A 70508-nucleotide genomic window follows, 5' to 3' on the forward strand; every position below is an offset into this window, starting at 1 on the left:
GAACTCTCCTCTTGATAGCTGTTAAAAACTGCATGGATCTGACAGGGATTGTTTTGTTGAATAATAAATAAATAAATAAATAAATAAATACATTATGCTGCTACCTTCTGCTTTTCCCAAATACAATGTAGCCTACAGGTGTACCTTTCATCAGTCCAGTTGCAATGGATGGACTGTGATGAACTGCCCTACTTTATGACAATGCTACAAATTTTTTGGCAAGTGCTACAAATCTATTCACCTTTGCAGCGCCAGTAGGCTACTTTCTGTGCGGCCCGCAAACACACATGCCAAACAAGCATACACAAAAGTTTCAAGAGTGGGGGATGGAGTAGAAGATGGAGATAAATTGATTAAGTTAATGTGATTTATTTTCGCGGAATGGATGTACAGGACTGAGCGGCGGTCATATGTTGTACCGCTATGCGGTACATCTAGTTTGTAATGTAATATCTACAAAAGTGTAGAGGTTTTATTTTTTTTATCAGCAACCATACATTCTAATGGTACATTATGTCTGCTAATCCATGTGCGTCATTTTAGAAAGCTAATTGATCATTTTGCAATCATGGTAGCTCAGCTGAAAACTGCTGCCCTGATTAAAGCAATACACACACACTTCTTTAGATAAGTTGAGTAGCATCCTCTATTGTGGGTTTGATTTAAGGCACAAAAGCGCCAGACTAAAGAAGAACTTTCTTCTGAAACATGTCAGTCTATTCTTGTTCTGAGATATGAAGGTTCCATGTCAGAAATAGCCAAGAAAGTGAAGATCTTGTACATCAATGTGTGCTAGTCCCTTCACAGAAGATCGTAGATTGGCTTTAAGCAGCATAAAAGGGGCTGGGAGGCCTTAGTGCACAATTGAGCAAGAGGAGAAAGATTGTCGAGTTTGAGAAACAGATGCCTCACAGGTCCTATATTGGAAAGTCTTCTTTGTTAAATAGCATCTGCAAAACAGCAGTGTCAACATCAGTAGAAGAGGTGACTTCAGAATGCTGGCCTTCTAGACTTGTAAATGAAAAAAAAAACTGGCCAATCAGATTGCTCAATAAAAGAAAGGATTGAGATGGGCAAAAGAACACAGAAAGTTGATTGGGGGGAGGGGGGGGGTTATAGAATGACTTCTCTGTTTTCTGTTTTTTTACAGGATAAAAGAAATCTTGAAGAAGCAAGGCTATCACTCTTGTTTGCAACACCTTGCCACGCCACACCCCAAGGACAGTGTTTGATTGGAGCTCCAAAAAGAGGCTAGTGACCCAAAGCGCAGCTCCAAACTATGCAAGAAACAGGAAGAAGCAGTCAGCTAGTATTTGGTCTATAATGGCGTAGAATGGACATTTCTGATTCACCCCACACTTTTGAACAGCAATGTACATGAGGAGAGACAGAAAAGCTGGATTGATGGAGAGAGTGATAAAGAGGAAGAGGAGAGATAGAAAAACAGAAGGATTGATTGAGAGAGTGACAGAGGGAAAGGAAAGAATAATAATACAACAAAAAAAAAAATTATTAGAGCAAGTTGCCAGGAGACTGGCTGCTGGATAACATTACTGCACTGGCTGATTAAGAATGTTGTGCCTTCTCTGCACTGACACGCCACAGTGGTCTTCATCAGTGCTTTGATTTTCCATGGATGGAAGATGAAAGATCAACACGCGACACATCTACAGTATAGGTGTGCTTGCTTGTGCATGCATGTCATCAGTTTGACAAAGGGGGGAGCCAAAAGTATTGACACAGTGATGCTGGTGTGGACACAGAGGATTAGACACATGCCTCAGCGTGTCACAGCATGTGTTACTGATTATAGCGAGGCATACACATAACATAAAGTGTTATTTAAAGGCACCCTTAACAGTTTTTTGACCATATCATAACGTTTTCAAAATCATTTTGATGGCAAATAACCTCATAACATGACAAACGGCACTTCTGCCATTGTCTGAGCAGCCCTCTGCAGGCGATTACCTACAACTAGCAGCTTTCTAGTTTCGGGAAGGAAACTGCCCCCTGAAATTGAAATGCAAAAGGGCTGCTATGCTACAGGAATTCTGAGATATTTTTCTACAGACTGCTGTCGGTGCATTCCCTCTATATTACATCGGAGTTATGTTCATCTCATGAAGGGTGCCTTTAATAGGAATCATATTTACATTAACAGATATTCAACCGTTTTCTCTCTCTCTTCCTCTCTTTTCCGTTCTCCTGTTTGTCTTTCTTCATCATTTCCTCTCAATTGTTTCATTTCTCTATCTCTACTTCTTTGTTTCATTCCAGTCATGATGTGTGTAACTTACCTTTGAAGTGATATATATTCAAAAATGTGATCATGCTAATGCTCCACACACACCATAGTCAGGAGTCAGGAGTGGGTGGGGTGTGGCGTCAGTTTAGTCTGCAAATGAGTCCCTTCACTGCAGTACATCAACATGTCTCTAAGTATGTAGTCTTTATATATAATTCAAATGATCTGATTGTAGTTCCCCTTTTTTGTTAAGCACTACCGGTATGTTATTTTAACATCTCTTTCTCTCTCTCTCTCTCTCTCTCCAATTCCCTCTCTTTCTCTCAATTTCACCTTTCACTCTTCCTTTCTCTCTCAACTCTCTTGCACTTTTCACGTTCTCTCTCATGTCTTTCTCTCTCTCGTGTCTTCCTCTCTCTCTCATGTCTTTCTCTCTCTCGTGTCTTTCTTCTCTCTCTCATGTCTTTCTCTCTCTCTCCCTCTCTCTCTCTCTCTTCATCACGGTCGTTGGTTTCAGAAGGAAATGTGCACACAGCGCTCTTGGTGCAGGTGCAGAATGGGAGGTGTTGACCAAGGTGCAGTCGTGTGGTGAGTGTATGAGTGCACTCTCTCAAACACCAAACCTATCCCCTCTCCACACACCACTCTCAGAGCGGCATTTCAGTCTCTGTTTTCACTTAGCTTCATTCAGCCACCTCTACCATGATGACAGGTGGTCTATACTTTTTCTTTTTTTTTTAAACACGTTGGTGTGATTGGAGGTTGGGGGTTTCCTTTGGTGATGGATTAGATAAATTCATCCTTTAACTGAATATAAGAATACAAGCAGACTGTATAAACTAATCCAGCAAAGGTCATCTTGAACATCATCATAAGCGGTTGAGGTGAGGATGAGGTACAGTAGCTGACTAGCGGAAGGAGACTGCTGAGTGGTCACTTTTTTCTCTCTGCAGGTCCCAACCAGTTCACATGGTAGTGTGATCTGTAGAAACAGCAGACAAAATATGAAATAGGGTTTGCTATTTTCAGGGGTCCACTCATTTGTAATAACAATGCAATAACTGTGATATGCAATTCATAACAGCATTTTTCAAACAGGTTTATTTGCGTGTGCCATTTATAAAGTAAAGGGATATTTGTTCTGTGTCTATACTGCCCCATAATCCTGGAGTAGCCTTACCTTGGTTAGGTCTTAGTATTAGAATAACCAACACTAACATAGAAAAAAACATCAACATACACAATATTACACAATATAGTGATTTGTTCTTAACAGAGAGAGCTCTTAAGAGAGAAAAAATATCCTCTGGGTTACATAAACAAGTTGACATATCTTAAAAATGGTACTAAAGATAATATCTCAAATTTTGGTTTCTGGTAAGCACGGGGTCTCAGAGCTGATCATGTGGATGTGTTTTGTAACCCGTTTTTGTGATTCTTGTCAAGCATTTTCCATGGTGACAGGAAAGCAAATTGTTTTCACATGCTTTATGAATTAGCATAAGACTGCATATACTCTTCACAGAAACTATAGTTTTATGCTCTAGTTGTGAGACTCTCCACAAATGTTTCTAGACATGTTTTAACTGAACCAGGATGTTGATTCTCTATTTAAAATCACAGATAATGACACTTACTAGATTTTCCTCTGAGAGGTAACCATGGCTAAGACATGTCGACAAAGATATAACCTAAACATAGTTTCTATTGAAAGTCTGTTGATGATGGTTTCTAGTTAATGAGGTATATCAGTACCTCTGTCTATTTTTTTTCCCCCCTCTGTGGCAATATATTGACTTAGGTTTTGCCCAATTTTGCATACATTCCAAACCAGAAGACGACAATCTAGCAACAAGGACTGTGAGAAGACACAAATAGTTAAGATTTCCTAACGTTTCCTTGGGTTTAAGTGAAATCTGCAGGTGGACCAAGCATGGACTGACTGTCCACAGGGGAACACGTTACTGCTCATTAGACTGAGCAGTGAAACAGAATGCAGAACATATTTTCATTTTATAGTTGTGTTCAAATAACTTTAAAGGTTACCTTCTTAAAATGACCTTGCACACAATGCCTCATTTTTTTCAAAATAATGTAATAATTGCATAATATGATTTGGCCACCCTATTAACACAATTTAACCTATATCATAAGTTATTTTAGGTGCAACTTGCATCAGTGATATAAAGATACAAAACATTAATTACTCTACAGGAATTTCCTGTGTATTAGCGGCATTGTGTAAACCACAGGACAGTGTTTCCATACGACTTTCCATATTAACTGCCCCTGTTATTAACCTCATAGCTGTAGAAATTTTGCAAAATCAATGTATAAACCGTGGCTAAGAGTTGGGTTCATTGCGGTACATTTTTTAGTTGTCTCAGTTTCAAATAAGTGACAATTATGTTAGTCATATGTAAAGACAAAAATGTGGAACATAGACCCTTTCAAGAGAGTTCCATTATCAGCATCATAGTTGGCCCCACAAGACTTCCTTTTTAACATTCCATATGTTATCTTAATGTAGAGGAAGTAGATTGGGGCCCAAATAGAACGTTCAAGCATTGTTTTTGTTTTTATTGTTGAAAGGGTCTATAGCGACATACAGACATTTATGGTACAGTAAATAATTCACCTACAACTGACTCAGCCTTCTGTTAATATTTTAAAGTAGGGCCAACAGTGTGTACACAGTTTTACTATTTCCCTATCCATGTTCTCATATATAGGCCTAATTAAATTAAATTATTTATATTTATGTGGTTTATGGTAGTAATTCTTCCAGCATTATTTAGTTAAAACCAATTGACCATAAAGAGTCACATGACTGCAGCCAGTGTGGACAACCAGTGCAAAACCAGTGTGATCAGCGAGAGATAAAAATGAATGCATAGAAGAACAGGCCTTTCTCTCTCAGTTCCCTTATTCTGAGATGAAAAGTTCCTCTCTCTCGAGATTTGTGATAGTTTATTTTGGCGAAAGCTGTTGGCAGCTGGGGTATAGGGGAGGCATTTTGGAGACATGCAGTTGTCTCAACGTGCTCCTCTTCAACAAACCACAAAGCCTAAAACAAATAAACAAACCAACAAAATTACAAACAACAACACTAGCCCAGTTTGTCCTTGTGCAAACATTTTATGGTGGAAATTTTGGAAGCAAGACAAAAGCTGTCTGTATGTGACCTCTGCATGTGTCTGTGTGCAGCTGTCAATGGCTGAGGGTGGGGGACTGGGGAATTACAGTGGTGGTAACTTTAGAAGAAGGGAAGGGGACAGAGAGAGAGAGAGAGAGAGAAAGGGGGAGGAGCATGAAACTACACTTCTATCATGTCAAACCATGCTTCTTTCACATTTCCTGTCTTTTGCCTTAGCACTTAGGCTACAATCTGCTTGCACAAGCACATATTCACTATTACCTTAAAGTTGTCTCAATTCACCATAATTGTGTCATATCCGATGTCCGAAAAATCAACCAGTTATGGTGAAGACACGTGAGAATTGATGTGAATATATGAATAACAATGACCTGAACTAAACAAACTAGGCTACATAAGAAACCACAAAAGCGATTAGGACATATTTCTAGTGCAGTCTTAGTGTGGGATATTTAGTATATGTACACGTTTACCATGCGCAACATGAGTTCTAGTTTATCTGGGAGGAGTTTGCTGTTGCTGCAAGATAGTTGGATGCATCTCAGACGCCCGAACTTCAAAGCACGCTCTTTTTCTTGAATCGACCGTGGGTGGTACTACTGTCGATAAAGAGCATTTTAAGGGACTTTCTTGATTCTTAAAATCTGTTATATATTTTGTTTTATTTCCGTAAACAAGGGGCCGACGAAACTGTACAGTTGCCAGGAGACAGTTTTCGATTTAATCGAAACCAAAAAAGTTTGATGCTGGATGTCTTCTCAGTAATGCTTGGCTGAATCCAAGGACTTGTCTGACAGCTAACCTGTCATCGAATGTCAAACAGCAGCCCTTCCATGTGGTGATTCGCAAGACATATCGCATGATATTGAACGTGAGTAATTCATTTACAGCTACAATTGAGGGTTTTACAACAAATACTGTACTATAGTAGGACAGATTTCTACTTCTGCTATTTTTACTATCTCCTCTCCTGCTACCACTATCACCGCTCATTACTAGTCCTCGCGCTTTACGCACAAATAATGCAGCAATGTCAAATATAAGGTTTTAGTTTTTGAGTTTGGTTGAGGTTACAATACTGATTGGCCAGGCTTCAGTTGACATACTCCATACAATGTCTTCAAATATTCCAACCGTATTTAGACTAATTTTGCTTTTAAGTAGCCTATACTTTGGTGTATACCATTTTAGACAAATGTGTCTGCTGTTGATGTTGTTACCTGACTCATATTCTCTAATTGCAAATCCTGGTGTTACAGTCTTGGGGTCTGTGGCATTTACATGATGCAACAGCACTTTGTAGGTACTCGTACTTGTGTTGGTAATGCTCTTTTTGACAGAACTTAAAGTGCTCTTTGACAGAACCATGTAGGCTGAAGTTAATATTTGCATGCTCTTAATCAGGATGTACTGACAGATGAATGGGACAACAGTGATATGCAACACGTGGGAATGTACCTATTTGTTTAGTGAAGCAAACTTACTTCCCTAAAAGCACAGGGCCCAGGTGTGTGTGTGTGTGTGTGTGTGTGAGAGAGAGAGAGAGAGAGAGAGAGAGGCAGAGAGAGAGAGAGATTCAGGTTTATAGGGCATTTTGTTCAATCAAAGTTGGTTCCTTTTTGTCCTTATCTACTGTATACTATTTCAGAAGTGTGAAATATGGTTCCACTAAATGTGTCTAAATCAAAACAGCAGGATAATATGAAACTATTAATATCAATCAAATAGTTTTACAAACAGCTGGAAAAGGCTGTTTGATGTTTGTTACTCATACACCAACCCTGAGGGCCCAGTGGGAACATCCCGACTGTTTAATCTAAGCACTTAAAGAGCATATTGTGTGTGAGTTAATCATTTAACAGTTTTTATGGCTGTTTGCTCCAGAACAACACCAGAAGTCTGTATGGGACAGTTTGGCTAATATGTAGCCAGTCATTTAATTAAAGGACTTAATTGGGAGAGAAAATATGATGGGGGGTTAATCAAATCAATCTGGAGATTATTATCTGAAGATATCTTTCAGCTGTCAAATGTTTAATATTTTAAACCATCATTTATTATTGTCATTTGACATGTGTATTGGATTGTGTGCCATATTCTGCTACTGCTATTGATTTTACTGTATTTCCTTTTTTGAGAAAGGCAAATTAATTTCTGCACATTTTCCCTGGTAGTGTCTGTCTTTTTCACTTACAGTTTCTCCCAACCCTCAGTAGCATGTTCTGTTTTTTACCAAGGACCCATTTAACTTTGGATGACTTTTGCCTTCCAGGGAAAGCTACATTTGTATGTGTAACTGACAGCCCCCACATGTGTGACTGACATATTAACTCTCAGATCAGCTAGCAGCTAGATAAGATAGCACATCCTGGAGACGCTCTGTTATAACAGTTATTATAAATAACTATTGATTGCGGGTGAAGCAGAGATAGATGTTTTTTTTATTTGGACGGAGGAAAGCGAAATTGGTTATTATCAAACATTTGTTATTATACACTTTAACACTAGTTGCAATTAAGCCATTGAGGATTGAGTTCTTCCAAAATTATGCCATGCATGTAGATCTCGCATTTTTTAACCCTCTTGTTGTGTTCGCGGTCAAATGTTGAAATTAAGCCATTGAGGATTGAGTTCTTCCAATATGATGCCATGCATGTAGATCTTGCATTTTTTAACCCTCCTGTTGTGTTCGCGGTCAAATGTGACCGATTGACAATTCTTTTCTCTCAAAAATATTGTTAACTTATTCTGACTACCATGAGGATCCATAACTTTGTTAACACAGGGCATCTGAACACACTAAACAAATATATTTTTCATAACAATTTGAGTGTTTTATTTAACTTTAGAACACCCATGTGTAGAAAATGGTGAGAAAATGGTCAGTGTATAAAACTGAGTCCAGGCACATACTGTACTTATTGATCAGATGGACTGTATGTATGCTTCTGTACATTAAAACACACACAAATACACCCTCTTTGGTTCTATTCCAGCCCCCATTGGAACCTTTCTGACTTGCATGAGCTCAGGTCAATGAGGTCTGCAGGCCATAAATAGCCAATGGAAGTTCAAAACTAGTTATATCCAATAGAACACAAGTTGATACAAAGGTCTATCACAACATTAGATGATAATATATGTGTAACTATGGATTTATAAGTTATAATGCAGCGGTCATTTTTGACCAGGAACACAAAACTAGTAAACATAAACCAAACACAACAGGAGAGCTAAAAAGGTTTGTTATGACATCATCGCTTTTAACCTGGGTGTACAAAATATGTCACTGTTTGTAGGTTGTGTTTAAGCATGATATTTTTGTACTTTTTTTCCAGCTAACATGGAATCGGACTCTACACTAGTTGAAAGTGTTTAGCAGTTTGGTAGAACAGAGAGAGAGAGAGTAACATGCTCAATCTCACATCATCACTTGTCACGCAGAACACCAGTGCACACTAACTAGTGATCGATCAAAAAAGACACCCTTTGTCCCTTAAACCAGTGTCAGTTGTGATTGATTATAAAAAAATAAATATATTTGATGTGTAAATGTGAATGACTCTCAGCATTGAAGATCAGATAACTCTGTCTAGAGTCTTGCATAACTTAACATAACACGTATTTGTAGACAGCCTGAGAGCTCAAACACAATGTTTCATAGAAAGTCTACAGTACATGGCTTTGCAATCATTGAGGGCTGATTAGAACTTTTCCTCAACACATGCTTCTCTTTCATTCAGCTTGAAAGGCATTTATCCTCTTCAAACTCACATAAACACTATAGCATTACAAGGATAAAAGACGAAATAGCCAAACCACTTAATTTACCGTAGTTAGTAATCTGTCCCTAAATGATTTTATGTGACCCTGCCTTCCTATCCAAAAAGCTTCTTTTGTTGACTGTGTGTGGAGTCTGTCTGCCGCACTAAATCCGTAACCCATTGCTGGTGCCAGTGAAAAGGTAGTGACAGTAGCATTTGTGGTATGAGCAGCACGTTGAAAAAGATAGAGTTAAAATTTAACAGAGAGAGAAGGATGAGAGACAAACAGTTTGCCTAGCAAAATGCATGGCCTCTGAATCTTTGTGCTTGTTCAGTCTCTCTACATCTCACTCTATGTCCCTCTCTCTTTCTCTTTCGTCACAGAGTATGTCCCCTCTCCAGCACAGGGGACAAGTAGAAAGGCCACTTTGTACTTCCCCGCTAATTTAATTTAATTCCCAAGTCCACCCACAGGGATGTTTTGGAAGGGCCTTCCTCCTTTCTCCTCACCAGGAAGCAAGTGATAGTAATTAGCCTTCTGTTTTCCCTCATATCCGTTCCCAATTACGTCGGGGGCTAAGGAGAAAGTTTTGCGACGTCTTTACTGGCAGTTACTGTGCTGCCTACAGAGCTCCGCATTGTCCCAGAAATCAGAAATACAACGTTTGCAGTCAGTCAGTCAGAACTTGTGAGGTCAGGTCTTGTGGTTTTCTCTCCAATGGCACGTTTTCCAGAACTACTCCTCTCTCAGTTCTTGGCAGTCTGAAGACATGCTAGAGTGATAACCATGATTTGGTAATGGATTTACAGTAGGTGCTACAACAACAACAGCAACAAAAAAAAGCATCAAAGCTGACAGAGTATACAAATATGCTATGCCATATCAGAGGCTATGCGCTTGCCATGCTCATCTTCTTCTTCTCTCTGTTAAAAAATCATGTTAGAAGGGGGTTGATGTTGGCGCTCTGTTTTTAGAAAAAAGCAATAGTACATGAGGATCCAGATGTGACATATGCTTTGATTTGTTCTCGCAGGTGTGCAGGGGAGGTGAGGTACACTTTATCAGGCAACGGGGTAAGAAGGAGAACTATCATAAAATAATTCAGTCATTTGTTATTAATTATTATTACACGGCTCTTCAGAGTGCTGCAGAACGTTCCATTCACATGAATGGGCCTTCCCAACGTTCGGGCCTATGTTAAATCTACATACATCACCGGCAAAGCATTTAATCACCGCTGTCAATGGTAACGGGTTTTGTGCTTCTGATTAATGTCTTTCATATCACTACGCAAGGACTGGAACTTCATTCAAACGTGAAAGCAGACGGTTGATCAGCTGTGTTCTAAAGAATGTTTGATTCAAGTTCAGCAGGCGTGTGTTCGCGAACTATTTGTTTCTCAGCAAAATGCCACGATGAAGCGGTAACAAATAGGCTAGGTTATGTAGGCTAAAGTCATATCGTGGGGAGTTTATTATTTCGTTTTGGCAAGTAGCCGTATAATAAGCAGATAATGTATAGAACGCCGGTCATTACTGCGAAAATAAGTCCCTTCAGGGTGGAACAAGACCCCTCCGCTGCGCGTCGGGGTCCGGTTCACCCTGTCGGGACTTATTTTCCCAGTAATGACCGGCGTTCTATGGACCCTTTCAAGAGAGTTCCATTATCAGCATCATAGTTGGCCCCACAAGACTTCCTTTTTAACATTCCATATGTTATCTTAATGTAGAGGAAGTAGATTGGGGCCCAAATAGAACGTTCAAGCATTGTTTTTGTTTGTATTGATGAAAGGGTCTATACATTATCCCTTACTTAAAAGGTTACACAATCACAATAAATACACATTCATGATCCATCCACCGATATCTTAATCAGATGCCACAGTATTGAGGAAAAGATCTCTGAAAAAAAAGAACAGGAAAAGCTGGATTGCCAAATGTATTAGACCTCATTACATTTGAATTACACAAACCAGTCTGTTTTTATTGAATATCATTTTTGATTCTGACATAGTATTCAATGTATCCAATTGAATCATGGAGGATAAGTGGAAAGCAATAAAGCATGTCCACAGCTGGAGACACACAAACAGTCACATCGGGTGTTTTGATTAATGGATTCCTATCAGCCTTTGTGAGAAATGATCAGAAATAGTCAGAAACATCTCTTTATCTTGCCAACAGTTTTTTTTTACCTGTGTATGGAGATACCAATCAAACATGGGTTGCATAGTTGGAACTTTTATGTTGTGCTTTGGCACATTCCATGCCTTCTCCGCACCAGTGTGTCATGTAATGATCACGCTCAAAATCTCAACGGTATAATCATTTAGTGTTATCAGTCTTTAAACAACAAACAAACATGTCACTGTGTGTTGCCACAGTGTGTAATTTCTAGTAGCAGAGTTGTTGCAGTATGTTTAAATATGGCCCACATAAGATCACGCTCAGCGTGTGCTTGCTTATTAAGATGTATAACACTCTCATGTAATCTAATTTCATTGACATTATTAGGTAGTCAACGTGTCTGCTTCAAGATAAATGTTGCGTTGCGTTTTCATAACAGTAAGTAAATGGAATGCTGTACTTATGTCAGTGAAAAAGTGTGTGTCGTGGATTGAGCAGTAACTCGGGATTTACTGGTTCCGCTCCACCTCATTGCAGTAGTGTGTGCACATTTGCAGTGCATCAAGCCATACCAAGCGGCGATACCTGTTCCAAGCAACAGATCTTTTGCTCTTGTCTTTGCTCACGCTGCTGATACTCAGAAAGAAGGAAAGTGGGCCAAATGCCATCAAAATGTGGGTGACAGATAGTGCCAGATAAGTCTCCGCTTCAGCGTTCAGCTTTCATCTGATGTTCAGCTTTCACGCTTTCACTACCATATTCAGATCATTTAAAGGATAGGTTTAGTGGGGTGGGCTGTGGTCAAAGTCCATGCATGCCTAAAATATGTTTAACAGTAGTGTTTAAAAGTGTGGCTGGCTGACTGACTGTGTACAGAGAGTATAGAGGATACACCATAGACACTGATTTATTAGTGAGACTTATCACTTAGATTTTAGGCCTTGCCTGTTGTATGGCACTCACCCACAGCTATTGGTAGCAAAGAGAATTATTCTGTTCAATATGGCTCCCGGTGTGCTGTGCATGTGTATGTGTTAGGGGTGTAATAGTACGCAAAAATCACGGTTGGGTGTGTACCTCGGTTTTGAAGTCACGGTTTGGTTCATTTTCGGTACAGTAAGCCTGTAGGTACCGCTAACCTAACATTCACTGACAATATTGCTGGTGCGCAACAGGAACAGTATTTTGAAAAGATGTCAAATGTTTTTTGACGTTAGTTGACTAAACTGACATATTCTCCACCACTTAATATGTTTGTATGGGAACTCGAATTTGATATGACATGGTCCGCAAGCAAAAAAGCCTACTGTTGATTGCTGTTGAAGGTTGCATTTGGTACATTCAGTACGCATCTGTATTGAACTTGATGTCCTGTACCTAAATGGTTCGATACGAATACATGTACCTTTACAACCCTAGTATGTGTGTGTGTGTAGCAAGATGCTGCAGAGGACCTGTGATCATTTCACAGGTTCTCCTGCTTGTGCTTTAGTCACTCAGCTCTGTCTCGTCTTGTTTTGCAGATTTTGTGGTGGGTGCTGGAAAACCACTGAGTGAAATTCTCATACCTGCATCTGAAGGTAAAGAGAGGGGTCTTTGTGTGTGTGTGTGTGTGTGTGTACTCGTTCATTTGTGCGCTAGTGTGCGTGGGTATCTTATTACATCTTTCTTTCCTTCTCTCTCTCTCTCTCTCTCTCTCTCTCTCTCTCTCTCTCTCTCTCTCTCTCTCTCCCTCGCTCGCTCTCGCTATTAGAACACCACCCAATCCGTTGTTGTGGCCTGGTCCGCTGACTTTCCGTGCCCGCTGCCATGGAAGCCAGAGGAAAGTATGACTTCAATGCCACAATTGAGGACGAGCTCAGCTTCCGGAAAGGGGACATCCTAAAGGTGCGTCTTCAAGAGGTTACATACATTGTGACAAGTCAAAGTTGTCATGCTTTCTGGTAAGCAGTTGACCAGATAACATCAGAAAGCTATTGGTTTGAAGATGAATAGGTTAGATAGGGAGTGGGTTAGAATCAGACTGAGGTTAGGTTGACATAACGATGGTTTGTTAAATTGAAGACTAATTTATGATCTGTTAGAGAGCCACTACCAGTAGTTTGGTTGGGTCTAATGGACCGATGGTACAGCAAGACAGTAGTCAGGGTGTTCATAGAAATGTTAAGGTCAGGTCTCGAAGTCGACCTTGGGGCAGTAAGAATGAGAGCAAGCAGTGAATGAGAAAATCTTGCACACTGACTAGTGCGCTTCCTGTGGTTATAAGCAGCCTCTGAAGCACAGATGCAGCGCACCCAGATGGGCCTGCTGTCCTACTTACTGTAATCATGCTCTGTACTCAGATCCTGGGTGTCCAAGACGGCTGGTTTAAAGCAGAGCTTCACGGCCACGAAGGTTTTGTGCCCAAAAACTATGTTGACAGACAGACTCCCAGGTATGCTTACGATTACTTCATGTGTACATGTGAACCATGAATATATGTGTGAGTATGTGAACGTTTGTGTATGTGAACGTGTGTGTGTGTTTGTCTGTGTGTGTATGTGAACGTGTGTCTGTGTGTGTGTGTGTGTGTGTGTGTGTGTGTGTGTGTGTGTGTGTGTGTGTGTGTGTGTGCGCACGTTCTGTGCATATGTAACTATATGTCAGGCGCAGCTCATGTGATTATGCATGTATGGCCATATTTACATTCATCCCCACTGGCCCTTTCCAGCTGGTTCCAGGAGAACGCCAGTCGCAGTTCCGCTGAGGAGACTCTGATGGACCGAGACATGGGGGGGTTCCTGATCCGCGGCAGCCAGAGCACCCCTGGGGCCTTCTCCATCTCTGTCCGGTAGGAAGAAGAACTATGAATCCCTCAGAGTCCCTAAGATGTCCACTCATAGTCTGTGTCATATGGCAAGGCTAAGTGCAGTATGTGAAAGATCATATGGAAATGTAGAAAAGCCAAGTGGGTGTGAAATCTAGTCCTTCACATAAATACTCTGGATTGTTAATAATGTGCACAGTTATCTCGCATGAGTTTTTGTGCGTATAAAGTTAGTTACTGGGAGTCAACTGAGGACCATGTTTATACTCAGATATTTAACAGCTATATTAACTCACAAAACATGGCGTTCTTTTCCTCATTGTGATTGCCTCAGTTATGCAGCGGCCCTAATTGACCCTCTGGGTTGACTGACTAGCCTGGCTCCTTTTTAGCCATGTCATCAGTTTGATCAGTACAGTCCGTGCCACTGTTGCTCCGGAGTAGCACCCACTCAGGCCTCTCTCTTTCATCCGTCAGCCGCCTGGCAAGCATAACCATGTGGAAATGTCACATTAATATTGCAGCGCCTACAACTGCCTCGGCATCGCAGTCAGATTGGGTGATTTGTGTGAGTCCCCATCTCATAAATCATCCATGGGCCCCAACTGCCGTCCTCAGTGATGATGTAGGATTCAGGTGGTGCCACTGTGGACTCCTGACTCACAGGGGACCCCTAGTGGACACGAGTGATAGAAAGCCTGTTCTAAGACGATTGGCTCATATATAATAAAATGGTATTTATGTAATCTGGGTACCCAGGAAAACAGATACTTTCAGAGACGCCCACTGATCTCACTTCCGTTGTGTTCATAGGGAAAAGTTCTTACTGAAACCAGTGCGAAATGGCTGCTGATACAAACACAATTGAAGCATGTTTAGAGTCGATTTTTGAAGAAATTGAAGTTCATAACAACATTTGCTCTAAACCTCTGCAGAAGTTATGTCTCATTTGCCTATGCAAAGGCTAGCCAGAGATGGTTACAAAGGCAAACTAAACGCCATCGTTTTGGTTGTTAGTCCGCAGTCGGCGGTATTTTCATGAAACACCCAGTACATGTGCATACTCACAAGGTCTGCCACTTCTCTGCGATTGGCTATTGAAAAAAGCTTTGTTCGAAATCAGAGACATTCCCCCTGCCCTATTTTCCCCTGAATCTGAATCCAGGCGCATTCCTCTAGACTAGTATTTATGTACCAAAAGGAAAAGGTAGTTTTTTTTTTATTTATGCGATGGTCCTGTGGTGCGGCTGGCTACAGCCCCTGTACCATATCTGGGTCCAAGTGCCCACGGGGGCCCAAGTTCGAGTCCGACCCTGGTCATTTTCCGATCCCTCCCCATCTCTCTCCCACTCATCACTCTTCCTTTCATTCTCTTCCCTCTCCTTCACAATAAAGGCCAAAAACCTGATTCAGTAAGCATACCTCAGATCATGGTCATAGAAATCAGTGGTGTAGTCTGATACACAGGACTATACAGGACTACACAGTATACCCACTTAAAATGCATCACCATCTCAGTATACCCACTAAAAATAGGCAAGGATACATATTGACATTTGGGTTTGATCTATACCCACTACAGCTAACAAGACTACATCACAGTATACCCACTACGGCTAACTAGACTACACCACTGGTAGAAATGTTTCCTAAAAGTGAAATGGTGAAAAACAGCAAGAAAAAAGCAAGGTGTACGTGAGTCAAGTCAATGAGTAAATTAATCCTCTCTCTTCTGGTTAGGCACGAGAGTGATGTCCAGCATTTCAAAATCATGAGGGAGAACAAGGCCAAGTACCACATCTGGAATGTGAAGTTCAACTCCCTGAACGAGCTGGTGGAGTACTACAGGAGAAACAGCATCTCCAAAAACAGCGAGATTTACCTGAACGACAGCAGCAGGGACGACTCCAGGCCATCTGTTCCACAGCCGGTAAAAAAAACCCTCAGCTCTATGCTCTTTTCCCAAACAGCTCCCTATGCAGGGCGTTCAGTGTAAAGGATACTTGTATTAGAAAATGTTTTTGCTCACAAACTGACCTCAATGGATGCTGGTTAAATGTAATGGAATAGTAACACTAAGCGCTTGTTTACTGACAGGTACACATATGGCATTACTGAAATTGAAAACATACAGAACAATAAAGTGGTAAAAATGTCAAGAAAGCATACCTCATGCATTAAGCATAAACAGTGCCCCTTCCCTTAGAATTTAGTTCGGAGTTTGACCCAATATCACCCTTAGCAAAGAACACAGACACAGATGAACAGGCTGATTCCTGGCCTCTTGTCTTCCTGTTACCTCTCTATTTGTTTCTCATTGTCCTTATATACCCTTTATTTTTACCATCCATCCTTTTATCCTTCCTTCCATCTCTTCCTTCTCTCCTTCCTGTTGTTCCATCTGCTCCTCCTCTCTGTAGCCTCTGGCATTTCTCCCACGCTGTGTGTGAGAGCGCTCACAAGGGCTCTTTGGAGAGAGAAGAAACACAGATCAATAAGAGAGCTTCGAGTAGTGTGTACAGTGAAACAGAAGCCTAGAAGTGAGCGATACTGATTTCGCAATTCAGCATCAGATTCAATATCAAACAACAGGAACTGTAGAGGCTCTAAAAGGTCCACTGCACTCTTGACCGTCACTTTGGTGCGGTCCATTTGTGTGTGCTTTGTCTTCGCCTTTGTTTGCCAACGTGATTTGACCTATGATGCCTTTTATTGTGTCCGCAGGCAAAGAGAGGCTCGGCGGATGGCCACTACCCTGGAGGCTACGGAGGTTCACCACAGCCCGCCCAGCAGCGGAGGGCGTCTGATCAGTCACACAAGCAGCAGGTGCGGTGGCATAAGCAGTCACACACATACATTGTTGTTTTGTTGTTGTTTGTACACTCACACACTTACATACACACACACACACACACACACACACAAATGGACACACATGTAAATGCACACACATGTAAATGCACATTCACATACGGATATTCACTCAGGTTGTACACATTCATGTAACAAAACACACTCTCTCTCTCTCTCTCTCTCTCTCTCTCTCTCTCTCACACACACAGACACACACACAAAACTCGCGGGCACTTACATACACCTATACTGCACATACCTACATGATATGCACACACACACACACACAGAAGGAGCCCCAACACACAGACGTGCAGACAGTGCTCAGCCGAAGAGGATTGTTTTGGCCAGAGGCCATGTAACGTCTCTGTCTTCCCTGGCCTGACCTTATCTCTCCCTCCGGAGGACGCTGTGCTTTTCAGTTTCAGAGCTAGGCTGGGGGGGCTTAGAATTCAACCAGTCGGAGTAATGACCAGGTAACATGCCAGCCAGGTCAGCCTGAGTGGAACTTTGGATCTACAGTACCTCTGTTGTCCGTTGCTGTTGCCATTGTGCTCAGGGCGCATTTCAATCTGAATGGATTAAATTAGGTCAGGTCGGGGCATGTTTGACACCGGACGGTTCTTATAAGGCCCTCAGTGTCAACCTGAGCTCCACCTCCAGCACGGGCACAACACAGGTTGGATATTTGTTTAGCAGCTGCTTTTTATTCCTAAGCAACTTCTATTGCCAACATACATTTCCATTTCCATTATACATTTCCATCCAATGAGATCTTCTGATGGATGATGTTGATATCGTTACTAGGACCATAGATTTATCTATGGATAGGACCTTTATGGTTAGAACCTTGTCCTCTTCTCCTCTTCTTGTCTTCTTTTCCTCGATAAGCTTACGTAATCATGGGAACACAGTTGCCATTTTGTATTGCCATTAAACCCTTGTCATTCACTTTTCAACGTACTTCATACCCTTTTAGTGTAAAAGAGTCACAGCCCAGCCCAATCCGCCAAAATTACATTGTGCAAAAACAGACCTTCCAGGTGTGCAGTGACAATGACAGACACATCATTCTCCCTTGTATAAGTCAGTGTACCGTCAAAATGATTTTGAAGCTGTTACTTTAAGGTTAAAGGTTAACATTTAACATTCAAAACAAAAAGGAGTAGTGTCCTGTCACTCCGTAGAGGCCTGGCGTTCTAGCTTTGGTATCTTTTGAAGGTCACCCATGAGACTGCACGTCTGACTGGTGTGTGTGTGTGTGTGTTCACACAGAACAAGAGGCCCAGTGTGGAGGAGAGGGCTAGCACATTGGGCTCCGTGTCGAAGAGCATCACTCAAAACAGCAGCCAGCCAGGCAGACGAATATCAGATCCCGTCACCCAGGTAGGGTAGAGCATGGTAGTGTGTTATAATTCAATGGTCTCTGTGTGTGTGTGTGTGTGTGTGTACAAACACAAACAACAGGAACACTGTATGTGTGTGTGACTGCTTATGCCACTGCACCAGCTGTTGGTGGGTGGGCTGTGGTGAACCTCCGTAGCCTCCAGGGTAGTGGTCGTCCGCCGAGCCGAGCTCATGTGTGTACAACTAATTACCTCTCTGCCTTACCTGTGAAGCACTTTGGGTAAACTCCTGTTGTTTTTAAATGTGCTATACAATTAAACTGACTTGACTTGACTTGAGCCTCTCTTTTGGAGCCAATAAAAGGCATCAGAGGTCAAATCACGTTGGCAAACAAAGGCGAAGACAAAGCACACACAAATGGACCGCACCAAAGTGACAGTCAAAAGTGCAGTGGACCTTTAAGAGCCTCTACAGCTCCTGTTGTTTGATATTGAATCTGATGCTGAATTTCAAAATCGATATCGCTCACTTCTAGGCTTCTTTGCCACTTTCAATCACTTTGTCATTGTCCAGATGACATTCAGTTACATGTGTGTGTTTTGTCCATGTGCTTCCATTTTACAGTAATGACATCTTCATGCATGTGCCATTGTGTATGCACCCCTGCTCCATTTGTAATTGTATGTTCATCATAGATTAATGTGTGTGTTTGTGTGTGTGTGTGTGTGTGTGTGTGTGTGTGTGTGTGTGTGTGTGTGTGTGTGTGTGCGTGCATACGTGTGTTTATGTTTATCTGTGTGTGTGTGAGGTATGTTCATCATAGATTAATGTGTGTGTGTGTGTGTGTGTGCGCATACGTGTGTTTATGTTTATCTGTGTGTGTGTGAGGTATGTTCATCATAAATTAATGTGTGTTTGTGTGTGTGTGTATGTGTGTGTGTGTGTGTGTGTGTGTGTGCGTGCACATACGTGTGTTTATGTTTATCTGTGTGTGTGTGAGGTATGTTCATCATAGATTAATGTGTGTTTGTGTGTGTGTGTGTGTGTGTGTGTGTGTGTGTGTGTGTGTGTGTGTGTGTGCGCGTGCGCATACGTGTGTTTATGTTTATCTGTGTGTGTGTGAGGTATGTTCATCATAGATTAATGTGTGTTTGTGTGTGTGTGTGTGTGCACGCGGGGGTGTGTGTGTGTGTGTTTATGTTTGTCTGTGTGTGTGAGATAATGTTACTCATACTCCAGTCATGTTTTGTTTGCTATAGCGAGTGCCAACGCAGGTGAGAGCAATCTACGACTTCACTGCCGAGGAGGACGATGAGTTAGGCTTTAAGGTCGGAGAAATTATCGAGGTCCTGGACTGCAGTGACTCTTCCTGGTTCAGGGGACGTGTGCGCGGCAGAGTTGGCCTGTTTCCAGCCAATTACACATTCCCTCTTTGAGACAACTCGCTTGGAGAGAACGGACGAGAGCCTTATCAGATGAACACCATCCCAACCCATCCTCTGTCCCAGCCTGACTCAATGCCTTAGGACTAGAACTTTATGTCTTTTGTTGAAAGATTGTGTATATGCAAATTCAGGATTTCACTGATAATGAACCTGAGAGAAATTGTAGTAATTGTAATGGAAATCTCAAATGTTTCAGCACTGACTTTAACCAAGTAGCCTACTTATGAATTTGCCTTTGTTTTGTGCTATTTGATGGGACATCTTACTGTATGAATTTATTAAATTGAATGGAAAGAGATATATTTTGAAAGTGTTTGTGCCATTTCTAATATGTTATAACCTTGCTGTGTATTTACTTTACTTTGTTATGCCATTATAACTTTGATGTAGTCTAACGTTTTTTATTATTTCTTGCCTGTTTGAAATGCAACTGAATGGGAAGGCTATCATCTGACAACATGGATTTCTAACTGCTCATTTGAAAAATACTTCCATTGACTCCTCCCCTCGCATCGTATCTAAATACCCATGTCACTAGCACACCTGATTCAAACAGGTAAGGGGTAAGCGGTGAGCTTCCGGGTGCGGGAGAGAATCTGTTTTTATTATAGGCCTAGAGGACTGCTGCTATGGCCGAGTCCCAGCTTATGTGTTTGGATGATGACCATGTAAATGAAAAGATCCCGGAGTCCAAGCCGGAGTTTTACTACAGCGAAGAGCAGAGGGCCGCGCTAGAGCAGTTATTGAAAAATGGCGATGAGGCCTTTAAATTGCGGCTTAAGAAGGACAACATTAAAGACTTTTTGTCCGCTCGTGAAATTAGGTGCATTCGAAATACTTTTAGCGAATATGAAGTGGAGAGCGATTCAGAGATGTGTGACAGTAAGTCACCATCCAACTCTAACGCGGACTCCGGTGTCCATTCCACGTACTGGCCCCAGCTCTCTGATGCAGAAGTCCCCTCGTTGGATATCGGATGGCCGAACAGTGGATACTATAAAGGGGTGACACGGGCATCAGTGTACACTCACCCCCCTAAAGATAAAAGCCCCCATATCAAAGAAGTGGTTCGGAGACTTATTCAAGAGGCTAACAAGGTATTTGCAACATTATGTGTACAGCCTATTTGTACTTGCAGGATTCTTGGAACATTATTTTGCCTTTCGAAACATTTGTTATCTAGGATTCTTTGAGTTCATTATGTGAATGATATTTACCAACACCATCTTATGAAGTTAAATAGTCTCAGTTGGTAGTTTTGGCAGTTACGCTTTTTGTCATCATTCTTTCCCTTTTTGCGTGATTAGGCTTGTTTTAGCTGTAGGTCTGAACAAGACCTGAGTTGTTGGTCTGAATGCGTTAGAGAGCGCGTCATTCATGTTGACGTTGTTAACGAGTTGGAGCTCATCTGTAATAAAGATTGTGGATTTTGGTGACCTAGTTGGCCATCTCTGCTTACTGTTTGTCATGTGATGCTGTGAGATACAGAACTCCTTGTCTCTGCGTCGAACTGCCGCCGAATGCTCTGCCGCGTTCAGTTCTGCCATTCATAAAAGCCTTGATAGCCCTACCTAATTTCAATTCTAATTTTCTGAAAAGACTATCAGTCTATCAGTCCCCAACATCAGTAGAAGACCCACCATGATTTAGACTTTAGATTTTCAGACTGGCTAATATAGATATACCAAGGCCTCAATGTACATAGACTTAGATAACTTAATCTATTGATATCCATCATGAAAACGGACGCTTTGTAGTGTTTGATACAAGGATACAAGGAAACAAGGAAGTTTATTGTCACATGCATATAGTTACCGGAAGTAAGAAATGCAGTGAAATTATGTCTGGTGTCAGCCTATTTGTGCAAAGTGGGGGGGGTAAAAATTGCAGTAGAAGAGGGGTCCTGATGGAGCTCTAGAAGTTATTTATGACTTGATGGTTATCATATGACCAGTTTAAAACCACTTTACAACTTTGGTGACTTATCCTTTTTTGGAATACAATCTTTTGAGAGAATGTTGTTTCTCAATATCTAATCTCATGGTTGAAATTGGTAAGTCAGAAATGTACGCTTTCATAGAGAAGCCTAGACTTTCATGCATGAAGTGGGATCTTGAGTGGGACAAAAGTGAGCAGGGTGCAAACGTGCCTTTACAGGTCTGGGCATCACATTTCATGAGAATATTAACTTGTTGTGTCTTAAATGCCAAGTTGCATTAATCATCAGAACAGGTTCTCTCTCTCTCTCTCTCTGTCTCTCTCTCTCTCTCTCTTTCTCTCTCGATCTCTCTCTCTCTCACACACACACACACCATACTCACACATAGTTGCGTGCATCTGGCACGAAAACATGCTAGGCCTTTGTGGCTGTAAGGCATCTCCCCCACCTCCCCCACTCTTCCCCCACATGCACAAGGCTATCACTTTCACTGGGGCTTTCTCTCTCTATCAGACCCAACTAGCACTTTCAATAAGCTCCCTACAATAAAAGTATTGCTAACATTCTTTATTTATATAGCAACAGATATTTGAATATCTATACTCTATAGTCACCCTGTATTTGAACAGCGTAGTGGTAGTACCAAATGTTCAATCACCTGTTAACAGCCTAACGACATGGCCTGCGGTACCCTTATTATCTATGAACATTTTGGATCAAATGAGTGGGACAAAATGATCTCTACTTGTTTCATGTAAAGCTGGAACAGTGATCAGACCAGAGGGTTCAGACAGAGACCTCGTTGAACAGAGCCACTCATAAACATGGACAGAAGGGATTTAATTGCTGTGGCTCACTGCATCTGTCACCACCCTCTTGTCATTGTCCTATATTTTGATTATGCGAGGAATGAATGATTCCCATTTCCAATGGATACTCCTCCAGTTATTGAGAAATGGTAAATGGTTTCCCCATTTTTTTCCGGGAGTGCTTGCAACTGCTCGAGGGTGCACACACACACACACACTCCCCGCCCCCACACCAATAGCTTGCTGTTTTCTGTTTCACTATAAATAGTGATAGTTAATTGAAACTTTCAGAACCACTTACCCTTGTCGAGAACTTGTTTTTCCTCATTGGCTCACACCTTACACTGTGCTGTGACTTGAGGCTTTTTCTTTGCTTCTGTCTGCAACAGAGACTTGTGAGATACTTTGTGCACACACCTAGCAGTTGCAATAACTCAATGCTCAGGGCACATCTTTGTTAATGGAGCATATCTAACATATTTTGCTCCTTTCTCTGCTTTGTTGTGGCTCTGACATTTTTTTATTAAAACGCTGTGTCAGGTCAGTTGAACAACATTTTTGCCTTTAGCTTTGCTGTTGCTGAGTCAGCACAAGCATTTTTAGTCATACCAAAACCTGTATGTACTGTGATGAAAGACTCACCGTGGCTTTGTATAGCAGCAGGGTTATTCGTTATAACCATGGGGTCTGCCTGGCCATGAGATGTTACACACAAGTTGAGAGTATAAAGCACTTGGTCTCTGTGCATGAGTCAGGTTCACAGGTGGGCTTCACGCTGCCTGGTGGACAAGATGTTACACTGTGAAATGATCATTGTGGTTAACCTTATATTCAAGTGTAGGCTACACACATGCAGTATTGCACAAGCTCATGCTGCTGGTGAAAAATTATTCGACAGGAAAGTGAAGCTTGGATGTTAAGGCCGCCTGAGGCAGCCTCCTTTGAATGAAACAGGATGTGTGCTGATATGCAAACCAGCCAACTGTAGACTATTGGGAAATACTTTATTTGCAGGGGTGTGCATAAGACAGACATGACACTGTCATAACCATGACATGATACCTGTGAAGAACATTAAGAAGCCTTTGTGAATGTGAATTCAAGAACAACACATTGAATTTATATAGCTCTTTTCATTTTTGATGTCAAGTTATTGGGATGTCTTTATTATGACAATGATATAACGTGCCATAAACATACCATGGATTGCCTTACTATTAATCATATATTTAAACAAATGACACTTTGTTTAAAACAATTACAACAGTCATGATGCATGAACATTCATAAAACCTGTTCGTATGAATCATGTGATTTTTTGTTTACAAAGCAAATTTTGCTGCATATATGTGTTTGCAGAGCTATGTTCGATGTTAGATATGAAGACTGTGTGTAGACTACACTGTTATCTTTCCTCAAAGGTTCTTGACTTTTGATAGGGCTCTTCCGGAATATGACAGTTGTACTGATATGACTGTAGAGGGTGGATACTGATAGTAGTGAGGCTTTTCACAGTGTTGGAAATCACATGTAACAATTTTCCTTTTTTTGTGAATTATTGAAAAATAGAGGTCAGATATGATAATAAGTGCGGGTGTTAGTCTGTGTGTGTGTGATGATGTATGGTACAAGATTAGTATTTGGATCTTATTACAGATACAGATAACACGCTTACATTATTTACTCAACATCCAGATCTGTTTTGGTACAGAGAGTGTATCACACAAGTCAATCTGCTGACCTTGACATTCACTCAAAGTCCTTTTAGGCAAGTCCCTCCACTCGGCGGCCATTTGACAACGCTTTTTGGGCACTCGTCGGGCATCCATTTCGGCAGAAATGCGCGTGCGCAAGGCTTCACGACACCAATCTTGCTCCAGTGGCGAGATCACAACACATGATTTACACGATGTCTTCACAACACACCATATGATTGGCTCAATGTATTCACATTACACCACATGATTGGCTCAATGTATTCACATGTCGACGTTTTGCCGAGGAAGGGGTGGGATATGCGTAGACAATGGCCATATTAGCGTGACAAACTTGCCCCATGCATTTCTATGAAGTATTTTTTGAGTGCTGTGTCTCCACATTAGAAAGTCTCTGATTCATTGCTATCAGTTCAGCTACAGTTTGATGAGTTTGTGAGATTTCATACTTGAGTAGAGTGATGACCATTTAATGACACACTTTGACTATGCTATGTTACTGTGTTGAATTGGGAGTTTTAACATTAGTGCATCCCGGCCTACATTGTTACCCTAGTTATTTTAGCTCTAGCTCAGATGCACCTTTGCCATGTGCTGAATACTGTACCGTCTCAGCATCTGCTGAGAAATATAGACATAAACATACACTGTTTCCTCCGATTGTTCAGAAAACATCTTCAGAATAGTTTCAGAATACTCATATTTCCTCAGCAGTATTTCATTGCAAAGAAGGCTTGTTTAAGTTGCATCGTGTTAGCACTATAAAGTCCAATACTAAGTCTTGTGTTACTCATTTACATACAGCTTTGTCTGAAGTGAAGTAGTGCCAGTGGTACATGTGACACAGAAACATAGAACAATTGTCCTCAGTATCATACATGTTCCTTAGTTTCAGTAACCCCATAAAGGAAGAACAGGATGACTGGATAGATAACTAGAATACAAGTCGGTCAAGTGTGGACATGTACAACTCAACCTCAGCCTGAGGTCCTAAAAACATATGCTCTCTCTCTCTCCATCCCTCCCTCTCTCTCTCTCTCTCTTTCCACCTATCAGTTTATAAACATTCTAACATTCTGTTTTTATGCCTGGTGACTGCAGGGAACTACAGTTTAGGTATCATCAATGCATCATTATGGTCATGTTAAGAACAGTTTAACCCACCAGGTCATGCGCTGCATATGTAGTTTTGTGGTCCAGGACAGGAGACCCTGTGAAGATGTGAGAGAAGCTTCTCCAGAATGTAATCTCCTATTTTGCCAACACCAGTTAGCATGCTAGCAAGCCCATGACTATTGTGCTATTCTAGGAGTTTCACACTTTACTGCAAACCATGTAGGTAGTTAGCTTGCTAGTTGTTGAACAAAACTCCTCCTCTGTTACTTAAGTACTGTATGAAAGTACCATTAGTATTAGCAAAGTACTCTGTGCTTTGGAGGAAATCGATGAATAAACCTGCCCGAGTATACACATGGTGTCAGTATCAAAGAAGAACTCCCCTTAATTAGACGAAACCTTTAACAGGACGCAGATTAGTTGTGTAGTGAGGATTAGGGCAGGAGGTATCTTCCAGAGGCTGAGATCACTGATACCTCTGAAAAAGGCAAAATGATAAATTAACCATAGCTGTTCGGGTTTTCTGCAACAGAATGTAAGTCATTACATATGTTATATAAGTAACATTTGATGGTCTGATGAGTATCACCAAAACCAAGGATAAAAATGAGTGATATATGAAATGAGTATATTATGGGTGTAAATGGGTGATAGCGCACTGTAGTATCTCATACGTGATGTGACATATGAATGAAATCCACCTGTAGTCATTCCTCTGGCTTCCAGAACGTATGTAGTTTCAATGTTCAAACACTCTCACTTACATAATTATCAATAGATCAAAGCTCAGTCATGTCACAGTGTAGGTTTAAATACATATGCTCCATGGGTAGATAACATCTGTCTAGCTAGATGGAATAGTGCTTATTCTTTAGTGACTAATGACATTCTCTACCACACCAAGTTCCCTCCTCGCTCACTGCTCTCCACTGTTTGTTGAGTAGGTGGTGGCCGTTGTGATGGACCACCTGACAGACCTGCTGATCCTACAGGACCTGGTGGACGCGGGGTCACGACGCGGAGTTGCCGTCTACATCCTGCTGGAGGCCCAGGGGCTGCCCGACTTCCTGGACATGATGAGTCGTCTGTCACTCTCTGCCCTCGCCCTGCGGGTAGGTCACCCACACCTGATCCCCAATATGTGCTGCTTTTATACATCTTTGTGTCTGGGAGATGGCAAGTGGACAGTGAACCCATTTAGCTGGTTGGTTGTCCTCTCTGGTAGCCCTGAGGGGATTGGCTCGTCTAACTGGGTTGCTTACTGACATCCCTCTGTCATTAAAAAGAGAGATGCCATTGACATGAAGAAAGTCAGTCTCAGGCAGGCTTGACTTCATAAATCTTTCATAAATTGTTTCATAAATCTGCAAGATAGAGCATGTGAGTGTGATCACTTGTACAAGCTTGTAATAGGTAGCCAGTGATGTTGAAACACTGCACTTTTTAATGTTGATGATCTGTAGCCTAGTGATGAAACTTTGCTTCAGTAGACAGCATTCCACAATCCATGCATTAACAAACTAGTAAATGATAAATGCTTGTTAAATGCTAGTTTGATAAATGCTAGCAAACTAGTAAATGATAAATGCTTGTTAAATGCTAGTTTGATAAATGCTTGATAAATGCTAGTTTGTTTATTGGTTGTTTATGCAGTCCAATCAATTACATTTCTCATTTAGGTTATTTAACCAATGTTATGTCTTTAGTCAATTAAAACATGAATTACAACAAAGATGAATTATGTGTATATATGCTATATATGTTAATTGAGTTAATATAAATTAATATCCTTTCAACATGAACCACCATATTAATGTTAGTTGATGACACCTTGATTAAACCCTTTAAGCTCTTTATATTAAATATCTCCAATATCATGAAGCATTTAGAACATCCATAATCCTGTATATTCTCACGCTTTATTTCTTAACTTTTGCTTTAACCGTCTCCCGAAATGACTTTAGGACAACAATCCCACAAGTCTGGCCTACTTAGCTTTCTAACAACTAACAACATGGTGCCTGTGGAACTGAAAAAAAAATTGATGGCAACATTGGCTCTTTGTGGGTTACTGAAGGGAGGTATTTCAGCAAGTTTAAGAACAATGAAACAAGAGTAACCGGAGCTTTCTCCCTCTCAGGTGCGCGGAGGGGAAAGCTATGTGTGCCGCTCGCAAACCTCGTCCTCAAATGAGCTCTGCCTCACTACTGACTTTTTCTTCCATGCAGTGTCCCCGTCCCCTCTCCCATCTCAACTTGTCACATTTTTCTGAAGCTTACGACCTGCACGTCTTTCCGCTCTGACTTGTACTGGTGTGTTACCAGTGATGTTGCAAGGGTGTGCCGTGAATGTGTGGGTTTAGAAGAAAAGGTCAGAGAGATTAAACAGCCTTATGTTTGTTGCACAGCAATTCATAGCTTGGCCTTCCTCAACATGTTCCTGGTTAATGCCACTTCTTGCTTGCTCACTCACTCCTTTTGTGTGGCGACACACCTACATAAACAACGCCAGTGAATCAATAAAACAGCGCCATTTTAACCTTTTGTGTTTGCTTTAATACACAAAACTGGTGCCTGATGATGGTATGCCGCTGCACTGCCACTGTTTTCACACTGTTCTAAATGCCAGTTTTTGGTGTTGGTTATTGTCAAAAGGGTTGTAATGCTGTATGCTCCTACAGAAAAAACAAAACTCTTTATCCATCTGTGTGTGTCCAAGAGGAGGAGGGAGCGAGAGGAGAAGCATGAAAGCATAACAGCCACGTCATGATTAATCAGTGACTCAGACATTGCTATTAAAACAGCATAATTCTCATTTTCTTCCTCTCCCACTCATTCCAACTTATCTCCCTCTCTCTCTCTCTCTCTGTCCTCTCTCTCTCTCTCACTCTCTCTATCTCTGTCATCTCTCTCTCACTCTCTCTCTATCTCTGTCATCTCTCTCACTCTCTCTTTCTCTCACTTTCTCTCTGTCTCTGTCATCTCTCTCATTCTCTCTCTCTCTCACTCTGTCTCTTTCTGTTGCTCACTCTGTCTCTGTCTCTCCTTCTCTCTTTCTCCCTCTCTCTCTCTATTTCTCTCAGAATCTCCGGGTGAGGACACTGCAGGGCTTCGGTTTCCCTCTGTCCTCCGGCAAACTCTCAGGCTCCCTGTGCTCCAAGTACATGCTGGTGGACGGAGAAAAAGTCATGTTCGGCTCCTACAGGTCAGTCTTCATCACCCTCTCCTCCTCCTTTGTCATTTGTTTTCTCTGTCACCACTTCCTCCCAGACACATTACATAATTCATCCCCTCTATTGTTTGTGTGTGTGTGTGTGTTTATGTGTGTGTGCGTGCGCAGCTTCACATGGAGTTCCTCCCGCATGGACCGTAACATGATCACCGTCATGACGGGCCACGTGGTGGACTTCTACGACGGAGACTTCCGCGAGCTGTACGCCGCGTCCCAGGAGGTGGACCTGTACAGCGAGTTCCACATCAACAAGCCCCCAGCGGCTGCGCCCGTACGCAAGACCACAGCAGAGGAAGTGGCGACGGTGGTGGCGGCGGCAGCGCCTGCTTCTGTACGCTCCCAGACTTCCAAGCTGTCCACCTCTCGCTTCCAGATGCCCGTCGGGGACTCGAACCCTGCGAATTTCAAGGTGCCCATGCACAAGTACCACAACCCCAAGTACTCACTGGTCGTGGGCAACAGCCTTGGGGGGTCCCTCTTCACAGGGTCCCTCCAGGACCTGTCCTCCATCAAGGACACTGTGGAGGTCGACACGGTGGCAGTGAAGGCCCTTCAGAAGAAGTTCCAGCAGGCCAAAATGGCCAGCGACGAGCATCTGGACAAGGACTCCACATCGCCGCTGCCCGCTTCCTCGAGACCCATAGAGGAGGAGGGAAAGGCGGAACCGAGTGTGACTTCCCCCTTCGGAGGGAAGAAGCAACGCAGCTCGTTCAGACAGTTCCTCAAGAACAAGATGGGCGGTTCTCATACTCAAGCAGACGGCCTCAGCAAAGACACAAAGACAGCCAATCATAACACAGAAGCTCAAACTGCCCATGTAAACCAGGACCCAGACACAGTCACAACCAACCATGTAGCCAATCACAACACAGATGAGAGAATCGACAACCTGAGCAAGGACTGTAACACAGCCAATCACATTACAGATGCGAAAACTCTTTATCCGTACAATAGCAAGATGTTAGAACGCAACCACAACTGGAATGCAAACCCAGCCACTAACCATATGGACACCCAACCTGCCCATCTGAGAGTAGAGGCCAGATTGGGCAATTGCCGCACAGACACTGAAACCCTCAATCAAGGCAGTTATGCTAGATCTAATCATGTTACCAACTATAAAAACCCCATTCCACGCAAAGATGCTACACCAATGGATCACAGCACAGCAGATATTATAAAAAAAGTAAATGGCCACCATCATGTCCCTAGTGCCGCCGTGTCTAATGGCATAGAAGAAGCTGAGGACACCTTTGACATTCATGCCAAACCATCCCTGTTGAAGTTTAATCACAAGAAGTCTTCCAAACTTGGTCCAAGGACTTTGTCTCTTCAATCTCTTAACATGGGTGAAGAAGATGGTGAGTATACTTATTACACTTATATGTTTCATCGGTTAGTCAGTTTTATAGTAATTTTATGTGTGAAACTGACTATGAATCCTCAGACATGTTATGAGCCAGTGTTCTCCTCAATGCGTGTTAAGGGTAAATTGCTTGTGAAGGTTATGAAGGTGTGTCTCAAATGTAAATGGATGATTCATGTCCATTTGTCATCTGTGTTATCCCATAGGCTACAAAGGCCATAGGAAACACCACAAGAAGAACTGCATTCAGTCCTAAGGTCAGAACACTCAAGGTGACATAACAGTAATTGCATTGTGTTTTAGCAGCTCAGCTGTGTTTTTGTGATACTGTAGTTGTATTCACCCATGTAGAATAAACCAGCATTGCTTTAAAAATAGACTTTGAAGATTACGTTTTTTGCAACAATGGGTCGTTGCTAGCCATTTAACAGGAGCATATCTATGTTCCCAGGGTCATATGTTCCCAGGGTCCTATGTTCCCAAGGTCCTATGTTCCTAGGGTCCTATGTTCCCAAGGTTCTGTGATCCCAGGGTCCTATGTTCCCAAGGTTATGTGATCCCAGGGTCCTATGTTCCCCAGATCAATTTTCTGCTAACACAGAGTGGCTAAATCTCAATGTCCCCCCTCACAGACTTTGATGTAATGCACATTCCCATCAAAGTCTGTGAGGGCTTAGGGCTGTCCCACTGTGATTGTGAAGTCCATGAGGGCTCACTCTCACCCTTTCCGTGCCCTTTCCCTAAGTCGGCATTTATGCACTTTACCCAAGATAATTAATAACAAATCATAATGTTGTGACGTGAAACTCAGGGTTATCAAAAGGGAGGCTACACATTTTTGGTGTCATTAATTTAACAATATATCACAGGTGATGTCCCATTCCTGTTATTAGCATGTTGAACCCTAACTGTTATTAGCATGTTGAACCCTAACAGCCTCAAACTCAATCACTTATCAATGGATATCAGTTAAATCTTTGAGGGTTCAGGGACCCTTCTATTATGTTCGGGTCAGGATATATATACACACACAACTGCTTGGTTGAATTTCCCACTGTCATGCATTCTTTAGAACGTGTAATAACCATAGGTTATTTGCAGACCTGCAGACCTATGAAGTAGCTCCAGTTTTTTGGCCGTATTACTCTTAACGTATAATAATAATGTATAATAAAATGTTGCGTCAGAGCTGTACAGACGTTACATGGCAGTAGGCTAAGAAAGATAAGGTTAATCAGAATCCTGGGATATATTATACCCGCTTGACAATGGGAGAGATGGAACTAATGACTGGCCTTTGGCCATAGCAACCATCCATTTTGAACCAGCAACGGCAGTTTGTCCTGCAAGTTGTGAAATTAGTTGATATGTGGCTGAAATAAGTAGTTCTACAACTACTTCTAGTTCTACAAACAAGACAGTTTTAGCTATTAAAACGTTTTAATTATAACAGCAAATGAACACAACGCAAGTGACAACAGTGGTATAAGGGGGATGATGGACTCCACAGTGTTTGTTTGAACTTACGAGGTGTAACGTCCCCCTGCTGGCGCGTCGGGGCCATTTTACCACCTCAAAAGTGTATTTCTTTCTGTGAACCAAACGCTGTGTCATCCATTATCCCTTACACATATACTATACACCATAACTAAACATTGTCATGGGTGAGTTGGTCTCTAAAAATAACAAAATCTTTCATGTTCTAGGTCAAAAAAAATTCTTACAAATAAAATGTTATTGTTAAAAACATTATTTTTCAGTTCATCTTTATTTGTCTGACAAAATAAGCACAAATCCATAAGAAAGACAGGGAACATACGTAGGACCCTCTAACTGGGAAACATAGAACCCTTTTTCATGTTCCCATTATCTACCATATTAATCTGGGGAACACAGGACCCTGGGAACATACAGTATGGATGACCCCCCATTTAACTGAATATAGCCTATTATAGCAACAACATATGCATTAGCAATTTCTCAAGTGTGAATACTCAAGGGTGAAAGGGTGAAAGGTGAAACAAGTGTGTCAGTGTGAACTGACAGTGTGAACAAGGAAACAAAATTAGCAGAGCAAAGATGACCAACTTAGGGAACTTGCCAATGAAATGTTACACTAGTTACAGTATCAATCTTTGTCTTGCTCACTTCACTTGGTGGTGGACCACACTTCAGGTTATTTTCTAATATTAATAGCACTTGCAGGAAGTGGTATTCACATTAGAAGTGCTTATTTCCTGTGTATCTCAGAGACCCTCACCCTTCTCTCTCTTTCTCTTTGCAGGGATGGTGTCAATCTGACCTGTTTGTTGTAATCCCTCCATTTTTCAACATGACTGTGTGAAGGCCCGCAACGCAAAGCTGCGACCTACTGCTCCCTCAGGTTAGGGAGGGCAGTGCTGTGGTTGCCCTTTGACCTTCCCTTTGATCACTTCCCAGTGACCGCTCCCAGCAGGCCACGCTGATGCCTGCTACTTCACAGCAGTGAATGGACTGAGACCAACGTGCTTTTAAATGGCACCATAAGCATTAAAAGCAGAGTCCGCAATCCTAGCAAAAGGCTGTTGATATTTGATTAGCCAATCAAATTACACCTCTTCGTTCCCTGCTTTTTTCTCTTTTTTTGAAGCAACGTTGTTGCAGCATTGGCTGAAATAGTTTTTGGTTTATTATCAGTCCGAGCCACTGTGTTTGTTTTCGCGTTTAAAGAGCCTAGACTGTGAACACCATGACAACACACACAGAGTGGACAGCTAGAGGGCAGAAATTCAGACGAATGTGACTAAAAATGTATTGGATTAGAATCACAGTCTGTAGCTTTAAGACAGGTCAACAGGTCTACCACACTGGATTTTGTGGCTAAAGTCCTTGAAACTCCAGGCCATGATTCCAAGTAGGTGGTGTAGTGGCAAACCTTCAATCTCCAAACTAAACGAAGCCAAAGGGCACTTCTATTGGGAGGTTTACCACTTCCTCTGGGTTAACTTACCCACATCTGTCACTTAACCACCTACTTGAAATACACCGTCAGGCGAGTTTGCCAAGGGTTTACAGCCTTTAGAAGGCTGTTTGTATGTAGGTGTAAATTTGTGTACGGTCCTGGATGAAAAAACATGCTCTTAAGGAACTCGTGTTAATTTAGCCTTGTCAGTTAGGTAGCACAGATAGTACTTGCTGGCTTTTTTGTGCACTGTGACATTGTGTGTTTTTGTTTTCTTTTTTATTTGTTATTGTTTTTTCACTTTCTTAACTTCATTTGTATGTTTTTTTTACAAATAATGCATTGTCACTAATTCTTATTTCCATCTTAGTAAATGCATTCATTTATGATACATATTTATTTGTTTATCTCTTCCAGACATTATTATGAAAGAAATACTTGAAAAGCTATTATTCCACTTTGTCAGTTGTCAGTCCTCCAAACTTTGTAGGAATTAAAAGCAGTAAAAAGACTGCAGAAAACAACTTAGTGCAAATTTCATAATAAGAACATAATATAAAAAGCTGACCACACACAGCTGATGGGATCAGAGAGGTGGTGTTAGATCTGTGTTTGTGTGTGTGTGTGTGTGTGTGTGTGTGTGTGTGTGTGTGTGTGTGTGTGTGTTGAGTGCAGGTGAAATCCATATGAAACAGCAAAAAAATAAAGCAGTCATCTACACCCTCCCAGTGTAAAATACAGTCTGCGACTATTCTGGTCTACTCCTTGAGATTTTTGGTAGTATTGCATGTCAGTGGAGCCTGTCTGCATGTGAGAAGTAGCTTGTATCTGCAGGCAAGATTTTCTTTTCTTTTTTTCTTTTTCTGTCTTTTTTTTCTCACAATCACCCACAGTTTGGGGAGTGCAGAGGTTCAGCAAATCTTTTCAAGACCCCCCACCCCACTCCACCCAGCCCTGGCCCACCACCTTTCTTCATGCTGACACAGAAATAGAGACCCTAGCAGGATGAGGGGAGGAAGTGACACGCAAACACAGGAAGACGAGAGCTCAAGCACACTCACCGCAGATTCAGCCCACCTCTGTCACGCACTCACATTTGCTTCACACTTAATGCACTACAGTGCATGCACACACGCACACAGGTGTGAATGCAATGTATGCTAATAGCAAGAAAGAAAGATGTGAAATGTAAACAGTTTGGAGTTTACAAGTTCAGTAGTTCAGAAATATGGTTTTCTGGAACAGTGTGTGTGTGTGTGTGTGTGAGCTCATAAAGCAGCTCCAGGCATGATTCAGTCAGTCATTTGTTATCATCTGACTGCAGCCTCCTCTGCTGGTCACCTCTCCTCTGTTATTCCAGTATGGTATTCTGCATGTGTGCTAGCTTTCTAGCACAACAGCGGCCTTAGTGGTTAGGTAGCATGTGTGCCCATTAATTGTACTGCAATGTTTAATTTCTATGGACTGAAGTAGCATAACAAAATGTTTCATTGTGTTTAGTTTAATTTTTTTGAAGTATGATGAGATTTGTGTTGCTGTCTATGTTGTTACACTTAGACATGGCATGTGGCTTCATTGGCAGAAGAGCATTTTAGTTACAGTTTACTTTAGAGTTTACTTTATTTTAGTTAGCCTTCATCATTGAATGCTGAGAAATAATACACATGTATCAGTTCAGACTCTGACTGTGGTCATTTATATCTATTTATTAAATAAACCAATAATTATGTACAAAAATTAATGACATTTTGGGGATGATGTCATAACACCCCCTGTAAACAGCTTATTTACATACATTGCTGACTGTAAAATATGATTAAAAAACTTTTATACAGTCATGACAATATTTGACATTTATACAATTATTTGACATTATCCCATTGAAAACATGTTTTACGTTACCAAGATAGAATCCTTCAAAAAAAAGATCAACATTAGCATTTTCCAAAAATGGTTAAATAAATTAAAAATAACATTCTTCATGATGTCACTTTAGTATAGAAATTGTAGCTTTGGCGTTCCAAGAACAGTACATTATGAGAGCTGTGTAGGTCTAGATCACCCCAATTTAGCTTCTATTCACAAGCAACTGTGAGAACTTTTGAGGTGGCAAATTGTGAGGGTGAGACCTGTGAAACATCACGCCACTTGTTTTCCACCTCTAGTGCTGACCATCACTTCCAGTACCTCTGTCCTCTCAGCTGGAGGCTAAAATAGCATCATGGCGCCTTCCGGAAGCACTTCTTCAAGCACAGACTGGTTTGACACCTGTGGGTTTTAATCTACAAACATTAACAGCTCAAGAGGCCCCCTCGTGGTGACCTCTAAGCAAGTAGGGCTATTTGGTCTTGAGGTGTTCAGTCATGGGTTTCCACATTGCTGGCAAGCTTCTTTTTGCGTGCTGACACCAAGTCATAGAAGGGGTCCTTAGTAATGCTGGCCCTGCAAGAGAAAGAGGACTAGTTCAGATTACTGGTAGAAAACACATTTCTGGGTATGATGACTATTGAGGTGAATAAAAGCAAAGGCTGAAACACTTGAAAAGTAACATGCTATGAAGAAAGTGCATGTTTGTACAGTCTCAACTTATAAAATCACTCAGTCGGAGGAGTAATATATACTGTCATATCAACATTCTTGTCATATACCGCAGCTGTGTCTCAACTAGCACACAGGCAAAACTCATCATAGAGTGACATCAGTGCACACAGGCAAAATGCCCCATAGAGATTCATAAGGATTGATTAATGGATTGGCTTAAAGGAGAAATCCGGCAATTTTTCACATAGATCTCCGTTTCTCGAGGGCACCGAGTACTGTCGGTACTAAAAAATACGAAAACAATCGGTTATACCTAGCTTGAGTTAGAGCAGTGGTCCCCAAACTTTTTCTTCCGAGGGCCAGCTCACTATGCCTGGCTCCAAGAGAGGGCCAGAGACTCGGAGTAGTTCTATATCAGTAACCATAAATAGCTTAGTGCTGTGAACAGCAGTCTACCTTAGTTGAATATTCTATTACATTTAGTCATAGGCTATTGCAATTTAATACCATTGTTAGCTGTGTTTATATTGACATCATGCCATATTAGTGTAAAATTAAATAATACTAATAAAAAAACGTTTGCATTCCCAAAAGTAGTTTTAAGTTTTATTAAAAAATGTATGAACTCTGAATTCTGTGTCTTTGCATACACAGCTCAAGTTGTGAATATCCTACAAATAATTAAAAGTTCTCAAACTATGAGAATTTTATGAAGTGCTGAAGTTGTCTGAAAAGACCACCATTCTAACTTTCAGTCTCCTGATGAGAACTTTGTGAACTCTTTGTATGAACATTTGAACGAGTGAATAAAAAATAGAAATAATTATCCCAGAAAGTCCCAGAAATATGACTTGAATAGAAGTTAGTTAGTTATTAACAATTAATTGATAATTTTTAAAAATACTTTGAGCACTGATGCAGTCAGCATAGGCCTCTTACATTGTTTGCAGGTAGGCCTACATTTCATTCTGGCAAACGCAAAACAGCGCCAAAACAACCACTAGTGGACAAAAAGAGTATTACATGTGTACTGTTAAGACTCGCCATAGAGAATGAACGGGGGAAATTGCGGAGGTTTTAGTTTGACAATGTTGTACTCCCGTGCGGGCCGGATGATATATACTACGGACATGTTTTGGGGGACCACCCAAAATGAGGTGGCGGGCCGTAGTTTGGGGACCACTGAGTTAGAGCTTCCCGGCACCTACAGTGCTACACTCTGGAGGCATGTTCATGAGCCCCTATGTTCATGCCCCCATAGCGTAGCACTGTAGCTGCCTGGCAGCTTTAGCTGCTGTCTGTAGCAACTCGAGCTAAGTAAAACTGATTGCTTTCAGGGTTTTTTCTTACCAAGAGTACTCAGTGACTTCAAGAAACAGAGATCTATGAGAAAAATTGCCGGATTTCTCCTTTAATATGACCACCAAGTTAAGGAAATGAATCGTTTCATTTTGTTTTGATTTTGTGGCTCTGTAGGCACTGAGCCATCCATGGATCATTCATATACAGCACATTATTGAAGTTAGATCCAAACAAGAACTGGATGTTTTACAAGTATACAAACCCTAAAGGCACAATAAAAGACTGAAGAGGAAAGAAATGTTATACGTATCTGTCCATTTCCATTCAGTTTCAAATTCAGTTTCAAAGTATGGACTCTCTCTATGCTTTTTTAGCATCATCATTTCTGAAACATTCAATTGTAGACTTTCTAATATCTTACACTTCTTACATGTGGCTGTGTGTGTGTGTGTGTGTGTGTGTGTGTGTGTGTGTGTGTGTGTGTTGTGCGTGTGTGTCATATACTGTAGTCACGGTTCTGACCGTATGGACTTGATCCACTCGTCCCTCTCCTCGGCGGTGGACGCGCTGATGCGGTAGGACTGGTGCTTCCCCATGACCACTTTGCCATCCGTCTCAGTCTTGCAGGCCTTGATCTTCTTCCCCTGGGGGCTGGACAGCTCCAGACAGAACTGGAAACACACAAGACCCCAGTCTTAACCACACGCCCACTGACAAACTGCTCTTACGCTGAGAAGGCCACAATGGAAATAAGGAGGACCATAGCTACATTCTATTGTTTTATATATATATATATATATATATATATAGATATAGATATATACTGTATATATATATATATATATATATATATATATAATCTTTGTTTTCAATGCATGTGGTGACATCTGTGTAGTAGGGTATTATATCTATTTTAGAAATATAGTAGTACCAATCAATTAATCAATCAAACAATCAATCAACCAATGGTCTGTCACCTGCTTATGAGGATCCTCCACCTCATCCACACAGAGGTTCTCCAATGGAATTATCCCTTTAGGCTCTTTGTCCTGTGGAGGTGATACAGACATTATAAGCCCCTCAGATATGATCAGCATCTGTTTCAGTCTAAACGCCAGAGGGAGATCGTACTCACCGCAGTGTACTGAAAGTAATAGAGACAGCTGTCGGTCAAAATGAACCACCTTCTCTTCCACGTTTTCACCCTGCCCCCTGCAGGAGGAAAAAGGTTACTGCATGACCTCATTTTTCATTCGGAGCCATTTCTACTCTATCAAGACTAAACAGAAAAAAGAGACAGAAGCAGCAGTAACAAGTTGCCTCTTTGATATTCAGCACCATAATTAAAGTTAAAAAAGTTGAGCGGCATTTAGACGCTTTTGTCCAAATCGACACTATTTACCAATTTGCCTCTATCAAAATGAATAAACACAAAGCATTTGACTGTGCCCTTGTATTAAACATAGCAGATGATTTGCATAATTTGCGTTGCCTTTTTGTTTGGATGTATTTTGTAGAGATGCCTACTGTTTCAGCAACAGAAGCCGCAATCTGTAGTGTAGGTTCTACTGACAGCTATTTTTGTAGGCAGCAATAGTGAGCTCACCCTCTTTTAGCAACCACCCCTCTCGGTCTGGATTGAAGAATGTGTGTGTGAGATCATTGCCGTCATCCTCAGGGATTTTGAATGGTTCATTGTGAATGCTCTCGTACAGTTTCTGTGCGTGAAATAAAATGGAATAACATTCTTAACATTAGCTTAGACATACATGAACTTTGACTGCTAGACATCAAGCAGTCAGAGCCTCCAGCCCAGAGACAAATATCAACACAAATATCAGTGAAGTGAGCTGAAGTGTGACCACTGAATCTGCATTTTGTAACAAATGACTGTTTGCATGTGCTGTTTTTAGTAAATTTAGGATCATAATCCAGAGAATAGTCGTCTTCCTTGACAATAATAATACTTCTGAAGAGGTGCCGTGTGGGCTGGGCCACGCTCAAGGCCCTACCGTGAGGAGGTCGCTGGGCAGGTCGCCCCCGTTGTTGATGCCTCGGTTCATGCTGATGAAGCGATCCAGGTTGGGCTTGTCCTTCACGTTGGGGTTGTGCAGGCTGGTGTTCAGCATGATGATGGCAAAGGACAGGATATAGCAGGTGTCTGCACAGCACACAAACACAAGCCACGGGTTGGTCTGTGCACATTGTGTGTACTGTATGTGTATAGCATGGGCTAGCAACTTGGTTCCCACCAAATTAACAAATGTGTATGAGTCATGAACCGTAGTTCGACAGGCCAGCGTCATAAGCCCCAGCAAGTGTAGCAACATGTGGGGTAATAGTGGTGAAAAGACTACTTCCCCTACAAATATTGCATAAAGAAGTATTGTGAGGATACGTCACAGGAGTAGTCTATGAGAAGCCCCAGAATTCTTGGCTTTAACCTCAGTGTCACCAGATATGGGCTTTAGGATTAACCGCTCAGTTAAGTTTGATTTCTGTCAGATCATAGTGACATAAAATGGTGTGTATCTACCAGTGGACTGAAAGACGCCTGCATTACAGTTGCAGTAGCGAGTTGCGAAGGCCTCCATCATGCGGTCAATTTTCTGGGCCTCACCAGGAAGACGAAAACTCCACAGGAACTGCCTGCCATGTTCAAAATGAGTAATGGTCACGTAAAAATCTAGATGGTCAAACAAGGCTTAACCCTTGAAAGACTGTGCCTGTGACAGCATAGTATACATAGTATCCATTATATCAACTCAAAAATGCATTAATTTAAATGATGAATTATACAGATTTAACACAAGAAAGTGTTCATGCATATGGAAACCATTTCAACACAGTCCAAATCATTCGGAAGATGCCTTCAGTAATGATGACTCACCTCAGTGCTTGCACTAAATTCAGGTCGGAAAACTCATGAAGGTCCACAAAAGCTTTCAGAATCTTAAGATGCATGTCTTCTCTAAGGTAAAAGAAGAAAACAACAACCAAAGGTCAAAGATGTTTACACTAAGGAACCTCTAAGAGTCATCACATTCACAGTCATAGTCATTGTGTTTGTTCTGCCTTTCATTTTGTAACTTGAAGCTTGAATTGGACAGAGGGATATGAATGGTACAGTCAATAGCCATGGAATTCATAAACTGATGGCAATTATTGTCATCATTACATGTGGAGTAATCACTACTGTAGGTCTACTTAATGTGTATTAAGGCTTTGTAAACAATTTATGGATATATGGATTCTTTCTATTCTTTTGAAAGCTTTAAGGGCAATTTTTCACCACAATCACATCAGATTAGGTGAAAGCTGCCATCATCAGTCTTTGTCAATACCACCTACCTCTCTCCTAGGAAGTTTCCAATGGCAGTCTTGTTAAGGCCGTCCTCTTTATAAAGGAATTCTGCCACTGCCTCAGGTGTCCATTCCAATAGGCAATTATCCACCAGATACTGGATACCCTGCAGTGGGACACTCACCAGTCAGCTTGGAAACATTTTCAATTTCAAAAAGTGTTGATAAACATTTGAATGTAGAATTCTAAGTTCTTTAATAAAAGGCCGAAAGCTCTAGCCTGGAAAAATCCAGACTATTTTACGAAGTGATTAGAGTCTGGTGACTCACGATTGGGATTCATTTCCAACACTTGCATTGCGACGGGCACTAACTTTGAAATCATTGGTCCAGCCTTCCCAATCACATTGGTCAGATATTCCTAACGTTACTTTCTACTTTGTCTAAACTTTACAAACTGACAAAAAAAACAGCATCAACGGTCAGTGGGTCTACCTTTGCTGTAAACACATTTCTGCATTTTTCCAACTGCATTCGCTGATGTTTGCAGGTGTTGCTACTACTGTTAATCAAAGTTTCGGTTTCGTCTTCCCCTCTCCAGACTAGATCTCCCTGAAAGAGGATCTAGGTGGGTGGGGCAAGGCTACGAAAGTTCTGCCTTTAATTAAAGAATCTAGCATGGATTAAAGTGTGCTGATAAGTAGTTTCCTTGACTATTTCGTTTTTGTTTGTTTGTAGCACCTTTGATCGCAAGTGCAGGGTACTTTGTTTGAATGTAGAATTTGTTTTTTTTATGGCCTAAAATATGATACATTTGCCCAACAAAAATTCTGGATTCTGATACAACTGTACCACTGGCAGAATAATGACTGTGTACTTTCTTGACCTACTTTACAAATGCATTACTGGCCTGCATACAGGCAGATGTTGCAGGTGGGTCCACATGCTGTCACACCCACACTCACCACATGCACTGCATGCGTCCTCACACGTACAAGACTGAATTAAGTGTCTTAGAGTTGGTTTAAACGGGAGTAAATGCTAAAGAAAGTAACATCTGTCACTGTGAGACCTCAGAGTGAGACAGAAAAGAGAAGTTGTATGTTAGCAGATGCATCCTGCCCACAGCCATTCACCATACCAAGGGGTGACAAGACTGCCAGCGACAGTCAGTGATACACTGTGTGAAAGATTTTTTTTTGGTTCATTAACTTCCCTATATGAAACTATAGCAACTTGAACCTAATGATACTGTTCATCTCCTGAATCATTCTGAGTAAAAAATATTCGTGTTAACTCAGTGACTCATTGTTTACTGTTGCAAGGTAAACAATGTAGGCTAATACTCCATGGGCCTCTGTGCCAGACAGTGGGCTCTGTGAGGGTGAATTGAACAGTGAGCAGCAAACAGTCAAATGCATTGTCTGCTGCAGGGTGAAAATAAGCTGGTGTGGTTTCCAAACACCAGCAGCAAAGGCCTCATCTATTCTTCAAAGAACCGGATGTGGGACTCTTTTTCGTTAACTACTCCGCCCCCTCTTCCTTTACCCTGAATCATCCGTGGTGGTTGAAATCATCACCTCACAACTTTTATATAAGGTCTCAATAGATCTGTTGTAGAGCTACAGTTTGATAAAAAAAAAAGGCTGCACACAATGATCAGCTGTATAGCTTTAAAATCCCTTTCTTGGTCAGTCTAGTATTGGTTTCTGAGGTTTTGATACACTAAGGAAATGAACACAATGACAAAATTAGTGAAACATAGTATTTCAGTTTGTGAAAGCCTATTACACAATGTGTGGATGTGCAAGTGAACGAGAGTGAAATATCTCTTCATTTATTAAGCTTTCCATTTGAATTTCTACATGAGTAAGTCTTAACCTAGTCTACTCTATACATCTGTACATTCACACTATATGATTAATGAATAAGTATTTACCTAGTATATACATCTGTACATTCACACTATACACCTGTGTTCAATTTTGTTTGTTTTATCCTGTAAATCCCTTAAACCTATCATGATGATCTACGTCCAGGTCATTTTGTGTAAAAATAATCTGTGGTTTATCATGGTTTCCTACTAATCTACATAAGATGTCATCCAGCATGAACAATGTATCTGTGCTCTACTGTATGTACATTAGAATCTACAGATGCAACTGAAATACTGTAACAATGACGCTTTCTAACACATTTATAATCCACATTATTCATTAATCCGATGTTTAATTACATGTGAATGAAATGATGATTTATATCAGCTGACCTTTTTTGGATCCATGTTAAACTTCTTCTTCCCACAAAGGAATCGCTTAGTCCGCACAGCTGATTTGCTAAACCGGTGTGAGAGAATTTAACAGTTCAGCAAACAAAACAAAACTTCTGAATTATGTCCTTTTCATGAACTATTGATTTGTTTAAACTGGTTTTAAGATGTTATTCATTAATCCATTCATTCAATCATGCCTGTCTTGGCAACTTGTTGACGTGCAATGTTGCCTGGCAATGTTCCTCATTATTGTGGCACGTTCCCATTGATGTTTCTGGAGAACTGTAATCGATAGGCAAATTGTCATGATCATCTAACCAGAATAAATGAAACTGGTTATGTGGTTGCCCTGCAACATTACTCAAAAAGTTGCCCCATGTACCTCTAACCCACTTCAAGTGAATTATGCTAACATTGTCAGACTGGCTTATTGAACCCACAGAGAATAAAAAGGTATGTGTTATCTAACTCTGGGTTAGGAATAGGTCTTTAGGGATAGGAATAGGAATAGGTCTTTATTGTCATAGGTACAATGACATTTAAAGTGCTCTCCAGTCAGTGCATCATTCATTGAGTCTATAAAAATATACTTTAAGTACTAGTGTAAAAAAGAATAAATAGAAACAACAGCAAGTAAGCTTCTTCCACAAAAAGTTGCAGTGTTCCTTTAACATCCTTTAGTGATTTGAGGAGACAGAATTTACTAACCATTTTTATAAAGCCAGTCCATGGCAGAATGTATGGACACCCTACTGTCACTAGCATGGCAAAACTCACCACCCACCCCATCTGTGGTCCTTTTGCATCAGTCATTTAAAGAGATAGCAGAAAACCACAGATGCCAAAACATCCTGTCACCCCCCACCTGACTCACTCTGGAGAGGTGTCAATAGGGGAGACCAGGGGGGTCCTAGCTGATACTGGATGTTTTTTTTTTTTACTTGGATAGATGACTAGTTTTAAAACTAAGTTAGTGTTGACAGACCATGTGTTACTTTTCAACATGAGATGTCATCCAGCACTGATAATGTGTCTCTGCTCTACATTATTATTGTTTTAAGACTTGCAAATAAGTTGATTTCTAAAAAAACAAAAGATTCAAAGATTTTTCAAGACATTTCAATACTGGTGCTGCTAGGTTTCACTTGTGTTCATGATTGTTGAGAATCAGTTTGATTTTCACAAGAGGTAAGTGAAAAAGAGAACAGGAAAAGGGTCTGTTGTACACTGACCACGTTCTCAGCAAGTAAAACCAACTCAAGAGTTTTCTTACTTCTCCTCATCAGAAGCCATGTTCTCAATCTCACTCATGACGTTCTCAATTTCCAGCCTCAGCTTCTGCGGAAGGGAAGTGATGCAAAAGTTGAATGAGGCCAGCAGAGTCAGGCAATTGTTATCAGCTGGTCATTACACACGCACATGCTAGACTCCAGCAGCTAGATTATAATTTCACAACACTGTAGAGCCTGACCCAACTTCCATTCTCTGTACCTGAATATCATCCAGGACGTCATTCTTGTGTATCCTCATGGTTTCCAACTGCTTCTTCTCATGTGGAGTAAACTCAAGAGAGGGAGCTTGACATTACACACACACACACACACACACACACACACACACACACACACACAGACACACACACACACACACATGCAATCCATGAAAGTGAGATGGTTGTTTCTATACATTCTCAATAATAATATGTTTTTATTTTTATATCACTCTGCGTGTACAAGATGTAGTTCAAAGTAACAAGACAATAGGTAGCCTACACATCACAAGACAAAACAGAAGAAATACAGACCTCTGAACTACATGCATGTACATTATAAATGCAGATGCACATCCACTCATGAGGTTGCAGAACAGCTATTTGCACAGCTCCCCACAACTTCTCAGAAATGGTTTCTCACACCAAGCTTAATATACATACTGACACTTCTCTGTCTGAAAGACCTAAGCATCTTTCTCCCACCCTTGTCAGAGTCCATTGCAATAGGTCACATCACAGTACAGTTCTAAAGACATCCAGCCATCAGTGTACCACATCATGTTGGTGTACAGTAATTGCTGGTCTTCAATAAAAGCTGATGCCCATCTCTCTCTATCTCTCTTTCTAAATAGTGCATTGACCACCTGAGCTGGTTGGTTGGCTAGTCTCCTCAGTACAAGCCATGGTGTCACAGATAAAACTGAACATCCCAGTAGCATTTCTGAGAGAGTAACTAGCTATTCCAATATAATGCTACATTTCTTACATTAGCAATCTGATCTGTAAATCCGCACATATGGTTGTCACTCTGTCTCGGACCCCACTGGTCATCTCCTGTGGGCTTCTTGTGTATCTTGACTGAACAAATTCAACTATTTGTACATCTAAAGTCATCGACTAAATATGACTACTTACATGCAATACTATGTCTGGGGCAGGGAATGTTGTATAATACACATACGACATTGATATCCAGCCAAAAAAAAGAAGAGACAGCTCTTACCTTTTCCCCAGAGGAAGCTGTCCTTTCTCTGGCTCCCCATGTTGAGCGATCTAGAGAGGCACTGCCTAGAAACAGGAAGAGAGCATCTTCGTTAAGGCTGCTCAGATGCTGAAGTGAGAAAAAAAAAATTCCATGCTAGCAAACTCAGTGTCTCAGTTGCCTTGTCATACTGTGCTAGTAGATGTGCAGTTTTATTTGTATTAGCAAGATGGACATAGAGCATATCATACAGTGACACCTTTATGATTTAAATGTGTGTATTTTACCCATTGTGAAGTATTGGCTTTCTTATAGGTTACAGGAGGGAGGGGCCATTTCTGGTCATATCAAACTCAACCTACATTCACACCTAGCCTACCTATCTGCTCCTTTTCATTGCTTGGATGGTTAACATCAAAAAAAGAGTAGGCCTACCATCATCACACCAGTTCCTCAGGTACTCTGAATAAAGAGTCTCATGATTTAGGAAAGTCATTTCACAAATCGAAAATTTGGGGTTTTGCTCTAAATTATTCTAAATATTTCTACATAAGCATCAAGCGGTCAAGTAGAAATCATTATTACTGAATTTGCAATGTTTCTGCATCACTGAAGTAGGCATATAGTGTACACGATTGTCATAGATTGGCTAGAGTGTTTTGTAAATATATGTTTGTAAATATGTCTTTGTTGTCTATAGTTTCAATAATAATCATAATGCATCTTTGTTTGGTTTAAAGGGTATTGATTTTCTCTCTTCTTTATCTAGTCAGAATTGATGACACAGATAGGCTAGGCATGTTAAAGTGTAGGCCTTTAGGTCAAGAGGTCTACGTGAGTTTACAAGACGTTTTCCAGAGTAGGTCATTAGCCTAGAGCCATAGAGCCTAGAGATAATTGGGCCAACTAGGAAATTGAATGGGCGCCATGTTGGATACCAATATTTCTGTAAGGGCCTTTCATTGACAAACCATGATGATAACATTCATATGCCTGTTATAATGGTGAAAATTAGCGATTTATTTCATAGCATATTCGCCCCATAAGGTTACGCTGTAGAGTCATCCGACGTTGGTATCCAACATTGCGAGAGTTGGCCAAACTTTTTTATATAGGCCTACGGCTCTGAATTAGCCTATTATCTGGCGCCATCTATTGGATGAAGCAGTTCCTTCAAGAAAAGATTACAGTCATGACCACGGGGTGAGCAAACGTACTCCTAGCTGCGTCTCTCTACATATTGCACCAGCCGTCTGTCATAACCACACGCGCATGATTGGATACGGAACGAGAAAAGATTAAGCGCAAAAGATAGTACTAGAGAAAAAGAGCGAGGGTGTGTGAGGGGGAGGGAACGGAGGTAGCAGAACACAGTCTAAACTGATTTCCTGTATCTCACAATAGTTTTTGCCAAGTTGTCAATAGCTGCGCCTTGCCGAGGTTTTTTCAAGAAAAATGCAAGCTATTAAATGTGTGGTGGTTGGAGATGGGTAAGTTTACTGGATATTATATTTCTTCTGATTTCTCTTGACAAAAGAAAACAACAACCTTACACTGTATTGTGCAACACAAGACACAGTAATCGGTTATTTAACTATGATGAACTACGATGAACTGTTTTGATCATTTCCTGGATTTGAGACAAGACTTTAAGTTTAGAGTTTAATTTGTTCAAAGGTTCATTAGTGATTATTGATTCATTAATCTTTTACGCACATGCTCTCAGAAATTTCAACAGTGGACGAATTAAAGCTTTTGGAACACCTGATCTGGAATATTCTCTGTGTTAATACATTAACTCAATATATGCTCTATAGCTGTCAGATTAGGACACTATACATTAGGACAGCATGCCCGTTGGTTACCCTGTTCTTTCACTTTGAAAATATGTGACACTAGTTGCGGTTCATAGACTTCCTGAGATGTAGCCATCATCTCTGAGAGACATGGCCTCAAGCACAGGCGTTCTCCTCTACCATGCTGCTCATCAGTAGCAGTCAATTCTCTTTTTAGTTTCTTGGTCTAAAGCTCAGTATCCAACCTGCATGGTTCCACATTATCATGATTGTCATCAAAGAGCTATCAGGTGGTGTCAGGTGGTACTAACTATAGAACTTCCCAGAACTGGCTTCCCTGTTTTTAAATCACTCAGTGTGTTGTGCCACATAGATGAAGTTCCTTATCAGGTAAAAAAAATAGAGAATAAGGAAGAAGATGTTTACGGTTACCTGCTGAGCTCACAGTGATGCCGGAAGTTCTGCATTTCAGAGTGCAGTTATTGTGCCTGCTGTGACACAAGATGGGTGGAGGTAGAAGAGCTAGTTTGTAGACATGGCCCTGATGTTGCACTAGTGTCTGTGTAAATGTGGTGTAAATGATAATGCCCTGTTTGCTAAAAAGATATTTTATTATGTAAGGACAGTGGGGAGTTACTCATGTTCCACACTGGGAGAGATGGCTACATTTGTCAGTATTAAGTATTGACAGGTCAGTATTGAGAAGCATTGTCTTGGTTTTGTTAAAACCAAAAAATTTAAACTTAAAAAATAAAAACTTGAATATTCATTTGAAATTGAACCCTAACCCCAGCCCCTACACAAGTACAGTAGTCTATTTTGGACCATACTTACCTCTAAAGTCAAAGGTAACGTACTGAGTAGGCCAGCTGCAAAGCTGTGTAGTCTTTCTTTCGCTCTATTTTTGAGGATATCCTGTACTTAAGTTCTCCATTTTGTAGTGCCTCGGTTCCTCTTCTAACACCCACAGCATGCAGACACCCGTACAGGCAGAGTTCCGCATTTGTCTTCACACTTAGCTGCAGTATTCTTCATTTCAGTATGCTTCCTGGTTCAGTTTCTTTCTGGGTAGAAGGAAACCAAACTGATATCTGCATCACTGTCGTAGTGAAACTCTTTTAGTTGTAAATGTGTGAACGCCTTTTGCTCTTGTTTGAGGTCACATAATCACTGAACCTTCTGGTTGCATTTTGTAGGCCTTGTATATCCCCACTTCTTTGGGTTTATTTCCACCAACACGTGGTAGTGATGGAGCTAATACATATATGGAGAGTGGCTCTCGTCGCTCTCGTAGGACGCTTTAGCCTGCCAGGCTAATTTTACCTACAGTATAGTCTGTCCATAGTAAAGATGGCTGCAGACGATCTGTCTGGAGAGATGATTCACAGGATTAATCAGTCATTTTTCCCCAAACATTTGCCCTTAGATATGTTTTTTTTACCCTGTGTACCAGGCTGACCTTGGCCTTGTGTTTTTGCAGCTCTAGTCTCTATGTATCAAATGTTTATGTAACTGATGGAAATGCATCATTGTCTTTTGTTGAGCACCCACCTCTGTAAAGGTGAGAGGTCAGCCCCATATCTAGCAGATAGGGGAAGAGAGAGACAAGACAGGAAATTGGCTAAGGCACCAAAAGAGAGAACTAAGGGCCCACAGGGTTGGGTGTATCTCTCTCATATGAGCACTTGGAGTCACGTGTGTCTTTGTTGGTCTGAATCCTGCACATTTAGAGCGATTCTAAATGCATTTGAGTTCTTGGGAGAGAATCTGCATCGGAACAGTAGGCCCTCTTCAAAAAACATCCTTGCTGTTCACAGAGAAAAGGCTTGACAGCAAGAGTGAAGTGCTAGCAATTTGAGCTAAGAGACACTGGCACGAAACACAGAGAAAGAGAGAGTGCATCAGTGCTGAGTTCCACTGACTGCCACTCATCTCCCTTAAGCCCATCCCATGGAGACCGGAGAAGCTTGGTGGTGAAGTTTTGAGAGACTTTTTTGCTAAGCAACATAAAAAGGCCTCTCATGTTTTGAGATGAAATAAAATGTCATCCCAGAAGCGCTTATTCTAACTCTTCTTCATTCGCCAAGAGTTGAGTCGAGTGGGGCGCATATTGTGTTTTCATGCCGGCATCCAAACGGCACGCTTGTGTGCCATACTGGTAGACTTAGAAAGCGTGATAGAAAGCCCTCATGTCCTTTGAAATGCCTTAAAGCTACAGTGTGTACCATCTAAGGCAATCTAGTAGCAGAAGTTGAATATAATATTAAAAATTGAGTTTTCATTGTTGTATACGTGTCACCTGTAAAAATAAAAATGAATCATCTTGTTTTCATTTGCTTAGATTAATCTTTCATGTCCTCCATGGAGTCTGCTATACTGCTCCACCATCTTGCTACAGTATCCTAGAAAGTACAAACCAAAACAATGGTTGTAAGGAGGGCATTCTGTGTTTTCTAATCCTGTTGACAGCTGTCATATTTTTCCACAAAATCAGAAATGGAGTAATATTGAGTTGGTTGCATTTCAATAACCTCACCACTGGATACTACACACTGTAGTTTTACTGCATGAGTGCAGTTAAGAATTCCAGTCCCGTGAGATGGACACTTTTCTCTCTGAACATCAACATCACAGAGGCCTGTTTTCACAGTGGCTCTAATAGCCATGCTAAACCATTTGGCTAACCTGCAAATGCCATTTAATGCCTGTAATTAAGAAGACTGAGATCCCAGATGGTGTGCATTAGAGAATGAAGTTGTGAACGACCGGTTGGATACAGTATGTAGACTTTCATCAGATTTTTAATATCCATCAGAGGATACCTCAGGCACTTCAGTGATAATCAGGTAGAGTGAAGAGAGTTTCGTAAATGTCGGGCAGGTTCTCTGAGTTCGCCTGATAACTTGTTGGTTCCTGCTCTTAAGTGCAGCTGGAGTTGCACGCCATAACCCACTCTCAGAGGGGGAGGTGAATTTGACATAAAAGAGTTCTATGTTTTTTTTGTGCAGGGAAAGAGAGAGAGAATGAGCGAGAGAGAGAGAAGAGGAGAAGAGAAGAGAGAGCAAGAGCAGCCAGCCCTTGTAGTTCAAGCACACACAAGTCAGGAAATGGTCTGTAGTGGAAAACAGGAGGCTGGTTGAACAGTGTCAGACACAAGCAAACACAAATGAACAAACAAAGAAAGAGAAGCTACGTGAAAACATAATGCAGTAGCATCAGTCTATTTAAAACAGACTAAAAACAAATAAACCAAAAGTAAAAAGATAACGAGAAGGGACTGAACTGCAAGGGACCAACCAAGAGAATGGGACAGATTCACATGGTAAGGTAGAAGTGAGGCCAGTTTCCAGTCGTCCTTCCATCCTACAGGTAAACATCAGTTGCTGGTCCTCCTATAGCCTCAGGTTACTGTTCTGTCTTTAGCTGCGCTGAAACGGTTTAAGCTGACTGTGGAGGCCGCAGCCCTGTCAGCTGGAGGAACGCAGATTGGTTTGTGAGGCCTGGAGCCAGCATTCCTTCAGTCCTGTCAGGGCACGCACACCCTCCACACACACTCACACACTCAGGTGGAATGCCAACCTCAAGGTTGAGACACCAAGCTGCAATCAAGACTCTGTGGAAGACGCAGTGCGTCGAAACGTTAGTCGTTTGTGCACCATAATAAAAAAGTTTAAAAGTTCTCTGAGTCTCCGGTCATCCCTGGGTTTAGTCTCTCTGAAGTGGCCCAGCCAGTCTCTCTGACTCTTTTAGTAATATGTTTTAATAATTAGATTTTTAGACTTTTTGTTGTTCAAATGTAAATTGAGTCTTATGTAAGGTAATTTGAGTCCTAATATAGCATTGTTGTGAGAATATATGCTGCATATGCAAGGCAAGGAGCTGTTTTTCTTTATTTATTTCTTTTATAGAAGCTGGTGTCTTATCACATGTATTTGAGGTGTTTCGACAGTAGTGCAATCTCTAAAAGGTCGTAGGGTACTCTTTCCTTTCTCTCACCATCTTTGCAAACATGTTTCAACTATCTCTCTTACTAGTTTTCTCACTAGTTCTTCTCTCTCAAGCACACACAGTCACATTTTCCTCCCTTCATTATTTCTTTAGCTTCCTCAAACTTTGTTTGATATAAATCACTATCACTAATTATTTATGTTTTGAAAGTCTCCCGAGCCAGACCCCCCAAGTAAATGTTTTGAAACTTAGCAATCTGCCAGGTACATTTAAAGTCAGTAGTGCAGGCCATTAGGGCTGGGATAAACGATTATTTTTTAAACGATTAATCTAGCGATTATTTTTTCGATGCATCGATTAATCTAACGATTCATTTTTTCAGTTCGATTCGATTTCGATTCGATTATCTCTCCATTAATTGACTAATAGCAACTTATACATGTTGATTTACATATCTGAATGAAAAAAACATGAATTCCTTAACATTGGAATATATGTTTATTGCTCTTAAGATTCCAAAATAAAAGACTATACAAGTGCAAAGTAATGCATTCTTAGTCAGAGGTAGCATTCAGCTCAGTTCAGTAGTGTATAGGTCTAATTGAGTGCCTGTCACAAACATATTTTGCGTCGACGTCATCGATTACGTTGACGCGTTGTCCCAGCCCTACAGGCCATCACTGATTGGTGTGGAAAAGCAATGTCTTCAGTCTCAGATATATACAAACCCCAAATCCAGGGTGGCAATGGGGCAATAACCAGTCCCATCTGAAGTGGAAAGTGTGTCTCAACCGGTTCTTTATGCAAGAATAGTTATGAGTCATTCTGTCTCTTTTAGTCTTCTTATGCATTGCTGTGTATTTCTGTTGGTGCACAATTGTACTGTTTGGATGTGCATGATATTATGCTTCATTCTTAATATGCGACTGTGAATATGCATGAAGGTTTGTGTGAGTGTGTGCATGTTTATGGGCGTCTGTCTGTCTGCTTGTCTGTTATTTGTCATAACCTACATTCATCCAAGTGTACATATAGTAGCATGCTCACACAAATGTTGTTTACAAGTGTGTTAGTCCATCCACATAACATTTCTTTCTCTCTTTCCCTTTTTCTCTTTGTCTCACCCTCTTTCTCCCTCTCGCTCTCTTTCTCTCTCCCTCTCTCAGTGCTGTGGGGAAAACCTGCCTGCTCATCAGCTATACCACCAATGCTTTCCCAGGAGAGTACATCCCCACTGTGTGAGTATAAGTACTGTGCAGTTCGGACGGAGGCGCTCGTGGGCAGAGGAGTCTTGTACCTCCTCCCTTAATGAAGTGCACCATCAAAACATCACACTCCATATGGGCTCTCCAAAAAGCCAAGCACTCTTTTGTTTCGGGGTGAAGTGGGAAAAAAGCTGGTGGCGCAGATCAATTCAAACATGAGTCCTCACATATACTGACAAGCATCTCCTAAGTGGGACTATAGAGTTTGTCACTGTTCTGCACTTTCTTGTGTGACTGTGTATGTGTATGTGTGTGTGTGTGTGTGTGTGTGTGTATGGGGGCATTTATCTGCGACACTCATTCTAATAACACCAGGAGCCAATGCAGTTCCATTACGTTCAACCTGCCTTAAACCCGCTCCCTCTTCAGACACCATTATAGGTGTGTTTCGCTTGTCTGTGTCCCTCTGCCTGCAGTCACTCCATCTCCTCCGAGTGTGGAGAGACATGTCAGGGCGTCCAGATGAGCGAAACAGAACAAGTAATGACATCCCATGAGAAGACACTTCCTAGAGTTCAAAACATGTCACTTTTCCTGAGTTCTGATGTTCCACTGCTATGATGACACGTCTAGGTGTAATGATTGTGTAGAGGAAATGACTGCTCTATTAAGAGCTTTCAGCCTCTCTCTCAAAGTGCCATCAGGGGAATGAGCCATTTTGTGATTTTTGACTTTGTGTGATTTTTTTTTTCTCTCCTCTCCTTTCCCAGATTTGACAACTACTCTGCCAATGTTATGGTGGACAGCAAGCCAGTGAACCTGGGACTATGGGATACAGCAGGACAGGAGGACTATGACAGACTGAGGCCCCTATCCTACCCACAGACAGTAAGCAAGACCACTTTTTAATAACCATGGCTACAGACTCTATGAGTAAAGACTACTCCAGCATATATTTGCATACATTTGATTTGAATATATATATATATATATATATATATAAATATTCAAAAATACAAAAAGGAAAATGAATTAAATATGGAGATTGTGTGAAAAGATAATGTAGACCTTCAGTATCATCTTAAAGATTTGTTTGAATGTGACAGCACCGGAATAAATAAAAAAAATCCAGACGTTCATAGTGATCTATTATTTGTGTGTCTGTGCTTGTTTTTCAGGACGTGTTTCTCATCTGTTTTTCCCTGGTCAGTCCAGCCTCGTTTGAGAACGTCAGAGCCAAGGTTAGTGGCTGTCTGTGAAAGCTTTTGGTACGTGCTTATGCTCAGACAAAAATGCTCATTAGAATATAGTCAGGAAAATGGAGAATCTAGTGTACTTGGTTGTGTGGTAGTTGTAGGTTGGTCACAGAGCACTAGGTGGCACTGTGTACAAATTTGACACTTGCAAATTTCGTGAGAGTGAAATTAGAAATTGTATGTGCATGCATGCACATTGATGCATGTACATCCTATCGAAATATTGATTTAAATTTTACAGAGTATGAAGGAAGTATTTCCTGCCAAAAGAAATGAAGAAATGATTGTGAAGTGCAAAGGGAATGGCGCATATATTTATTTAAATTCACTTCACTTCACTACATATGATATGTTGTTATTTTCATTATCTTTCTGGTCCTTCACCTCACAAACCTTTATCAGAGCCTTCAGCCTGACATTCATTAAGGAGCGCATTGAAAAGTGAGGCCTTCATTTGCTGGCTGACTCATCTCCTCATCCGCCTCATTTATTGGCGGTTCAGTTGTTCATGCACCCAAGACATGAAGCCTGCGTGGCACTGCATTGACTTTTTCAGGTGATCTTCAATCAAATAGAGTCTGCAGGGCTTGCTATACCAAGATAATGAAATGCCCTAGGTAGATGTCCATCTCTGTTTGCTGGGCTTGTTATAGCAGGGTGGGGGGGGAATGGGGGGGATGGGGAGGAACGCAGTTCCGCCACCTCAGATAAATTAATAATAAATATATTCTTTCATACCAATGATGTAGCGCGATGATATTGTTAAAATAAATGGTGAGTTAATTTTTCGTGTGTACATAGGTGACCAAGAAGCTAGCAATCTTGTCCAAAAAGAATTGCTACACCACAATACTCAATATGTTGTCCAACATTGAGTTTTTTTAGGGTTCCCCTCACCTGCCAAATCCCCCTTTAACCACTGGTTATAGCCACAGTTTGATGCGGTCATGATGACCCAGTTTTTTAGCAAGTTCATATATATATATATATATATATATATATATAGGCTTTGCTAACAAATACTTACATAACCCTACAAACCGCAAGGCCTTGTTGCGGGCGTCCACAAATACCAATAATTTTCTACAAGTTCTTCAGTCATTTCTCTTCGTTGCTTCGTGGCTGTGGCCGTTTATGATTCGATCAGCAACATATTAACATACCCATCAATATCAGAAATACTTCAGAAATACAGCGGTCATGGCCTTAGTATGTTCGTAGTATGTGTTGTGATTATATGAATTTATATACAGACGTTTAAGGAACACAACGACCGCAAAACTGGCAGCCTTAAACCTTAACCAGAGAAGTATCTCATATCATGAGAAGTGCCATCTGCACATGATATGAGCTGCTGAAATGACTCCAAGTAGATGGATTCAGTCTGACAGTGAATACAGAAAGGCCCTCTTATGAATTGGTATAGCAGGCAGTAAAATAAAGCTCAGCACTGTAAGATTGAAGGCTGATTTTAAATTAGTGAATAGCAATATAGCAAAAACCTGAGCACACAGAAGAGGTTTTCTGCATGCTCCTTGGGACGTTGATGCTCAAAATTCCGTAGTTGTCAGCTTTTTTAACAAATGAGTTAGGAATTCTGCTTTTTAACAGTATTTCTGAATGAACAAATTGACATTATTTTGTGTTGTTTCTTTAGAAATCAGAAATATTACTGTGCCTTTTGTCCAGTAGGCCTATGCAACAACAACACTGTATGTAGGCATACAGTGTACAGCAATTTGCACTGTTGTCTTTTTCCTATATGCCATTAGTGCTGTCTTTTTTTCAAAATGCTGTACAAAGCTTTGCTAATTTGTTGTATGACCCATAATTCTTGTTACGGCCGAATAAACAGTGAAAAGCCTGTTGGCCATAGTCATAGAGCCTCAGATAACCTTACTCCCTGTGAACAGAATTGTCTTCACTGCCCTCTCAATCTGATAAAACATGAACAATTGGATGAAACATAAACAATCTGATCCTCAAATGTTCACTGTTATTTCTCTGAGAGGAAGAGAAACAGATGTCCTGCGGGTGTTTGTGTCGATGTGAGCGACGGTGTATTTTAGCAAAAGAATGCTTCACCCGGCAGTGTTCTCCTTTTGTCCTCCTCTGGGGGAGATTTTGGCTGAGTATGAAACTGCCCACAACACCTTTCAAAGGCATAATGGAAGAAAGACAAAAATAACTCTGTCTCTCACTCTCCCAATAATATGATTCAGAGAGAGAATTACGAATCAATCAGTTAGACTGTGAGCCAAATTTGTCCTGGTAATATAAGCAAGTTAATCCATACAAATATTGTGTCAAAGGCAAGTCACCTGTCAAATCCTCCTGTCTAGCTGAAGACGGCATGGTCCCTCTGCTAAATGAATAGCTTTGGAACACTTGCAGCAAATTCTGATTGAGGGTTGTTAGATGTAAAGGTCATGCTGACAGCCAGTACAGAGCCAAGTGCAAGTGCACTGGTCTAATTGTGGTAAATGCACAAATAGGCCTGTATACAGTATTCAACATGATGTACTGCCACTCAATCCTCATGGACATTATTACTGACAGTAGTGCACAGACCTCTTAATAATAGAAGATGGGAAGATGCAGTTAAATCAGTTTGCGTTAGACTGTAAGCAACTAGTAATGTGTTTTTAGTGGAACCCTGTGCAGCGTGATGATTTCCACTCATTCATATAAATGGGTGCGTTGATGGAGTCTCTTTCTTTCCTTCATTTCCAAACATAAACCATTCTCCCTAGTTTCCTTATGCTGATCACAAGTCGTCAATCTGAGGATGAACGCAGTGCTATATTTTCAATTTTCCTTCTCTATGTTAATTGTTTTTATTACTCTCACATCTCCATGGTAACAACGCCCATATGCAGATGGAGACATGAAGAATTGCGAAGGGTTTAGAAGACACATTAGTATCTATTTAAAGGCAGATAGCAAAATACACAGTGATACAAAGAGAGGAAATGGCTGTGTTTAGCTGCATGGCTTATCCATATTGAATTACTGCTCATGCAATCATAACAAAAGGTTTTCCATTTTAACCTCAGTTGGCTTTATTCACTTTCTGCCTGTTTTTTCACCTTTTCAATGAGGTACTGGAGTCAGACTCTGCCATGGAATGCCAGATAACCCAGGTGTACTAGTTATTGAAGAGTCGTGCAGTGGCCTGAGTAGCCCAGTTAAGAAAGTGATGTGCTAGCGAAAGTGCTAGCAGATATCAAGTAATGAAAAGTCCCTGTAAAAGTCCCCTGACGTAAGGTCTCTGTGTGCGTCAAGAGACACAGCTCAGTGGCTGATGTTTAGCTATTGTTTTGGGTTCAAGGTCTGTCTCTGACCTTGGCAAGGTTAAGTGCTTGAGGCTTTGACATGGCAGAGCTATAGCCGTTGAGAAGACCCTAACCCTAACCCTGAAAGCAAAACCAGGCGCCTTTTTAGTGTACACACTCACACACACACACACAAACACACACACACAGTACTGAGAGAACTAATCTCATGAGTGGACAGGTGTTCTCAGACACACTTAGATGAGTCACAAGAGCAGCCGGCCGGCGTTGCGATCATGGCAGCGGTCTCTATCTGGGGAGTTTATTCCGCCTGCCTCTCCTCTCCTCCACCTCCTCTCTGTTCCGTTTGTGTTGAGGGATGAGAGGCTCTTGCCGGATAATGATGAACCGTCCCGGTGGACTGGCGCGGGTCATGCAGAACAACAGCAGACACTATGAATAATGAATGCTACGATATTAGAAAACCTAGTGCCTGCTGGGTATCAATATCCCGTGTTTGTGTGTGTGTGTGTGTGTGTGTGTGTGTGGGAAGGTGTAAAAGTCTATTCCTAGATATATTGTCGGCACGCTCTCCTTTGTGATGTTCTATTCATGATGCCAGGCTGCATTTGAACAGCGCCGTGGCGGTGCACCACTCACAGCCTAGCACTTGTACACACTGTAGAGACTTTTCACATCAGGAGTAGGAAGGAGAGACAAAAAAATCGCTAAAAGAGGATGCTTTGATGAAAAGAGAAAAAAGAGAGAGAGAGTCTTCGTCCTCATTATTCCTTGTGAACTTCTCTTCTACCTAGTGGTACCCAGAGGTGCGGCATCACTGCCCTTCCACGCCCATCATCCTGGTTGGCACCAAGCTGGATCTGAGAGACGAGAAGGACACCATCGAAAAGCTCAAGGAGAAGAAGCTTGCGCCCATTACTTACCCACAAGGCCTTGCACTGGCCAAAGAGATCGGTGAGTTCATTTAACAGGCGTACATCTTTACAAAGATTGTAGCTTGTAGATTATACAAATTATCTTTTCTTAATAATACACCTTAATCCACTGTCATGAGACTGACATGACCATATTGTTCATGTTATATCTATCATATGATACGAAGACATGTCAAAGGATATGATGTGTTATATAATTTTTTATTTGGTTATTTTCATGACAGCTGTCAGAAATTCAGAGTCAGAATATCTCATTTCATATGCTAATAAGATGCTTTGGTATCAGCCATATAGAGAGCTTTCCTAATAATTACTAATGGCAAGATGATACTGTTTTATCACTGGGCACTACCCAGTTTATGCTATTATATGGCATCTGCTAAGAAATGTTATGGTGGTTTTAGCACTATGATGGACCAGTTAAAGGTGCCATATTTAAGAATTGAGGTAAAAATATCCAAAAAATGAGCTACATGCATCAAAAGAATGAGAAGAAATAAGGGCGATGATGTCATTTAAAAAATGACAAGGTATAGTGCTGCAGAGATATCAACCTGAATTAGCATGCTAAATTACTAGCCACAGCCCGACAGGTGTCATAATACCAGTTTCGGCCATGGGAGGCGGTATGCGGGCAAAATAACCGCCAGCCAAACTGCAATACACGTGTCTCGGTTGTTCCTCTAGAGTAGACCAACTCACTTTCTGGAGGTATACTGCCCCCATCTTTTATGGAATGTGGAGTATGAATTGATTTTTTGGCGGACATTACACATGACCTTTAAGGACATTGCTGCAGAAGGAACAATCTCACTAAAAGTAGTGAGATCCAAATGTCTTTTTATAGGAAGGAATCTCCCATTATTATGTGTATGGAGCTCCAGTCAAAAATGTCAAAAATGCTTAACAAAACTGCCTGTTAAATTGTCAAACCTGCATTCCACTTGTCTTAAAAAACAAATGGTTGGCAAATAATTTTGCTCACATTGGACATTTGGAAAACATCTCTGAGTGTGTGACATAACTGAATGGCAACGTGCATTGCATAATAACAGAGCAAACTCAGTCTAATGGAGCCTGTCACATTTCGCTTTCCAAGTTAGCATTTGGGAGAATACATTGGCTTTCCCACCCACACACGCACACGCTCACACACACACACATACTCAGACTTGTCACGCAGCATGTCAGAGTTTAGGCATCATACTAATAACACTGTGTGTTTGTGTTTGTGTGTGTGTGTGTGTGTGTGTGTGTGTACTATGACAGATTCGGTGAAGTACCTGGAGTGTTCTGCCCTGACCCAGCGCGGGTTAAAGACGGTGTTTGATGAGGCCATTCGTGCTGTGCTTTGCCCTCAGCCTACCAAGATCAAGAAGAAAGGCTGCCTGCTGCTCTGAGGAACCACTGAGTGGAGTGGGATGAACAACAGATGTAGAGGAAGATGAGGGATGGAGACAAAGAGATAGAGAGAGAGAGATAGAATTTGGAACAGGAAAATGGGGAATGGGCAGGCAGAGGGAAAGAAAGAGATAAGAAACAGGTAAAAGCAAAGGTACTTATTTTTGCACGGTATATTTAGCTTCAGAACCTTTTCCTTTAAATTTACTGATTTACGTTTAAGAGTCAGAGAGCCTTGTCACTGTATTCATATTTGTTATTGTCTGCATTGAACTCAATATTACCAGGTCTCATGTTACAGTTTTATCATCAATCTCGGATGTGTCCACAATGTCATATCATCACAAAGAAGAGCCTTGTGCCTCATGTTTTTTTTTTTTTTTTTTTTTTTGGGGGTCTTCTAGATAGAGCTATGGCTAACGTCACTGGAATAATTTGTTTAACGGTACTTTCTAATGGGTTACTTTTCAGAAACAGGTTAATGTTGCTATATTTTCATTTAACTGAAATATAAATAGCTGCAAGATGAACAAATTATGAACAGTTATTATTATTATTATTATTATTATTATTATTATTATGAACAATGACAGAATGGAAATACAAACAAAATCTAATAAACATAGTATGACCATTAACTAACTGACTCCTCTATATTTGGACATTTGAATATTGCACAACAGTTATTTTCCTGTTGTCCTATCCAGTCATAATCGTAAAGTTAGCCAGCAAATGGAAGCCTCACTTCGAACGTCCCCCTGGACGTTCCCTCCCTCCCTCCCTAACCACTACCAGTTTGGCCCTCGTCCAGCCGTCCAGGGGGTAGGCTCCGCCCGCCCCTGCCGTCTCATTCCAGCAGGATCTGTAAGGGTCTGCACGCTCAGTAACTTAGACCGAGGACGGCGCCTATGCCAAAGACTCTCTCATTGTTGCCTATGTCTTTTGTAAATCCTTTGATGGATTAAAACATTTCTTAACTTTCATTGTACCTCCCTGAGTCTTTCTGGTAGAACTGCTGTGAACATCTACTACAACTCTGCAAAGTTCACACTTCCATTTCATTCCTCTTTATCTGACCAAAGTTTGATCCAGAAAAGGGCACATTTTACTCTGCAAAAAACACTTTCTCTGTAGTACAGTATGTCAAGAATAATGATAGTAGTTGAGAATGTATGAGTCATATGGCAGTAGAGAACTAACCTAGAAGTCTAGACATACCCTAGGGGCAGCAAATGTAATTTGCAGCAAGGGTGGTCTAGCAACTCTCCCTTGGCTTGCAAGCTGGAAAAATGAAACTTTGATCAGGCCAATCACACTGTGTATAGAGTCGGTGGGCGGGCTTAACATAATGATCCGCGTGAATTCCCTGCTACTTGAAAACAAAGAAGATGGATGCTGCTGCTGGCGACCAGCGCAACACGAGTTAAGGTTTTTTTAGTTGGCAAAAGTTTGATCAACTAGGCAACTCAAATGTATGCAGATGATACAGTGATCTTTGTGCACAGCAGCAGTGTAGTTCAGGCCGCAAATCAGTTAACAAGCTTGATGCAACATATCACTGCATGGTTAAACCAAAATTGTTTACAATTGAATATATCCAAAACCGTGTGTATGTTTTTTAGCAAGTCAAAAAAACATTTTACAGAACCTGATGTATTAGTGGCAGGGGAGAGACTGCAAGTAGTGTCTGAGTTTAAGTACTTATTGACAATCAGTTATCATTTAAACCTCACATAAAAAAGGTTTGTCAACGAGTCAAGTTCAATCTGGCAAACTTCAGACACATCCGCAACTGTATGTCAACTGAGGCTGCAATAATGTACATGCACTCAATGATCTTCTCCCACATTACATATTGTTTAACAACCTGGTCTCAGTCAGGTACCACTTCCTATACCTCTGTCCAGTCACTGTACAAACAGACTCTTAAAGTCCTTGATAAAAAGCCCAGATATCATCACCACTGTCCAATTTTTTAAAAATATAAGATATTAAGTTGGGAAAATCTGGTGAAATACACTATCTCCTGTTTAGTGTATAAGATTATCAATGGACTGGCTCCTCCAGTTCTAAATCAGTTTGTAAAAACAAGTCCACCCACTTACAGATCTACACGTAGCGCAGTTAGAGGAGACTGTGTAATTCAACTGAGAAAAAGTAGTTTTGGCCAATCTGCTTTTTCTATTAGAGCTGCACATGACTGGAACACAATACCATCCTATATTAGAGACATGAAAACGTATGACATTCAAATCCAACCTAAAGAAGTGGCTAATCAGCAACCAGACCTGTCAACATTGAACAAAAAAACACAATAACACACCGCTATTGACTCTGCTGGCCAGTTTTAGCAGGCGACTGCACACTTAGCATCCCTGCCCCATGCTCTCTCTTCTTTTCTTTTCCCTCCCTCATTTTATTACTTATTTTCACTTGTTTGTCTTTTTTATAGTACATCTTATGTGTAAAGTGTTGTTTTATCTTTCAGGTCTGCAATGATGTGTGTAGAGTTTCTTGTAGGCACATCTGGCCTGTTAACATCGGCCCATGGACAACAGATGCAAAATAGCCATTTTGGCTAATTCTGGCGCATTTACATTTTTATGTTCATTAATGTGCACTGTCCATGTCTAAATAAACCTTAAATAAATAAAATAAACTAGCTCCGCTGGTGGGAAAATGCATGGGACTCATGAGTTGTAGTGCTATCCTATTGCGTGCAGAGGGAATTGGGAAGACAACCGTTTATCCCGCCCCTCGGATTGAGCACTGCGAATGGTGAGTTCCCAGACCCTACATATTGATGTGGGTCTGGCTCGTCAGGCTAGTGGAGAACATCTGTCAAGTCTCAATCCTACACTATCCAGTATGTTTGGAATGGGCAACACAGCCAATACTCTGCTTTCGTTTGTGGGTGCTTGCTGTTATTTCAAGGCTTTTCTTGTTCCTTTAACTTTTAAGCCATCATTACACATAGACTTCTTTAAGTGTTCTTTTTTATATAACTCAAAGGGAAGTTGCCCAAAAGTTTACAAGGACTTTACCTTTTATAACCAGTTACCCGTGTATTTCTTATGCCTAGAGTATAAAAAGTGTAAAAAAAAGTTTAATCTGCAAACATTAGACCATCTTAATAAAACATTGCATGAACCATCAGTCTTATGGCTAACATAAGCATACACACAACTCTAATGGATACAGTTAGCAGTACAGTAAAGCAGTTAGTAGCAGTAAAGTCTTCAGCCCCATGCTAAAGTTGACTAAAAAGAGGAATGAAAAAAATCATCTTTTGGAAATGGATCATAATGCCTTAATTAAAAAAATGAGGAAAAAATCCAACCTTTAAGGACACCAATTTTCTTTATGAATGAATAATGTATCGTAAATAAATAAATGTTCTTCATTAAAGGTGCCATGTGTAAGAATTGAGGTAAAAATATCCAAAAAATGAGCTAGATGCATCAAAAGAATGAGAAGAAATAAGGGTGATGATGTCATTAAAAAAATGACAAGGTATAGTGCTGCAGAGATATCAACCTGAATTAGCATGCTAAATTACTAGCCACAGCCCGACAGGTGTCATAATACCAGTTTCGGCCATGGGAGGCAGTATGCGGCCAACATAACCACCAGCCAAACTGCAATACACGTTTCTCGGTTGTTACTCTAGGGTAGACCAACTCACTTTCTGGAGGTATACTGCCCCCATCTTTTATGGAATGTGGAGTATGAATTGATTTTTTGGCGGACATTACACATGGCACCTTTAAAATACAGGATGCATAAGTATTCATACTCCTATGTTAAACCTATGTTGAATTCCCATAGAGGCAGGCAGATTTTTTATTTTTAAAGGGCAGTTATTTCATGGATCCAGGGTGCTATACATCCTGATACAGTTCCCTTGGCTTTTGGAATTAAAATTTCCCCACATCATCACACTGAAGACTTTCTATAGCACTGTATGTGGTATAATGATGACAAGTTATAGTCATTGTTGCCAATGAGTGCCACCACCTCCCTGAGTACTCTCAGGTTATATTTTAGTTCACGCAATCAGTGTGTGTAAGGAACACTTAAAGCAACACTATGCAAAAATGTTATACTTTTTGACGTTTGCTTTTTAATATGCAACTAGTTTTGGTATGGTTTTCTGATTCATTTTTATGGATTTGGTCATTTGAAGGGAACAAACATTTGTCATTCCCTCCAACCATGCACACTATGTAGTTCCGTTCTGAGCTGGGATATATCACAAAAATTAAGGAAAGCCTGCACAACATTGACAATTTTATTACATTAAATTACATTTGGCTGACACATTTTTAACCAAAGCGACGTACAACATGGTAAACAGTTTAAAGCTTTATAAAAACAATTCTCCCAACAATTCTAGAACAATAACGTGCCCTGTTGGGTTGGTTGTAGACCAGGCACGCCGCCACATTCTGGATCATCTGAAGGGGTTTCACTGTGCAGGTGTAATGACTATGGCCTGTACCAGAAGTAGGGTAGCTTTGGTAGGTTTGGTTTTTGACAGGTTTAGCTGGAGGTGGTGTACCTTCATCCTGAGATGAGATGCAGTCAGAGATCCATGCTGAGACCAAGGGGTCATCAGGTGGAAAAGACAGATAAAGCTGTGTGTTGACCTAACCCCTCACTGCTCCCCGAGCGCCGCTGTAGCAAGGCAGTTCACTGCTCCGGGTTAAACATCCCACATACTCAACGCACCCGACCAGTAGCGCGACAATGTGATGTCACAGAAGCGCCGTAACCATTTATACTCGTGCGTGGTGGTCGCGACACTAGTTGCAATATTCTCCTGAACAGAGGTGTCGCTGTTGTGAAAAGACTAACGCTAACTACGTTACACAGCAGAAGAAGCTGCAGTAAGAAACACTAGTAGCAGAGCCCGTTTACGGAGAGCCGGATCACTCCCTATTAACTCCATTGTACCTGCAATCTGTTGCAGTTCCGCCAGGGTTCCGCTAGGGACGATCACGAATAAGTGCAGAAACAATGGGAGTCTATGGAGCTAGACGGCTAAATTCGTTGTTTTCACCTGTTTACCAACTTAACTCCTGAATTTGAGTCGTTGTGGTCGCAACATAGGTATGCCTTTCCAATTAAAAGTGAAATAAAAACTTACTCATGTTCTTTTTTCTTCACGTTTTCCATAGGATGGGCTGCTTTTCTCATAACATGCTAGCATTCAGCTAATGTATGCTGATTGGTCAGTGAGAAATTGCGACTGATTATGACCGTACATCCCATGTAAGCTGAAGCTGAACCAGCCAGAACCCATCACTTTTCTTAAAGAGCAGAGGACAGAAGAAAATGTAAACAATGCCTTTCAGATGTGCAGCTATAAAATTGCAATAATTCACTGTCAAAAGGACTGTCCTTCTTCACTTTCCCGAAGGATGACGAGAGGCAATACCAGAGAATGTTAAATAACATTTTATTGTTCTTTCTCCTTTGGACAGTGCCTGGTGAGCTCGAACAACAAGGCTTTGAATCAGTTTACACCAGATTTGCCCTTCAATGCGACTGTGTGACATGTTCCAGCAATACTCATCACTTAAACCTTACTGATCACAGGAGAAATGTTCCTGTTGAAACCCACTATCAGAACTAAACAAGGCAACGCTGCATTTAGTTGTTATGCGTTCTGACTATGGAGCCAGCTCCCAGATGACAAAAAAAAATTGCCCAAATTACTTTTTTGACATCAGGACTCTGAACTAAACTATTTTCAGATGCCCATTTTTTTTTTTTACACTAAATAGGCTTAGTCCAACAAAAACAAGGTTTTGCCTAGCGATAAGCTGGATAGGGGTTAATCAGCCTGACAATACAGTTTACTCACTAGATGAGGTGAGGGAATTCAACAAACTTGTTTAAGCTTGACAAATATATCAATAAAATCTGTTTTTCAATTGGGCAACATATAGCAAATGTGAGTGGTAGCTATCACATCCCCCATTCTGTGTTTAAGTGATTAATAAGGTGTGTCTGATCCAGTGTTGTGCCAGTTCACAGCTTTTCTGAACTAGTTCAAGTTCAGTTCATACATGCTCAAAGTGAACAGTTCACGTTCAAAGTTCACAATTTTAATTCTGAACTAGTTCAAAGTTCAGTTCAATTTTAACTTTTTTCGTGAGATATTTAAATAAATACTTTTTTTCACATTACGAGCTAGAAATCACTATACGTTCTTTGAAGCTGCTCATTAGACATTTGCTCATGACACTGCAATTGTGGGTTTCTTACCAGGTGATGAAACTTGCAGCAGTACAGACAAGGTAGACCAGTTCTATACTTAGTGCAATGACATACAGCCCTCCGCGCTCTCATCGTTGCCTGCTACGCGGCGTTGCTATGCCTACCCCGCTCTGCTGCAATAGGCCAATGTCACAGTTCCGGGTAACGTTGTGCGGAAGCCAGTAGCCTATGCTATTCAACTATTCTCAGCCGGACACTACATTGCCCGCAATGCATTGCGCACACAATGTCAAAATCATTTCTGTCTGGTGATACATGATTTAAGCGGCACCAGCGAGAATACAGGAGGGAGGAACTTTCTCTCGTTGCGTTTCAAAAGAGAAAACAGATGTCAATCAGTTTTCAATGGAAATGATAGCTTCAGCGAAAGTTCTACTAGGAAGACTCGTAGTGTAGCTTACTCCTCCCATGCTTACACGGAGCCAATCTTAGCTTTGCCTACTTTCGGGAAAGCCCTGCAATCTGATCATTCACTCATTCAATCAGCGCTAGCCTATAGGAATTCAGTGGGCTCTTTAAATATGTACCACCTAACACTGCGTCTGCTTCTCAGTACGCTGACTTTGACGTCCCCTCCACCTCCCCTCCAGCCACCTCTGCCAGCAGTCCACGTCCATCGGGCACGGTCTGCCTACCACATCTTCCTTCAGCCACCGCCACCAGTTGGTCCCGTCTGTCGTGGGGTAGGTTTCCCCGCCCCTGCCTTCATCCATCGGCAGGAGACGAGATCCGCCATCGCTGGGCGGATCCGAGACGGGCCTACGCCAAAGACTGTTACCTATTCAGGACTCTATCATGCTTGCATCCAAGCCGTTCCTTTACTACTTAAATCGTTAACTGATTCTATTCTGTCTACTGAGTCTTTCTGGTAGAAAACAAATTCCAACGTTCATTTACAGTGATGTCTGCCGTTCATGACACGTAATGTGAACTAATTCACGTTCAAGGTCTTTATTAAATAATGTGTTGCGTTCAGTTCAACGTTCATGAAAAGATGAGCGTGTTCAACGAACGCGTTCTTTTGAACTCGTTCACGCACAACACTGGTCTGATCTTTGTGCTGTATCAAAATTCCCACAGTTATGAAAGCAGACGGTCAAACAAATGTCTTACTTTGTATTTTTGAGTGGCTCACAAAATAACAATGTTCTATTTTCTGCTCTTCTCTCCCTCCTCCCTTTGGTTGGTTCCACCACCAGGATAAAAGACGCAGATTGACCAGCCCACGCTTTCATCCACCATTGTACCAGTATGGCACGCTTTGGCACATGTTCAGTTTGTTTATGTTATTGTTCATTAGTTCATTTCTCCACCACCAATGCATGCACGCACACACAGAAACACACATGTGCACCCACTCTCTCTCACACACACACACACACACACAGTTCATGTTGTCAGTTCATACTGTTATGTGAACCAACAATGTTCGCACACACACACACACGCACGCACACACACACACAGTTCATGTTATCAGTTCATGTTGTATGATTTATAGATAGTCTTAACCTTTAAACACTGTTCGTTGATACCCCCCTTAATTTACTGTTCGCGGTCAAATTTGACCGAAGTTTTAACTGCTCTTACATACCATAAATACCAATAAAAAGTGACAAAAAGTAGTTTTAATACAACATTTATTGTAAAAAGAACCTCATTAGAACATTAACAACTACAACATGTATGTGTAGGAGTGTGTTTCTGTGTTTGCGTACATGCATGTATGTACAAACATTTGTGGTTCGCATGCATAAGTGGCAACATGACAACATGAACTGATAACATGAACTGTGTGTGTGTGTGCGTGCGTGTGTGTGTGTGTGTGTGCGAACATTGTTGGTTCACATAACAGTATGAACTGACAACATGAACTGTGTGTGTGTGTGTGTGTGTGTGTGTGTGTGAGAGAGAGTGGGTGCACATGTGTGTTTCTGTGTGTGCGTGCATGCATTGGTGGTTCACACGCACAAATGGCAAATTGCAGTCATGGTGCAGTGTCCCTTGCAAATGGAAGCGTTGCACCGGTGGCATGTGATGCCAGTTTTCACATTCCGGGGGGCACAGAGTGTACACCTCTTCCTTTGTTTGGCTTGCACTTGCTGAGGTTGATGGGATGGGGGAGTAGAAGGGCCCTGCATACTCCTCACCAGACTGGCAGATGCTGGTGTACGGGGTAGGTGCTGTCATCGATGAATAGAAGGAGTAGCCAAAGCTTTCCCAAGCTCTGCAATGAAGAGTCTCCTCTTGAAGGGTTTCCCATGATTCCAGGCTGGGTTTATCGCGGTCCACACTACAAATGCATTGTATGCAGACACATCCAGAATGTTGTGGAACACAACTACAGGCCAGCGGGCGGTCTTGCGCTTGCAGGTATAGGTACCAGTAAGCTGCAATGAAATACAAAGAGATTAGACGAACAGGTCATCTGTTTTACAAAAAAGGTTTTACAAGACTAAATGTAAAATGAAAATGTATGAAAGATGAAAAAGTACTTTACTGTACCTTGTCAAGGCAGTCAACACCCCCTTTGTTTCTGTTGTAGTCCAGGATGATGTGTGGCTTCAAGTGCTCCTCTGTGCTGATGGCAGCATCTTTGTGTAGTGTGCTCATCAAAATGACATTTTTGTCCTTCTTCGGAACATATGACACAAGAGTCAGTGAAGGCAAACATGGATGAGAGTGTCTCTCTTCCTTTGGCTTTCACCAGTGCAGCAGGAAGTTTAGGCTTGTTCTTTCTCACTGTCCCCACCATGGTGAGCCTTTGTTTCAGCAGCTCCTGACCAAGTGCATATGAAGTGAAAAAGTTGTCACATGTGACATTATGTCCCTTCAGACCGGTTGTCATGTCTAGCACAACACGCATACCCTGGTTTTTTTTGGCCTTCCATCAATAGGTTTCCCTGTGTAGATCTGCATATTCCAAGCATAGCTACTCCTGGCGTCACATGCTGCCCAGATCTTTATTCCGTATTTGCCAGGTTTGCTTGGAATGTACTGCCTGAAAGGGCAGCGGCCCCTGAAAGAAACCAGGCGCTCGTCAACTGTCACCTCAGGGCTTGGATTGTACATCCATGGCAGGCGCTCCACCCATTTGTCCCAAACGTTTCTGATGGCAGCCAGTTTGTCATTTCGCCGGCGAGCGTGTCGTGTATCTTTGTCATCAAATCGAATGACTCTTGAGATGACATTGAACTGTTCTAAGCTCATAGTTGCCCGGAAAATGGGCCTCCCAGACTCTGCATCCCAAAGAGAAGGTGTAGCCTCATTATTTGACCGGTATACTCCTGCCAGAATCAACAAGCCGACGTAGGCTTGGAAGTCTTCCCGGCTCAAGTTTTCCCACCTGTCCCCAAACACACGCCTCCCCTCCAAGTTTGTCATGTCCATTATAGTCTGTTCAATAGACTCCGGCAAAAAGAGTCCGAAGCACGACTTGATGTCATCAACATGAGCATATCGCGTTGGCCCTGGGGTCATCCTCACAATATTTTCAACTGTTGTTCGGCCTGCTCTCTCCTGGGGTAATGAAGACCAAAGTAGCTTACCATTCTTAGACTGGAATGTCTCCTCAACTGCTTCTTCCTCTTGGTCCTCTTCCTCATCTGCAGAGTCCTCTGGATCAATGTCTGGATTGAAGTCTTCTTCTTCTGACACATCCTCCTCTAGCTCTGGCTCTGTTTCTATTTTTTCATCATCACTCTCCAGAATGTGGTCCAGAGCCTCGATCACTGTCATTCGCCTCTTCATGTTGTTTGCAGATTAAAATGAGGGCAAAGCTACATGAAAACTGCTTATGTAGTGTCTGTCAGTAAATATGATATTGTTCTCGTGAAGGGTGGGGCACATAGCACGAGAAAGAAGTAGATATTAATACATTGTTTGATTTGGAATGTTCTTCTTGGGGGAGAGGCACATACAGTAAGCACGGGAAAGAATTCTTTAGTGGGTTCCCATGATTTACACTAAACTGCTTTGGGAAAGGTGTGTTCCATGTGAGGGAAGGAGAATGTAGAATAGGCACACATGCACAGGAAAGTTGTACTGTAGGAGTGTGTGTATGAAGATGTCTTTCATCTCCTGGATGAAAATTATACTCTTTCCCATTCATTTCCCATGGCGGTCATTTTTGACCGTAAACAAAAAGTGCTACCAAGTTGAATAATTGCGGAGAATTAGCCTCACTTAATAGTGCTGACAACAACTTACAAGGCTAAAGTACAGGTTCCTATAAAGTTGTCACTTACTTTGATTCGTTACGCACACATACAACTTCCAGAAAGATGATCTGTAACTTGTAACAGGCACATAAATGTCACGTTTACATACATTACTCGGAGGCAACAAACTCCTCACAATTAACGCTGAACTCTCAGTCCCCGATGACTGCGCGAGGCTGCTGGAATTCCCCTAACTATGTGAATCCCGCCCTCTGATTGGTCCATGTTCTGAACGTTATAGTGGACCTTTTTAACAGACAGTGCTGCCAACTTAGCGACTTTGTCGCCATATTTAGGGAGATTTCAGACCCCCCAAGCGACTTTTTTTTTTGTAAAAAGCTACTAGCGACAAATCTAGCTACTTTTTCTGGCGTTCTTGGAGACTTTTTGAGACTCTGATGTGATGGCACGTAACGTCCCTTTTTACTGTTATGAGTGAGCAGTGAGTTCGGCTGTGCTGTGTAAGAGTCTCATGCCTGTTTCGTTTGTGAATTAGCCTACATCGAAGTTAAGCCCAAAGCGTTGCCCCATGATTATAAAAGTAATGACTGGCCTATGTAGTATCAGCCCATGTTATCCACGGAAGTAGATGTTCTATAGATCTAACAGCTCAGACAACGTTATTGGAAGGTGCAGCAACTTCGGGTGAGATTAGGCCTACAACCAGAGTCAATGAGACGAGCGCAATGACATGATGACAGGGAAACAGGGACACGCTTTCCAGCACCGTTCAACAAAGTAAAGTAGGCTACAACTTCATTCACAAGCAGATAGTTAAAAATCGAGCATACAAGTGTAGTGGGTAGGGTGGTTGAGACAGGAAGCGCAGCTTGAAGGCCGTCCCACTGACGCTGATTATTTGGATCAGGTGGTACCAGTAGCGCTTCCTTTTAAATGTGGAGTGAGATGCGGACAGGAGAACAATAATGCGGTGTGCGTTGAAGAGTGAGCTTTGTGGAATAAGCTGTGCAAACAGGAGAACGTGAGTCTTTTCAGAAGGTTACGTCTATTGGTCTCTAACACTAAACTTGTTTCCATCGAGTAGCACTTAACACGGTTCATTGTTTGTTTGTAGCTCGGCCTGGTGTCTGTGCGTATGGTGACCAGTAAATGGTACACACAGTTTCAAGTCTACTTTGCTCGCATAATAGCGAGTAGTGAATCCACACTGGTTTGCAGCAACGTAAGTTTACTTGCTCCCCTTTTCCTTCAGACGTAACAAGTAGTATTTTTAGCTCTGACCGTTTCCTGTCTTGATATTGTCTATGGGCAGAAGCAACGCTGATGCTGGCGAGAGTGTGCACAGCTATTAGTCATCCACACTGGTATAACTTTATTGGTTCGTCTAATTCATCTTGGCTGGTCTTAAAAACGTAAGTTCATTCAACTCCTTTTACATAGCTAGTCTTT

The 70508-nt window shown here is 41.4% G+C and overlaps 4 protein-coding genes, 1 long non-coding RNA gene and 1 pseudogene across 12 annotated transcripts in view; 4 read left to right on the top strand and 2 right to left on the bottom strand.

Annotated features, from left to right (window-relative positions):
• The first annotated feature begins 3115 nt into the window (after nt 1-3115).
• On the top strand, nt 3116-20039 carry LOC125295572 (growth factor receptor-bound protein 2-B-like). Of its 4 annotated transcripts, none has more exons than XM_048244897.1 (10): nt 3116-3132; nt 6084-6276; nt 12820-12876; nt 13050-13183; nt 13639-13730; nt 14007-14126; nt 15843-16032; nt 16827-16928; nt 18231-18341; nt 19562-20039. In XM_048244897.1, exons 4-10 carry the CDS (start codon nt 13106-13108, stop codon nt 19736-19738), a joined length of 870 nt encoding a protein of 289 aa, XP_048100854.1. In that variant the 5' UTR covers nt 3116-3132; nt 6084-6276; nt 12820-12876; nt 13050-13105; the 3' UTR covers nt 19739-20039. The 4 variants fall into 4 exon arrangements, with proteins under 4 accessions (XP_048100854.1, XP_048100856.1, XP_048100855.1 ...); XM_048244898.1 differs by lacking the exon at nt 3116-3132 and adding an exon at nt 10204-10243 and having other exon boundaries at nt 5943-6276; XM_048244896.1 differs by lacking the exon at nt 3116-3132 and having other exon boundaries at nt 5943-6276.
• A 281-nt stretch (nt 20040-20320) lies between these two features.
• On the top strand, nt 20321-34548 carry LOC125295567 (protein FAM83G-like). Of its 2 annotated transcripts, none has more exons than XM_048244887.1 (6): nt 20321-20844; nt 26271-26438; nt 28409-28530; nt 28666-29918; nt 30130-30195; nt 32208-34548. In XM_048244887.1, the coding sequence occupies exons 1-5, from the start codon at nt 20377-20379 to the stop codon at nt 30177-30179; spliced, it is 2061 nt and encodes a 686-aa protein (XP_048100844.1). In that variant the 5' UTR covers nt 20321-20376; the 3' UTR covers nt 30180-30195; nt 32208-34548. The 2 variants fall into 2 exon arrangements, with proteins under 2 accessions (XP_048100844.1, XP_048100843.1); XM_048244886.1 differs by having other exon boundaries at nt 30130-30180.
• A 6-nt stretch (nt 34549-34554) lies between these two features.
• On the bottom strand, nt 34555-44855 carry LOC125295570 (cytohesin-2-like). Its single transcript, XM_048244892.1, has 13 exons — nt 44778-44855; nt 43774-43859; nt 43556-43620; nt 42280-42346; nt 40059-40177; nt 39598-39678; nt 39244-39356; nt 38720-38868; nt 38314-38425; nt 37843-37919; nt 37685-37756; nt 37230-37378; nt 34555-35306 (listed from the first exon to the last, which is right to left on the bottom strand). Exons 1-13 carry the CDS (start codon nt 44815-44817, stop codon nt 35222-35224), a joined length of 1215 nt encoding a protein of 404 aa, XP_048100849.1. The 5' UTR covers nt 44818-44855; the 3' UTR covers nt 34555-35221.
• A 1181-nt stretch (nt 44856-46036) lies between these two features.
• rac2 (Rac family small GTPase 2) lies at nt 46037-58983 on the top strand. Its single transcript, XM_048244900.1, has 6 exons — nt 46037-46246; nt 51667-51738; nt 52476-52593; nt 52884-52946; nt 57052-57211; nt 58462-58983. Exons 1-6 carry the CDS (start codon nt 46212-46214, stop codon nt 58590-58592), a joined length of 579 nt encoding a protein of 192 aa, XP_048100857.1. The 5' UTR covers nt 46037-46211; the 3' UTR covers nt 58593-58983.
• A 7856-nt stretch (nt 58984-66839) lies between these two features.
• Nucleotides 66840-68628, bottom strand: LOC125295637 (annotated as a pseudogene).
• A 1292-nt stretch (nt 68629-69920) lies between these two features.
• LOC125295574 overlaps nt 69921-70508 on the top strand; it is a 2775-nt gene continuing 2187 nt past the window's right edge. Inside the window, exons 1-3 of one of the 4 annotated variants that reach the window (XR_007193680.1) lie at nt 69921-70080; nt 70174-70281; nt 70372-70471. This is a non-coding gene — a long non-coding RNA (uncharacterized LOC125295574). The remainder of the gene's footprint in view (nt 70081-70173; nt 70282-70371; nt 70472-70508) is intronic. The other 3 variants (XR_007193678.1, XR_007193679.1, XR_007193677.1) reach the window with 3 other exon arrangements.

Source organism: Alosa alosa, chromosome 6 (genome assembly GCF_017589495.1).
Source record: "Alosa alosa isolate M-15738 ecotype Scorff River chromosome 6, AALO_Geno_1.1, whole genome shotgun sequence".
Lineage (NCBI taxonomy): Eukaryota > Metazoa > Chordata > Actinopteri > Clupeiformes > Clupeidae > Alosa > Alosa alosa.

What these genes read in the sequence shown, in the direction of transcription:
- LOC125295567 (XM_048244887.1), top strand. Translation starts at nt 20,377, where the DNA reads ATGGCCGAGTCCCAGCTTATGTGTTTGGATGATGACCATGTAAATGAA. An exon ending in TTATTCAAGAGGCTAACAAG is followed by an intron (nt 20,845 to 26,270) that starts GTATTTGCAACA and finishes TTTGTTGAGTAG; the next exon opens with GTGGTGGCCGTTGTGATGGA. An exon ending in GTCATGTTCGGCTCCTACAG is followed by an intron (nt 28,531 to 28,665) that starts GTCAGTCTTCAT and finishes GTGCGTGCGCAG; the next exon opens with CTTCACATGGAGTTCCTCCC.
- rac2 (XM_048244900.1), top strand. Translation starts at nt 46,212, where the DNA reads ATGCAAGCTATTAAATGTGTGGTGGTTGGAGATGG. An exon ending in TGTGTGGTGGTTGGAGATGG is followed by an intron (nt 46,247 to 51,666) that starts GTAAGTTTACTG and finishes TCCCTCTCTCAG; the next exon opens with TGCTGTGGGGAAAACCTGCC. An exon ending in CCCTATCCTACCCACAGACA is followed by an intron (nt 52,594 to 52,883) that starts GTAAGCAAGACC and finishes CTTGTTTTTCAG; the next exon opens with GACGTGTTTCTCATCTGTTT.
- LOC125295570 (XM_048244892.1), bottom strand. Translation starts at nt 44,817, where the DNA reads ATGGGGAGCCAGAGAAAGGACAGCTTCCTCTGGGGAAAAG. An exon ending in AGGCGTCTTTCAGTCCACTG is followed by an intron (nt 38,869 to 39,243) that starts GTAGATACACAC and finishes TGTGCTGTGCAG; the next exon opens with ACACCTGCTATATCCTGTCC. An exon ending in TGCCCAGCGACCTCCTCACG is followed by an intron (nt 38,426 to 38,719) that starts GTAGGGCCTTGA and finishes TTTCACGCACAG; the next exon opens with AAACTGTACGAGAGCATTCA.
- LOC125295572 (XM_048244897.1), top strand. Translation starts at nt 13,106, where the DNA reads ATGGAAGCCAGAGGAAAGTATGACTTCAATGCCACAATTGAGGACGAG. An exon ending in GGAAAGGGGACATCCTAAAG is followed by an intron (nt 13,184 to 13,638) that starts GTGCGTCTTCAA and finishes CTCTGTACTCAG; the next exon opens with ATCCTGGGTGTCCAAGACGG. An exon ending in GGCCATCTGTTCCACAGCCG is followed by an intron (nt 16,033 to 16,826) that starts GTAAAAAAAACC and finishes TTGTGTCCGCAG; the next exon opens with GCAAAGAGAGGCTCGGCGGA.